The sequence below is a fragment of the Mytilus trossulus genome, chromosome 5 (genome assembly GCF_036588685.1).
Source record: "Mytilus trossulus isolate FHL-02 chromosome 5, PNRI_Mtr1.1.1.hap1, whole genome shotgun sequence".
Taxonomy (NCBI): domain Eukaryota; kingdom Metazoa; phylum Mollusca; class Bivalvia; order Mytilida; family Mytilidae; genus Mytilus; species Mytilus trossulus.
Window position 1 is genome coordinate 26,118,945 of NC_086377.1, and position 72,089 is coordinate 26,191,033.

The window sequence follows — 72,089 nt, forward strand, 5'->3', positions numbered from 1 at the left end:
ATGATCGTAACTTGTATTAAATAATTACATAAAAGGGCAACATCTTTCGTCCAATATCAGATAACAATATATAGAATCTAAAATAAGAATAGTTTTATTAAGATATTAAATGCCCCTTACGTTGATGCTTCAACAATGATCAAAGCCCATGTCGCATAGACATGTTTGTTAGCGCTCGGCTTACCCCTCCACACTTCCACCCAACCAACCCTCCTCATTACCTCCTTCATTGTTACAGTGGTGTACCAACACAACAATTTATTACATAAAATTATAACACAAAGACACACATTTTTGATTAACGAATGCTCGCAGGTACTGAAAGCTAGTTCAAAGCCGCATTTTTCAACTAATAGATAAACCATGTTCTTATATACAAAAATCCCAATCGTGTCGATTAAAAAAGTCTCAAAACTTAAGTTCACATTTTAATGTTTGATGAAGCAGAACTTTAAAAGTGTGCAGTGAATCTTGTGCTCACAACAGTTATTGTCATAACTACGTTTACATATGACTGATAAAGGAATTAAAAAGGTACCAAGAAATATTTTACAGTTCAATTTAATGATCATGAATGGAAGGAAATGGTACGGAAGTTAACATATCACAAAAAGAAATTGATAGTATTTTTTGGCCAAAGACTTAAACGCTTCTTTGCATTATATAGTACAGCTCTTCTATAAAAGCATGAACAAAACAACTTTGATTGACTTGCTTGCTATTTTTGCTTGGATGTTTTCAAACATTAGGTAGGCGAAGTTTCAATACATACTGGGATTTGATTGGACAAATTCAAACTGACAGGAATTGAAGTTAATGTTTATTGTCCAAACAAATTGAAGAATATAGTAAACTACTTACCTGTCGTTTACAAACATCTAAACAATCATAGCAAGCAATTTAATCAATGATTTGCTTTGCATATATTTATAGAAGAGCTGTAAATTCTAAGAAAAGAAAAGAAATTTTGTTGTCGAAGATGGTTAAATCCTCAACAAAATCTCAATAACTTTGTTTCAAACGCTCAGAAAGTCCTTTGTTCTATATTTTTGCTCTCCATTTTTTTGCAAAACCGTTTACATTTTTATTTTATGGGTTATTGTTGAAGGTCGTACAATGACGTATGGTTGTTAACATATACTTCCTTTGGTTTCTCATGGAAATGTGTCCATTGACAACAAACATACCACATCATCTACTTTATATAAGTATTGTATAAATTACAACGTATTTTGGTGATCTTGCAAAATGATCGTAGTCCCGAAAATCGTAAACATATTTTCTTATCTTAAAAAGGGGCAAGAATGGTTCCATTAACAGGCCAATAAATAAAATTACAGTTAATTTTAAAAAGAATAAAAAATAGGGGTATTTTTTCTCTCATAATAACAGTAAACAGATTCATAACAATGTCAATTTCAAGAAAGCAGACACCAGTTAATTAGTCAATAACAGTACAGCATCAATGATCTTGAATATATGCCACTTTTAACTAAAATATAAAGGCACAGAACCAGGACATAGGAGCACAGAACCAAGTACGTTTTCTTATCACCAGCACATCGTCAGGACAATTCCGTTTAACGAACTTGCACGACTTTTACAATATAATATTGTTGTAATATACTTTGCATAGTACTTATGACGCATCAGAGAAAAAATAAGCAACAAAACAGTGGTTTTATTGCCGTTCTGATACAATGTAAACAAACCCACCAGCACAGAATCAGGACCCACCAGCACCCGTCAGGACCAAATCACCAGCACAGTACGTTCTCTCGCAGGACAACCATACCCACCGTGATATGCATCCGTAATGATCAAAATTGATTGCTTATTACAATGAGAGCAAAAATACTTATAATTTATTTAGAGGGGCTCGGTGGCCGATTGGTCTTAGAACTATTGTAATCACTAGCCAGTCAACACTGAAGTTGTGAGTTCGAACCCCCCCTCATGCAAGTGCACTTGACTCCAATCTTAATTGACTAGGCTTTCTTCATCAATAAAAATGGCCATCACGAAATAGTCCAAAAGTGGAACTTAAAAGTGGCGTTAAAACACCACAAATAAAATATATAAAGAAATATAATTTATTTATTTGATAATTTATAAAAGTATAATGATACATGCAATACATTAATAATGCGTATAACAAATATCTATATAAATATAAGAACAAATATTTACATATAACATAACAAACAATAAAATCTTCGTCACTATTCCATTGTAAAATATCAACAAATAGGTTTCATATCTATCATATTCTGTGCGCATGTCAATGGTAGTTGTAATATGCGCACCAATTGTTCATTAATTGATCTTATAGGGTCTATGCATGCTCCAAATGGCAACAGGAATATGTAAAACCACGCTAGTAAAAATGCTAATGGCCACGCCACAAACCATATAAGAAGAAACCATATGATAGCTGACAGGCAACCTTTAGCCCCGCCTCCTTCGCCTGTACCCATAGCTCTTTAACGGTGATTTTCTGAAAAAGATGCCATATAATGTTAAAATTATTAACGCAAATGGATTAGATCAAGAAAAGAAGATTTTTTTTTATAGTTTGCAGTTAGCGGAAGAATACAGGATTGTTTTAGCTTCCTATAGTAATTTTGGGTTATACAATGTGCATAATCGTGTTAGTCTGGATTGGGAAGAGGATGGTCTTTATTTTTATGATTTTTTTCATCGAATTTCAATTCATTTTGTTTTCTTCTATTCGTTTAGTTTTATTTTTATTATTCATTATTTTCATATTTTAGCACCCCATGTATAGGATTCCATATTTAGTTCTCTTTCAAGCCCACTTTTCTTCTCTATTCTGTACCGACCATTCTTTAGCTTTTAAATATTAACACAATCATTAAAACAAGAGTTGATGAGACCATTGAGATAATAACAGTGAAATGCCGGGAAAAACTTAGAATAGCAGAAACTGATTTATGGTATCTTTTGAAAACAAATTGCGTTGGGTTTTTTTCTTCCTTTTCACTCGTTCATTTATTTATTAAAACCATTCTACAGACCACCCGTTTTATTAAGGTCTGGATGAGGCTAACCGAAAAGAGAAAATGGACAAAAGGTGCAGAATAAATAACAAAAACATAAAGAATAGAGAATAATAACTAAACATTAAAGAAAAAAGAAAATTGACAAAAGGTGCAGAATAAATAACAAAAACATAAAGAATAGAGAATAATAACTAAACATTAAAGAAAAAAGAAAATGGACAAAAGGTGCAGAATAAATAACAAAAACATAAAGAATAGAGAATAATAACTAAACATTAAAGAAAAAAGAAAATGGACAAAAGGTGCAGAATAAATAACAAAAACATAAAGAATAGAGAATAATAACTAAACATTAAAGAAAAAAGAAAATGGACAAAAGGTGCAGAATAAATAACAAAAACATAAAGAATAGAGAATAATAACTAAACATTAAAGAAAAGAGTGCAGCGGATTACTACTAGTATCATGATTAGAATATTCGGGTTAAATGCATAACTAAAAAGAAAATTTGTAAGGGTTCCGCGGAACCCAGTGTCTCGCCTACTATTGCTGTAAATCACAGGCTCAACAAAAATGAGGAAAACAATCAATAAAAATATTCCTCATGATACTATCTTTTGAATGTAAGAAGCTTCTGTCCAAGTTTGGTAAAAATCTAGGATAGTTAATGAATCTAATAAATGTTTTTAAAACTTTAACTGCAGACTGTATGCAATGTTAACTGGAAGAAAATCTAAGTCCAAATTTACTTCTGGATACTATCTTATGATCATAAATAAGCTACTGTCCAAGTTTGGTACAAACCTAGGATAGTTTAAGAAAGTAAACTTTCAACACACGAGTGAATGTAATGTTTCCCCGCAGAAAAACTAAGTCCATTTAAAAGTGAATACGGAAAAATGGATTTATTTTTTCACAAAATTTACTTCTGGATACTATCTTATGATCATAAGCAAGCTTCTGTCCAAGTTTTGTACAAACCAAGGATAGTTTAAGAAAGTTATTAAAATTCTAAAAACTTTAACCACAGAGTGAATGTAATGTTTCCCCGCAGAAAAACTAAGTCCATTTAAAAGTAAATACGGAAAAATGGATTTATTTTTTCACAAAATTTACTTCTGGATACTATCTTATGATCATAAGCAAGCTTCTGTCCAAGTTTTGTACAAACCAAGGATAGTTTTAGAAAGTTATTAAAATTCTAAAAACTTTAACCACAGAGTGAATGTAATGTTTCCCCGCAGAAAAAACTAAGTCCATTTATAAGTAAAATACGGAAAAAATGGAATTTTATTTTTACAAAATTTACTACTGGATACTATCTTATGATCATAAACAAGCTTCTGTCCAAGTTTGGTACAAACCAAGGATAGTTTAAGAAAGTTATTAAAATTCTAAAAACTTTAACCACAGAGTGAATGTAATGTTTCCCCGCAGAAAAAAACTAAGTCCATTTATAAGTAAAATACGGAAAAAATGGAATTTTATTTTTACAAAATTTACTACTGGATACTATCTTATGATCATAAACAAGCTTCTGTCCAAGTTTGGTACAAACCAAGGATAGTTTAAGAAAGTTATTAAAATTCTAAAAACTTTAACCACAGAGTGAATGTAATGTTTCCCCGCAGAAAAAAACTAAGTCCATTTATAAGTAAAATACGGAAAAAATGGAATTTTATTTTTACAAAATTTACTACTGGATACTATCTTATGATCATAAACAAGCTTCTGTCCAAGTTTGGTACAAACCAAGGATAGTTTAAAAAAGTTATTAAAATTTCAAAAACTTTAACCACAGAGTGAATATTTGTGGACGCCGCCGACGACGACGCCGACGACGACGGAAAGTAGGATCGCTTAGTCTCGCTTTTTCGACTAAAGTCGAAGGCTCGACAAAAATCGCGTGTTTCAATTTTGAAGATTTAAAGTTTGCACCGGTTGTTTTCGTGTTATGTACGTTAGCTTACAGCTTTAGATTTTCTTTGTATTGCTTTTCAATTATATTTTAAAGGCATACTTTAGACTTAAGATTTTCACTATGTACATTTGTATTTGGACAGATGCAAAGTCCTATTCAATTGTATTTGAAATTAGCTCATTATCTTAATATAATTAACATTCTTTTTGGCAACCCAAAAAGTCTGATCAAGATATTCCGCTGTTTAAGATGGCTACTTATCGTGAATGGGAGAATCGATCGCTATATAAAGTCACATATAAGCGACCCCAAAATAACAAAAGTAAAACAATTCAAACGAAAAACGACTTTGCGGTATGCATTGTTGAAGGCCGTACGGGGACCAATTGTTTTAATTTCTATTTCATATGGTCTCCCATATGCGGATTTTGGGTTACGCCTTCCTTTTTGGTGGAAAATTGTTGTTGAAATTGAGATTAATTATATAGGGCATCACTGAAGCATGACTGAATTTAGCCCCCTCTTTTAACATGTTTAAGCACTTATAAAAATATCTGTATCCGCCTTATGTATGTCTTATTGGCAATTATGCATCTGAATATGTGTATGCTTAGAAATTAAAAAAAATCTCTGATTCAGAAAGAGAGATAGCTTATAATACAACTTAAACTGTAGTTAATATGTTTACATCCTTTTAACATATATTTACGCCTACATTATACCAGGAAGGATTAAATGTACATTATGTACATGTATATATCATTGATCTACCGTGACTTTATATTTTTAGATATGAATATATAGTGTACCTCTGTGCTTTTACGTACTGGTTTAAATGCACGAGAAATATATATAGGGATACTGAAATCTGCGTTTTTCTAATTTTCATTGACACAGGTTATTAACTTATATCAAGTAACTTTTTGTTTTGCATATATGATATATTAAAAATGTCTTGCACTTACTAGTAAAATGACAAAAAAATAACGATGCAAGGCGGATCCACCCAATTTCAAAAGGGGGGTTCCAACTAGTATATTTCCCCATTCAAATGCATCGAACGGCCAAAAAAAGTGGGGTTCCAACCGCTGGACCCCCTTCCTGGATCAGCTAATGCGATGATACAATTCTTTAATTTACTTTTCAAAAGATGTAGAAGTTTAATGAGTATCTATAAACGATCTTACCTTAAAGTATTATAGTTTTACGTTAAAACAAATACACATTGTATTCTTACTAATACACAACTCATGTGATGTTTTGTGAATCATAGTCATGTGACTTAAGATTTTACTACATACTATCATTATAATGTGTCCTTGTAGTATATTTTAAATGATGAATCAAATAAATTGTTATGAATGAAAGTGGTTGTTTGTTTTGACTTATTCATAATCCCGAGGATATCATCTCGTTAGTGGCCATAAATTTTATACTTCCATTTAAGTATACGAATATTGTTTGATTGAAATTTGCTGTTATAAATTTTCAAATTAAGAAAGATATCCCCTATTGCAAATTAAATGTTCAAAACGAATGTAGTACGGTTTTGTTTGGATCAGCTGAGCAACTTTCGTATTAGTTGAGGATTTTAAATATTTTGGCCTCGTCATCACTGAAGAGACATGTACTGCATACGTCGAAGTAAATTGTTGCCGTTAATGGTATTATTAAACTTTTTTAAAGAACAGAACAACTCAAAAAATAGTTTGAAAAAGATTTGTTTAAATGTATGTAATTTAAAAAAAAAACACGTGTTTAACTGTATGTAAAATTGTAATCGTTAAGTCTTTTACATTATTTTTTGCAACTCCAAAACCCATAAAGGGCGATCAGAAACACAGGAAGAGTGCAAAGAAAAACACGAAGAAGGCAAAGAAACAAACTAAATGGCAAAGAAATCGGTATCATTTAGATGTTTTAAATTTAAAGTCTGGTTGTTATTGACCCTTAACAAGTATGCTTGCATATTTATAATAAGGATAATAAGGTCTTCAATTCATTCGTCTACTCTCGTTGTCATCCTCATTTTTTCAATCCACAATGTGCAAACAAATAAAGTGTATTTTTTAATGATGCACGATGGGTGGTATCGTTTTAAAATATGCTGGGACGCGAATAATATCGAACCTAAAAAAAATGTTACTAATTAAAAGCGTTTATAATTTTAAAGATTATTACTTTAAAAGTTATTAATCTACAGTAGAAATATGAGCGGCTTTAAGTTTCAAGAAAACAATTAATTCGGTGTTGTTTCAATACGCCTTCATCCACTTTAGGTACACGTATCCCAATATTTAAAAATTATAGGAGAAATCATCGAAAAATATAAAGTTAACGACACTTTATCTAAAAAGCACTCTTGTCCCTATCTAAAGCAGATATACGTATTTACAATATGATATAATGTAAATAGATGATTAATGAGATGATAATCGACATCTAAATGCACTGATTTATTCAGCCTTCGTGATAGGTCAAGGTCAGATGTCTGATTGTATTCGAATAAAACGCAGTTGATGTATTCAAACGTTATGACAGCTTGAAGACAACTATTTGATACCACAAGAACCATATCTTACGCGATGATATGATATTGAGAGTCGTTTTGAATATTTATGGGAGAATGAGGATGATAATTAGATATAAGAAGATGTGGTATGAGCAATGAAACAACTCTCCATCCGAATTTGTTTTGTTGTTTTTTTTGTGTTAAAAGATATGTTCGGTATATGCCAATGAGACTTAAATCAAACGTCCAAACTAATCTGCCGAGTTCTAAATGCACAGATATAGCTAAATGATTACGTTCAAAAATATGTACATTGAACGAGTTTCTATACCTTGCAGTGCGTTGTTAGGTTTGATTTTTATGAGGGTTTCACTTTTTTCCTTGACATTTCCCTTGGCCTTTTCATTTTGATCTGTACGTGTCGTCATTTCGTGTCATGAATAGATACATCATGTACATGTACGTTTTTTCAACTATGTATAAATATTTGTTTTGGATATTCGAGACATTACACGTCTGTTATACTGACCATATAGTATTACATGTACACATTTATTGTTAATAGTTTTAAAGACGAGAAAGGAGTAAACAAATATTACTCAGATTTGTTTGTATCGCCCAGTGACAAATATTTGAAGCTTAACAATAATGTCCCATAGCCTTCTACAGTATTGTAAAAAAAAAAAAAAGTAGCCAAGGATAAACGTGAATGAGGCAGCAAACGAATAACAAACGACAACAATGTGGACTTTAACAATGGACAAATGTTTTTTACCGTATAAGAATCCAAGACTTCTTTTAATTTATTACTGTAGAAACTTGTGTTGTTGTTTACCTTTAAAAAGAGATTGTAGTAAACGAACAACACTAGGCCTACCTTTCATGTTTACAATATTTATATAATTATTTCAACAGATTTGTATACCTTAATAAAAAACAAATTAAGATTTGTTAACAATTCATTGAAGAGATTCCAGACTTATAGAAGCCACATGAATACACTTATGTAAAACAAATGCAATTCAAAAGAAACAGTCAATAATTTATTTATCATTCGTGTTTTCTTTTACTTTTTAATTTCGTTCATACAGTTGGAACGGGGATTCTTAATATAAACGTCATAATTCGCAACTTATCTAAATATCAAAGAGCCAAAGCTATTATTCTACATGTAATTTATGCTAACTTTTTTAAATTTACACGATGGTTAATATAATACACGGATAACTGGTAAGGTCTTCCTCTTAATTTTGTTATCCGTTGTCAAACAATTAATTACATAATAACTAATCGATCCAAAAATTATGTTTCAAACCAAATTTGACCAAAGCATAATTCGTGTTGCAGGCGAATTTTGTACTTTTTTCTGTTTACCAACATTGCAAATCATATATACTCGATCGATATATGAATATAAAGATGTGGTATGATTGCCAATGAGACAGCTCCCCACAAGAGACCAAATGACATATATATCAACGGCTCTGTTTAACATAATTTGTTCCCCATGAATATACTGGATATAAATGGTTTTATGGTCTGGTTAGGTGTTGAGTTCTGATTATATACCAACGTTCTGAAACAATGGTTTACTGCCGTTGCCTCTTAGTTATGGTTTTAACAATGGTTATTTATCAATCATTTTATTTTGATATTATATGTCTTCAGGGTATAAACCAGTAGTGAATACGTGAGACAAAAGAGACCAAAAGAAATTTAAACTCATACTAAAAAAGTAAGTCGAAAATAAACTAACAACGCCATTGCTAAACAAGAAATGAAAAACAGACAAACAATTGTACACAAAGCATGACATAGAAAACTGAGCAACACGAATTCCATCAAAAACTGGGTTTGAATAAACAAACTAACAAATATTTTTTCTAAACTTTGAAGCATTCAATGATAAGGCTTTTTCAACCTCATAAATAGATTTTCTTTACCGTACATTTAAGCTGTATTTGGAACCACTTTTATGAATGTTTGGTCCTCAATGGTCGTCAAGTTCGTAATTTATTTGGCCTTTTTATTTTTTTTATTTGAGTGTCACTGAGTTTTTGTAGACGAAATGCGCGTCTAGCGCAAATAAAAAATGTATATCCTGTACATGTTTCTATGATGAGTTTATTTACCAGTGGGTAATCCTATGAAAAGACTAAATTAATGTACAAACTGACAAAAACACTACCTAGACTCTTTGCAGTTAAAAACCCAAATGTTATCTTAATCAGTGGACTATATACAAAACACAATGAAATGACAAAAAAGGATGTGTATTTTCTTTGGTTACATCTTCTGACATCAGACTCTGATTTCTCTTAAGCTGCATTTTAATGTGCGTATTGTTATGCGTTTACTTTGCTACATTGGCTTGAGGTATAGGGGAGGGTTGAGATCTCACAAACATGTTTAACCCCGCAGCATTTTTGCGCCTGTCCCAAGTTAGGAGCCTCTGGCCTTTGTTAGTCTTGTAGTATTTTTATTTTTAATTTCTTGTGTACAAATTGGAAATTAGTATGACCTTCTGCTGTTGTTTTTTTCTATGGTCGGGTTGTTGTCTCTTTGACACATACCCCATTTCCATTCTCAATTTTATGAACAACAAATGCACCATTCCTTAATTTGAAAACTGATACACTAATTACATTATACCTTTACAATGTGTACGGATGTTCGATTAAAATGTTATTACATGACTAATTTAAATAACATTGTCCGCAATGTATAAATGCATATCAATCTAATATAGTGGACGTTTTAGTAAAGTATCAAAATTATTTAGAATTTTGAATTAAGCAATTTGTAGGCATCAAATACAATGCAAATAACATATTATATCCAAGAAAACTATACTGTCGACAGTCGATTGACGAAAGTTACACGAAAGGCCTCAATAACAATGAAATATGTTACCACATTTTCTACATTTGAAGATGCCTGTATCAAGTCAGGACTATGACCAGTTCTTGTCCATTCGTTTTTTATGCGTTTTGTTATTTGATTTTGCCATGTGATTATGGACTTTCCGAATTGATTTTCCTCAAAGTTCATTTTTTTTGTGATTTTACTTTTTACGATGGAATCCGGATCTATTTTCGGGAAATATAAACTTATAGTAAATAAACATAACTAAAAGATGTACTGATATAGTTCACATGACTAATACATATATTTCGTTAACCATTCAATACAATTTGATTACATTTCATATCTTTCATGACACAATTACTCGTCGATTTTATAATCCGATTGCAATCACAGATCCCAGACAAAAGTATTCAAAGAATATAACAAAATCCAAACTGTACTACATGTAGTTGTCTCATTTGTAATCATGTCATTGTTACATCAAAAACAGTTTATAAAGTCGACCATCTTGGTTTTTTTTGTTGTAGATTGCCAATTACTTCAATCGGTTTCCAATCTTTCCAATGTATGGAAACGACTGTTTAGGTGATGGTGCTGCCTTTTCCACTTCGAGTTCGACAGGGAGGAAATAATTCCCTCAGAGTGCGTGCTATGCAGCTTAATGGATTACATGTGAATATTGATGTAAAAAAAGTTGATAGTTTATGAGTGGCATTGGTTGTTGTACCATTGAATCCCCGTCAAAGAGTTTTTATGCACAATCTGGTCTTCCAATATATTTTTATTATGGATTGTGACACCAATATGTACCAATACTCAGATAGATTTATGAACATGGTTAAGAACTTGTTTGCCTTCCTTACTATATAAAGGAATTTTATTTGAATGAGATATTATAACGAGTCCAGAACCAATCCTTTATATACCAATACATATTCTTAGTATTTGACTTTATTTCATAATCTAATTTGTTCAATTCAATATTTTATCATAAATATTTGTTGTTTTTTAAGGTGTTTCGGTTAAGGTTTAACTACCAAGGCTTTTCCTCATCAGGTATCCCAAGCCTCTAACTAATAAAATAATCAGTTTCAAAGTAAAGTTCAAAGCATCCATACGATATGATAAAATATTGAATTGAACAAAATAGATTATGAAATAAAGTCAAATACTAAGAATATGTATTGGTATATATAGGATTGGTTCTGGACTCGTTATATCTCATTCATTATTATAGTTTACATGTAAAGCTATTGATAAAAATTTAGAAGCCGCCAAAATAATAACCGCCAAAATATTACGTATACCTTATCCAAGGTAAAATCGCGAAATTTTACACCCGCGAAAATAACCCGCTATACGGTATCCCTGCAATATCTTCGAAAGGGGCACATAAACACTCTTGTAAAAGACCAAGCCATCCTTATCACATGTATGATGTAGTCAAGGCGAAGGTGGACAATTCATAATATATATTGAGGGTGTATTGCTTTTATTACATTGGTTCTTATGTGTTTCAGAAAATCTAGATATGTTGTCGTTATATAAAGCAGTTTGAAGCAAACGTAGAGTAGCAGGGACGAAGTAGCCGCTGTTCGGGAGTTTGTTTTTGATGGTGACATAATTGCCTTCACCTTCTACGTCGCCTGGGAAGCTCACATCTAATGGTATTATTACCCATTGGAATGCCTTTATCACTTCATCAAACTTATTTATGTTAAATTTTAAAGGATTAAAAATCTTTAGACTTCAGAGATTGATGCCATCTGCCATATGAACTCCAATACAGCAGGAAAGAAATCGCATCATTCTGTTTTTTGTTCATCATGACACAAGACGTTCAACATGTACAAATCTTGTTTAACTTATGTCGAGAAAACAAATGTTGGATTATCGTAAAATTGACATGTCTCTTATATAGCAAATCTGATATAACTAATGGGAAACTTTGTAAACCATGATATAAAGATTCGTTGCATTCATAATTCCTACTCAGTATTTTCTCAGTCATAAAAAAGAAAGCTGTACGTTCCAAAATTCATTGTGTCCGCAGAGATTTAACGGCAAATACATCTTAGATCAGCTTAGCCGGATGGTGTTAAAGGCTTAGTTTCTTATATTTTTAAAATGTATTAACTGACCTTTTTTTATAAAGATTTTCAAAATATGTTTTGATATGAATCGGAAATGTACATATACACAGGCAACTGTTTTAAGACACATATACTATTAGTCTATGTTGATTTCAGGGAACATACGATAAAAATCTATCAATGGAAGTGTTTTTTCTTGATGTTGTCTATGCTAAAAGTTCTGATATCTTTTTTGTGTATCACTAAAATATTATAACGTTATCTTATGTAGAGATGTATTACATACACATGTCATTTATGTTAACACTGTTTCTTTCATTCTAAATTTGAAATTTGTTTTTCAAAGATTAGACTGTTCCCATGATTTCCAAAGCCTTGCTTAACATGATTAAGTAGACAAAAAACCTTCACCGCAAACTAAATCTAGTTTACAAGCCAATGTCTATCACGAAATCACAATACCGTTTCATAGATACGTATAACCCGACAAACGAATCGGATTATACATATTGGATTCATAGAAAAGAGCATGGCTTACATTAAAGGATGTATGCATGCTTTCCTTATATTGTACATATCGTTAGGATATTTAAACACTGCATTTTCGTCTAACTCGACCGATACAGAATATGTTCCTCTTCTAAACAAAGTGAAAACACCAGTGATGGCGGAAATTGACTTGTCAAAACTTGGAGAACAACTTAAATCATTTATGCAAATTGAAATTAAAAAAGTGATTACGGAAAAGATTGTAATAGAGTCTAAAAACATTCACCATAAGCTTGAAAACAGATTTAATGCAGCAATTGAAAATTTCAAAACAGCGATGGAAGCTTACACTGATGATGTCCTTCATAATACATCGATAACAATGCGAGTGAACATTGAACGGAATATAAACAAAACTTTCGCGAGGCGAGTGCGTCGCTTTCGGACTATTATGCATTCTGAAATCAGATCTAACTTACAAAATGTAAAAAAAGAAATAGATTCGGTTCTATCAGAAAGTTATAACAAAAGTAAAGAGTATAACCAGGATAGGAGAAAATTGACAAAACTGTCGGGGAAGCTACTAGGACTGTCAAAACATCTGAAAGGTAAATTTATTTTAAAAAATGTATCCAGAGTCCTTCAACAAAAACAAAAACATTTATGTTGCAGTTAAAAAACTTTTTGTTGCTTTCATTTTTTCAGATACGCATACCGATAAAGATCAGGGGAGGATTAAGTGAAGAAAAAAATATTGCATCTTTTTTAAACTTGTACATACATGTACTGTAACTATAATTATAGTTATACTCAGCTTCAGAATACAAATTCAAAATACAAAATATTTCAAATTCAATCCAGTTTTAACGGATTGTGTTTTTGGTAGTTAACTTTTAATAGTTTTATAGGTTTCATTTACCTCATTATTCAAAACTTTCTTTGAAAACATTGGTAATTATTCTCACATTAATGTAAAACGTTTATTTACTTTCATCGATATTTCAAAAAATAATTATGAATGAAGGCGATTTAACTGAAGACGTCGTTGTTTTGATTATTTTGATTATTTAACAAATTTAACAATATAATAATGCATACAATATTAATTGAACTGTATATGGTATTTGGTAAAAGAATATTATTATTGTTTATACTTTTTGGTATTCAATCAAGAGTAAAATCTAAAACAAAAATGAAATCCGCGAAAAATTCAATGAAGAAAGTCCGTAATCAAATGACAAAATCTGTTAAAACACATCAAACGAATGGATAACAACGGTCATATACCTGACTTGGTACAGCTATCTAACACATAAATATATATTAAAAAAATCAAAGTTTCACAGGATCGTGTGTGGCTCGAGGTCTTACACAATGGAATGACTTATTTTTTATCTTATAGTTCAAAACTGCTATTGAAATCGTTTCAGCAAATTATGAGAATGTAGGTAAAATAAGCACGACAAGGACACCATTCATACACTAATTTAACAAACACATTTTTATGACATAGTACCTAACTTATTACACAATAAATGAAATACAAGTTATCTAATTTTAGATCCATCATATAACAGACATGGGGTTGACAAGAAAATCAAGGGTGCTGGACTGTCATCATATGTCAAAGGTAATACACCAATGCTTTTTTTTTTATTATCTACGAGATATAAAACAAATCAAAACATGCTTTATTTGTGCAATAGTTACAGAAAGAGAAATATTTCGTTTTTAGCAGCCAGTTGGTTCATCTTTGTCGAAATAAGATAAGAAACATCGCTGATGACTTATTCGCTAACAAGTGAATAATTCTAAATTATTGAATGAGTTTTTATCCGTCAATTTAACAAATATCTAGAGAGAGATAACACATGTCGTGTTCAATTATAAAAAGGGAAACATATCAAGATTAAAAGTCAAACAAGGGTAGACCATTTGATTGACTGATTAGAACCACAAAAACACATTCTAATCGAGGAACCCGATGATAAACATATATTTTCAACCTTCAATATGGAATAAAGTAGATTTAGAAAAAATCAAATGAATGAGATGCTACATGTATCAACAAATATCTTTATTTACTAGTATGTTCTTATTAAGTTTTAACCCCGTATGAAGTCTTCGAAGGTCACCAAAATAGTTAATTAGACTTAAACACAAACAGGATATTGTAGAAAATATATTTTAAACTTTTATATTTCATTTGGACAACCTTTATTATGTTATAAATCAAATGTGAGAATTTGGTTCAAATTTATGAGCATAATGCTAATGCCTCTTTAAATGAAACTTTTGACGTTCACTTTTTAATCGTGAATTATTTTTTGTGTGATTTAATGAACATTTAGGAACAATACAGTATCCGAAAATCAAAAAGAAACAGTTACCATTTGGAAAAAAAATATATATCGTGCATGTTGAATACATAAGGTGGATTACATTTTCAAAGTTTTTGCGTTCCTCGTGATCTCAATGTATCAGATGTAAGATTTAATTTATCCTAACATAAAATATCAATTACTAAGTACCATGCTTGTGTTTATATGCGTTATTTTTTAGAGGTAAGGAATTACACGTGTTTGGTCTAAAACATTCAAACATCAAATGTAGAAAAAGGTAGAAACTAATCCTGCATATATCAAATGCTTCTATAATAATTCTGGACGATATCATTGAATATTAATCTTAGTACCAGCGATTAATACATATGCTATAGAGTCAACAAATGTTGTTAACAATACTTTATTTCTGGAATCATGTCTTGCACCATGAAAGCACGTCAATTTCGCACACCGTTATGATGTCATTTACCAGATCGAAGGCGCGACTTTATCCCTCCTCGATCAAAATTTCCAGAACTACCATAATTGTTATTCTGTGGGAAGTATATACATAAATTCTGTTATCAGATTTTAATTTCCCAAATATTTTGTGCACTCTAATAGTTTTTTTTTATTTATTTTACCCCCTTTGGTCAACATGTGTTGGGAGTGATGATGCCTAAAATTTGTTCACGTGGTGATGGAAGCCACATGACATATTTTTTTTAAATCGTTTCCCGAAACTACCGTATATCCTTGCTTAATTTGTGTTCAATAATATCTAATACATTATTTGAAATTTGAAATTGTTGAACATGACATAACATGTGTAAGACCGTAATATACATTAAAAACAATGACACCGTTCTTTTTAACTGAAAAAAAACCTGTTAAAATAATTTTAATTTTTTACATGACGACTAGTTTTTTTAAATTTTAAAATCACATAAACTCTTTTCAGATCACAAAGGGAAACTGTTTTCTACAATGTTTCCAATACAAGACACCTCATACAGTTTTAAATTACAGTTAATTATCACAGCAGACACGCCCACTAATGTTGATATAATCTCAGAATACGCAGAAATTAATAGAACGGTGACCATTACAACGGGTGTTGAATACATAAATATTCCAAGCGAAGTTGTCACTTTGGAAACGGGTAGAACATTTACCACCGTTCTGATTTCGGCTGATCAACTCATTACTGTTGTTGGATTCATCAGTACATATAGTTGTGACAGTGATTGTGAATCGTCGAGTTTTGTTGTTTTACCTTTGACTACAATAGGCACTGAGTACTCACTTATTACACAACCAAACAACAAACAAAACTGCGGCATAATTGCCACAGCAACAAATACTACAGTTGTTATAGAGTCTTCATCAACGAAAGGTACACCAGTAGGAAGTACAACTATTCAACCTGGACAAAAATTTAATATAGTTCTTGACTTTTTAGAAGGTTTTAACATCCAGACTAATAACAATTTGACTGCAACGAAAATCTATGCAAATAAACCGATAGCTGTAATATCAGGGAACAGATATTCGTCTCTGAAAGAAGCAAATAAACGTTATCCTTACCGCAGTAACGATTTTTCAGATATTTTGATGGAAAGCTTGATACCTGTTGATAAGTGGGGTCGAGATTTCATAATCCCCGCAGTTCATAAGGCACTAAATTTAAGAATTAAAATAATAAGCCGATATAGAAATACAACTATAACTGTAAAGGATAACTCTGGATGGTTAGGTACTGAGTACGGAGATCAGATAGAGATTAACTTATCACCCACGTCGTATTTTGTATCTGCTTCCAATCCAATCCTATTGTGTCTGTATGCATTAACTGAAAACAACGGAATTAGCATGATGATTATTCCTGGAATCAAACAGTTTTCGAAGGAGTATGTTATAGCACCACCCGAAGATCCAAATTATACAAGTTACATAACGATAACTATTAAATCATCGGACGTAGATGGACTTCGATTTGTTGGCAATCTTTTAGCTGTGGAATCCACTGTTATAATGGCGCGTAACGAAAGTTATACATCTGTAGTAAAGAAGATGGCAGGTCATTCAGTTTACAAAATACGTCATGTGTCTAGGAACGCGTTATATGGAGTTGTTGTATACGGATTTAGAAACAAAGCATCTTATGGATACCCTGCCGGTTTTAGGTTTTAATTTAAACACTTGCTTACTGTGTCTGTATGTTATAGGTAACGAAGGACGGTATGGATCACTAGTATCAAGTACAAGACAATTGTTTGTGGTTGTTGTCGCAAATGTTCCCGCAAAAGACAATTGTTTTTCTTAAACGATATATACGGCAAATATAAGGAAAGTATATTGATTTTTTTTTCAGTTATCCGTCTGTATTTTTATTTAATAAAACATTGTATTTCGACCATATCTGTTGATAGAGAACTCCGTGTTCTATTATTAATGGTGTAAGTATGTCAAACAATGGTTTCGCGGCTATATGCAGTTGACAATAAAATGGCGGGCGGTCATTATAATAGACATAATGGACATGTGCGCGCACATTATTTAGCGATTTATGATCATGACAATGGGAATAAAATGTTGAGATTTACCCTTAAAATTAAACTAATCATGCAAAACAGGATTGAAATTTTGTATAATTACCAGACGCGTCTTTTGTCTACAAAAGTCTTACGAGTGATGTTAAACATATACCAAAAATACGTTTCTACAGATTCACTAACATGTTTAATTCTAAATATACGATAAGCCAAGGTATAAGGCAATCACACATCTATCTCCAAAATCCATTGATCCAAATTTTGAGTATAATGCTCCGAAAAACTCACCAATCTTTGAAACATTTCTTGAACATCAACACCTCTTTTACTTTCAGTAACACAATCTGAAAGCATATGAAATTACGTTTTTAAGTCAATCGTACTTTTTTTGTGGATACTTTATATCGTATTTAACCCTTACAAGTCCATTTAACGAAGCGATTTTCAAATTTGGTTGTTGTAAATACACATGTTAAATAAGGAAAGAACTAAGTTTTATATATTCGCGACGATTAAACTTTTCCACTCGCGAAAGTCGCGAAAATAAGTCGCACGCAAAATTAATTGGATTACAATAATTATAAAACAGACTTCCTCATTATTTTACCCAGGTATTATATACACTAAATGAATTGTACACACTGTATTGGTTTCTGCGTTTAAGACATAATGACTATCCTTGTAAAAGTTATATATCTGTACAACTTATTTTTTTATGTTGCCAAAGTGAAAGACTTTTCTGATGACTTGGATTTCTTCAAGGAAAAGAGAAAACAATACTAAAAAGACCAATAATTTTATCGTTCGTCTTCCCGAAAAGAAACTTTTACTTTTTTCCATGGGTACCTTTAACTAAAAATCATTACTACTAAAGCATTCACTTAAACGTACACTATGCTTCTACTTAAAAAGATAACGTACATATTTTTTATATCAGAATTAAATGTAGAGCAAATGATTTGACAAAATCTGTATGGGCTACTTCTGCATGTTATGAAACTGTGTTTATGTAAGATTTTTATACTGATCATACATGTAGCTGTTACTTTATTTCTTTATGTATTTATTTTTATCTTTATGTATTTATTTTTAAACTATCTACCATTAGAATGTGCTTTAAAACACGGTACACGTAAAATAAATTAGTAAAAATCTGCTGCTATTACTTAATTTCATTGAGCAAAAACAAAAAAAAAGTATTTTTGTAGTCAGATAGAAAAGTTTAATGATCGATCATTTATAAGAAATAAAGAACAAGTTGATTTGGGGTTTTTAAAGTCTTGCTCCAAACCCAAAAAGCATAACAAAAAAATAAAACATTGTTTAACATGTCGAAAATGCATAAAAAAATGCGGTACAAAACTTACAGGGAGCCCAGTCGCCAAGGGCTCCTCGATTTTGAGCTGGGATCCTGAACTTTCAGGAAAATATCAGTTGAACATATAGAAACTAATAATGATGTATCTGGCCTTAACTCATTGCTTGAAATTCCAAAGGTTATTCCTGGGGTCACAATGCTAGGAATATTACAATTTGTTTACATTGTTTTGTATGTTGATAACCTTTGATTTTGTCAGTTAATATTTTATTTTTTTTGGTAGTTTTGATATTTCATTTTTTTTTAATGACAGATAAGTTTTAAAGGTTGAATATTTAAAACAAAATTCCATGAAATGAAAAGTTTTAATAGAGTACAATAAACCTTCACCTCAAACTAAATACAGTATACAAGCACATTTATATCACGAGTGTCAAATCGCATTCACTTGTCATAACAACGTAAAACACGACATACAGGGTTATACAGTCATTATGGTTATTTTTGGGATAGAGTAAACACCCAAAGTTATTGAAAACATGGATTTAACTATAGGCTGCTTTCATGCCTTATTTATTTTGTTTGGACCATTAGGATACATGACAACTGCATTATCATCAAATTCAACCGATACACAATATGTTCATCTTCTTGACAAAGTAAAAACACCAGTGATGGCGGAAATTGACCTGTCCAAACTTGGAGAACAACTTAAATCATTTATGAAAATTGAAATTGAAAAGGTGATTACAAAAAGGATTGCAGTAGAGTCGTCAAAAATTTACAATAAGCTTGAAAATAATTTAAATACAGCAATCGAAAATTTCACAACATCTATGGACGCTTACGCTGATGGTGTCCTAAATAATACATCGATCAAAATGCGACGGAATATTGAACGAAAACTTAATCAAACTTTCGCAAGGCGAGTGCGTCGCTTCCGGACCATCATGCAATCTGATATCCGATCTAACTTACAAAATGTAAAGAGAGAAATATATTCTGTTCTGTCGGAGAGTTATAACAGTAGCAATAGTTATAAACCAGAGAAGAGAAAAATCAGGGAATTGTCCGGAAAGTTCAAAGACCTGTCAAAACATCTCAAAGGTAACTTATTATTGTTTAAATTAAGACATATAAAGATTTTGCTTAGATGAAGTTTTTATTATTTATTTTCAAAAACTTGTATTGGATTCTTTATTTAGTTTATGCATGGGTAAACAAATTCGTGTGATTTAAAGGAAAAATAAAAAAAAGTGCATTAACATATATGAAAATATATACACTTTAATGTCATGAATGTGCATGAACGAAATGAAAATTGGTTTTACTTGTTTCCTGAATTCAATTCTCCCCCTGTCACCAATACCATCATACGTATCGAATTTACTGACATGTCTCTATCAAATACATTTCACATGACGAAGGTCACACGATTGTATCGTTTGGCAGTATATGTAACATGAGGGATAAAATTCGAACTTTAAACACTGCTTACAACAAATGTAGTGCACTGGTTACATCATAATTTAAAGACTTATTTGCACTAATGCAATTCGCTGTTTTATTGAACGCTAACTTAATGTTATGTTTTATATGATATTTTGTTGCTGCTTTGATGCATACTGAAGTTGACACGATATCCTTCTTTTTAACAATAGAACCAAAATCATAGTTTTTACAATTCAAATGCCATGTCACATCACGTTTCATCAATTCAGAGCATTTTTAGGATTGGAAATCAATTGGAATGTTTTGTTTTAACATTGTATTTGCTATCACTGTGGCCATTTGTGGATTCGAGGAAAATATTATAAGATCAATGGTAGGAAATTTAATATAAACTTTTTTAATTTTCGCATCTGGTACTAGTATTCGTGTTCTACTCCCCGTAAATATACAGTTAGTGCTAACATACACTTAAACAAACTTTTCATGAAATTATATGTAATAAAGAGTAAGAGTGAATTTAATAATACACTAGAAATAATTTTCATATTGCGTTAAACTCAGTTTATAACATATAACAATTGCATTATTGACAAGCAAGGTGTTGCGTTAATAAACATCATATAGTTAACGATATGTGTTATAGATTCGGAATTAAGAATGTGAAAAAAGACCTTAATATATAATCCACTAGATTTTACGAATTTTCTGAATTCAATCTAAAGGCTGTAAGAAAATCATGAAATGCAGTCCCACAAATGTAAATTAAGGCAACAGTAGTAAACCGCTGTTCAAAACTCATAAATGCATGGACCAAAACAAAATCAGGGTAACAAACTAAAACTGAGGAAGACGCATTAAATATAAGAGGAGAACAACGACACAACACTACAATGTTACACACACAGAAACGAACCAAGCATCAGACAAAATCCCACGAGAATAACAAATATAACATCAAAAACAAATACATGAATTTGGGATAGACAAGTACCGTGACACGTTTTATCGCAATGTGAATTTACACTCAAAAGTAAGAGAAAACAAACGACGCAACGTTAAAATGTAACACACACAGAAACGAAGTATAATATAGCAATGGCCATATTCCTGACTTGGTACAGGACAGTTTTAAAAGAACAAATGGTGGGTTGAACCTGGTTTTGTGGCATGCCAAACCTCCCTCTTTTATAAGATTTTTGCCGATTATTGAATATTTCCTTCATGTCAAACACATCCATGCGTTTAATACAAATCACGTCTAATTATCCTCTTTATGAAACTAAAATTATTTTTTTCAAATTTACTTTAGATTCAGCTTATAATAGAAATGGCGACAAAAAGAAAGCCAATACTACAGGACCTTCAACAGAAAGCTATTCAAATGGTACGTTGGTTAAGCATTTTTTTGTAAATGATTCTATACAATATAAAATTGAGAATAGAAACGAGGAATTAGTCAAACAGGAAACTATACGACATAATACAGAAAATAGCCTAAGGCTTCAGCTGGCTTCTAAGCAATAATGTATACTTGTTCATGGATAACTTTCATGTTCTATGACTATGACTATAAGACATCAAATTAATAAAACAAGTCTTAGCGGTAAATGTACGGTTAAGGTCCAACCTCATTTAACTTTTCTTTGTGAATAATTATGCTCTTCAGCCGGATAAAGCTAAGGTAATATATTCCTGATGTCGAAAAACTTCATAGTTTTCTCAACAGTTAAGTTATAAAAATGACCATATCAGTAATTCATGTCAACACATTGACTACTAGTATTTAAAAGAAAGATATCAATATATTTATACAATTATTTAAATAACTATAAGAATCGATAGAACTGGCCAATCTGTTTGAGATGGAATAGTCAGAACCTGTTTTAGGATACATCTGTCAAAATCAGTTCTGCGATAGAAACATCCAAATCTTTTGCACATGATAGAGTAGCTGCGGTATCGTAGCTCTTTAGGTCCTTTTGTTATTTTTTGACTATTTGCGGACCATAGAGCTACGGATTTTTCCTATTTCAAAACGTTCGGAATTGCGACCCAGGTTCAGGTCGCACTTATTTCCCTAAAATTTACTCTTTATAATCCATGCAAAGCTTGTCAATATATCTAGTTCGTTTCGTTAGATATTTTTCTAGGATATGACGTACCTACTTATGTTTGAATATTCATTTCCTTAACACTATTATCTAATTATTTCCATTTGTATACATTCTCCGCCTATTTTGTTCGGCCGTATTGAATTTGGTGGTGACGTCACGAAAATCAAGAAAAGATAACTCAAATATCCTCGATCTCCTATGTTGGAGGTGAGGAACGCCTACGAAAAACAAGAACAGATAACTCTTATAGACAAACACGTGTTGGTTTGTTTACTTAATTCTAAGCGAAAATCAAGTGTTTAAAAGACTTTAAAACATTTATTCATAATAAATATTCAAATTCCATGAAAGAATTATTATTTCCGTTAGTATCTAACCTTAATTAAACGTACTTTCATTCAAAAAGTCATCAAAATAAAATAAAAGACAACGTAAACAAACTAGCACGTGCTTTCCAATAAGAGTTATCTTTTCTTGTTTTTCGTGACGTCACCACGAGATTCAATATGGCCGAACAAAATAGGCGGAGAATGTATACAAATGGAAATAATTAGATAATAGTGTTAAGGAAATGAATATTCAAACATAAGTAGGTACGTCATATCCTAGAAAAATATCTAACGAAACGAACTAGATACATTGACAAGCTTTGCATGGATTATAAAGAATAAATTTTAGGGAACTAAGTGCGACCTGAACCTGGGTCGCAATTCCGAACGTTTTGAAATAGGAAAAATCCGTAGCTCTATGGTCCGCAAATAGTCAAAAAATAACAAAAGGACCTAAAGAGCTACGATACCGCAGCTAATGATAGAGTACATGAAAAATTTGCGATTAACTCAATCGTAAATGCCAACATACAGTATTCCTGGTCCCATACGACACTTTTATTGACAACAAACTTAGTGGAGTAAGGAATAATGTCAAACAAAAAATATAAATTATGGAGATGTTAATATACGACAGAAAGTCATCAACAAACGATATAAATAAAAATAAATGTATTGAGTGAAACATATCCTCAACAATAGACAATTTTTTGTACAATTTACCATTCTCTATACGAGTCCGAGCCAGAAAAAAGTGTGTATGAATCTATAACAAACAACAAAAAGGCTTCTAGTAGCGGTAAATACTCCAAAAGTAATATGTCTGCTGAATTTTGTGTTTTGATTTAAGAAATATAATCATTATTTGAAACAAATCTATATATAGAATCCAATTTTGTAGTGACGCAATTTACGCCTTTTTTCAACTTTATCAGTATATTATACATGTTATAATTGCCTATAGCGAGAATTTAAGGACCGTGATATCTATAAAATGAAGTTTCTCTTTGCATATGATTTTTATATTTAATTAATTTATATTAAAAAAAAGTTCCATCATACATGCAAAGTAAAGCCTGTAATTGTGAAATCTAACAATGTTGGTCGAGGAACGAATGTCCTGCCATATATTGAGTAATCAAAACAATGCACTTACAAAGAGTTTTCACGCAATTGTTTACTGATATTTTCTCTTTTCAGATCACAAAGGAAGGTTATTCTTCACAATGTTCCCAATACAACAAGACAACTCGGAGGATTTTATTGTACAGTTTATTATCACAGCCGAAAAAAAGACGAAGGTTGAGATTCTTTCGGAATACGCAGGAATTAATAAAACGATAGTCATTACAAAAGGAGTTGCATACGTAAAAGTTCCCAACTTAGTATTAACTATTGGCACGGGTAGAACATTTACAACCGTTCTCATACGGGCTAATCACCTTATTTCCGTTGTTGGATTCGTACTTGATTCATCTTATTGTTACTCTCATTGTAAATCTTCAAGTTTTATTGCATTGCCTTACTCCGAATTAGGAACGGACTACTCAATTATCACAAGACCAAACAACGAGCAAAACTGCGCCATATTGGCTACAACCGCAAACACTACAATTACCGTAGAGCCTGCTTCATTCATTGGTCTAACGATTAAAGGTGCACTTATCAAACCTGGTCAAAAATTTAAAATAGTTCTAAATTATTAAGAAGGTTTTCATATTCAGACTCTAAGAAGTCTGTCTGCAACAAAAATATATTCAAACGAACCAATAGTCGCAATATCAGGAAACAAATATACTTCTACGAAATCTCATTTGACGTGTTTTCATGAATGTTACTATTATACAGGTAGTATTTTATACGAAAGTATGATTCCTGCTGATAAATGGGCTCGACATTTTGTTATACCGCTTTTCCAAAAGACACACACGTTAAAACTTCGAATACTTAGCCGAAATTTAAATACCACCATACGTATAAAGGACTTATATAATGCATCAAGGTCATTTTATATGGTTGGAGAAGAAATCGAAATGAATCTAGATGCCAAGTCATTTTATGTTTCAGCTTCAAATTCGATCATCTTGTCGCTTTATGCAATAACAAAAAAACATGGGATAATTATGATGGTCGTTCCTGGAATCGAACATTTTTCTAAAGAGTATGTTATTGCACCACCCACAGATCCAAGCTTTACTAGTTACATTACGATAACTATTAAATCATCAGACGTCGAAGGACTTCGATTTGTAGGCAATCTTTTAGCTGTGGAATCATCTTTTATAATGGTGCGTAACGAAAGTTATACATCTGTTGTAAAGAAAATGGCGGGTCATTCAGTTTACAAAATACGTCATGTGTCTAGGAATGCGTTATATGGAGTTGTCGTTTATGGATTTGCGTCAACTTCAGCTTATGGATACCCTGCAGGATTTCGGTTTTAGTTTAAACGCTGATTATAGTGTCCATGTTTTACGCAACAAAGGATGATATGCGTATCCGTCATTTTATTTTCAAAAGCAGACAATTTTGTCACTTAAACGATGAAAAATGTATTGATTTCTTTCTGATCCCAAACCCCAAAAAGAAATAGAAAACATAACTGTCGATAGTAAATTCCATGTTCTATCATTAATGGTGTGTGTATGTCAAACAATGGTTGCTTAACTATTTGCAGGTGAACAATGACAATTATGGACAGTCAGTGTTATTGCTGGAGGGTGGGGACATGATTGGTAAATTCTACGCTAACAAAATATTTGTTCCCTAATAATTGGATTTTTTTTATTTTCAGCATTGATGATTATGACATGTTAGTTATTGTTGAATTCACGAGCAGAAAAATATATACGTGAAGTCAAATAAATTACTATTTTATTAGGATAGGAATACGAATATATGGTATGATTGCCAATTAAACAACTATTTAAATGCATGAACAGAAAAAATATACGAGTGGTCATTACAAATTTTATAAGGATAGGTTAACAAAAATGTGGAATGATCTCAAAAAAGAGAACCATCCCAATGACCTTAACTAGTGTCAATGTGACCAACTCAATATCAGCATACGGCTCACAACAATACAGAAATCCCATAGCGTTGAGTTTTAAAAGGCATCCGAATGACGAATTTATAATCATTCAATTGATTTCTTCTCAGTTGGACTTGTTATTAAATGATAGGTTTTGTTTTTATTTCAGTTTGATTTTTAAATGTTTTCTTTTATACATACATGATTGAATAATTAAAATGTTATTCAGCCAAAATGTATTGTACTATCACATAAATAAACAGGAACAGCTAAGGTGAAATATTTTATGAAAGCATGCTTCTGTGTCAATTATAATTATAAAACTTACTATTGTTTATTATTTAGACACGTATATAACACTGCACGATTTGAACAAATTTAATTGCTATCTGTCTATTTGTTAGGGCTTCGCATCAAAATTAATTATATATCTCAACAACCTTATCTTTACTTCTTTACTCTTTGCTGACTAGTGTACGACAATTCCGAAAATATCTTCGAAAGTTGGAAGTTTTGTATGAATATATATAAAAAGGATATGTATAGTATCATTCGCAAGTTAGGAGATCTTGTAAAATAAATACGTTTTGTATGATTCTTCTGCTTAACATTTGGTTACCAGTCTATTGTTTTACTCTTCATTTTCCGGTTGATCATCTACTCTGCATGTTCAGTTGTCATTGTCTCATGCATTTGTATTTCTTTTTTTTAAACATCGCTGATCATCATAACATCGCTGATTTATATGAAGTATAACAAATATGTGGTAACATATTTTGATTGATATTTAACAAATGTTTAATGTTGTTCTGAAGAACATACATTCAGAAGTTAAGTATGTATAATATCTATGTAAGAATATAAATATATATGAGGCTTTAGAAATATTATTTTTTTAAGGCACGATCTGAAAATCACGAGGATTTATTTTAGTTTTTTAAGTATTGAGATTTAACCTGTTTCTCTTATTCTGAATTACTCGATCTATCCCCTTTTCTGATCTTTTATTATTTTTATTTAATCAATGTGTGGTTTGTTTGATCTCAGTTTATTATTGGTTAAAATTCGATTATGACGTCAAATTTTCCTGTTTTCCACTGTATTTCCTATGGTGGCGTCATGAAAGAAGACGACCATGTCTGATGAGGTTACATAGAAAGAGCACATATTTTTTGCAGTATATTCGAGAAGACGGATTAAGATTGTTTGCATGTCGTCTTAAATCATTAGAGAAACAGATTTCACCACCAAATTTCGTGCACTACAATATGTATCCACTTTCGACAGTTAAATGATAAATATTTAAATGAACATTTGTGTGGATAAATATCGTATCACATTCGATCAAGTGGTAGAATCTACATATAAGTAACATCAATTCTTATTTCAATCTTAAGTCTTATTAGCTACGCTCGAATTAAAAAGTTTAAATTTAAGTCCAGAACGTAATTGCCGAAAAAAATAATGCCGTTAAAGTAAAAGGTTACATGTCGCAACTATCTATTTAACACAATCTCTGTTAGCAAAATGGCATTTATGCTGGCTGATATTTACAGACACAGAAATGCAATGAAAGTTTGATTTATTTATCAGGGATAATCTATTTTAGATGTGCTAAATAGATATTATATCTTATTCTTGCTTTTAAAGTCGGATCATATGACTGGAAACAAGGACGTGTTTGTATAAACATGGCATCATGTTAATGATACTTTATTCAATTGTGTTTGGAAAGTTAATTAATTTTAAGTAAACAAATATAAGAAACAACCGTTACCAGACACAAAATATTTATTTTCGTAATTAAGTGCACATTGAAAGTCTATATCAAGTTGTTTGCATTGTTTGCATTGGTTTTCTTTGCAATGCTTTATAGCATACGCAATAAAGTGATTCAGATTGTTCTTTGTATGTTGTATTCAACGTCAAGTTATTAAAACCATGGCTTCAAGTGAAGGATGCATGCATGTTTTACTTATATCGTTTTTTGCAATAGGAAACCTGCAAACTGTATATACGTCTGCATCAGTGGATAAAACATATGTTCCTCTTCTTAACAAAGTAAAAACGCCGGTAATGGCAGAACTTGATATGTCAAACCTTGGAGAGCAACTAAAATCATTTATGCAAAATGAAATAAAAAATGTGATAACTGAGAAGCTAGTACTAGAATCTAATAATATTCAATATGAGCTGGAAAGAAAAATTAACGAAGCAATTGAAGAGTTCAGAACATCAATCGATACTTACACGAATGACGTGCTTCGTAATACTTCAATATTTATGCAAAAGACAATTGAAAGGAAACTCCACAAATCAATATCTAGGCGAGTGCGTCGTTTCAGGAATATTATACATTCTGATATCCGATCTACCTTACAGCAGGTCAAACATGAAATAGATGCAGTTCTTACAGAGAATTATAATAGTAGCGATTCTAAAAACACAGATGTGACACGAATTGTGAAATTGTCGGGAAAATTTAGGACTCTCAGAACAATTGAAAGGTAAACAAGTTTGATATTTCATACAGTTGAATTTTACAGTTAGTTGAGTTTTAAAATATTAATGTATGTTACCAAGTTTTTATGCTGGGTTCCATTATTGTCATATTATTAAGCTATTGTGAGCTTTTCTCTGCTTAATTATGCCAATATAACGTACCTGCAGAACATTATAAAAGTAGAACCAATCTACCATTTTCTTGATTTTTTTTCTGCATGAAAGCGAAATTGACGTGACTGTGATGTATTTAATATTATGATATTTATATAACTTTGAATGCATGTCAGACTTGTTGAACAGATAGTAATATCGCAAAAGTGTAGAAAGAGTGAGTATTGACTGAAAAAAAAAAAAAAATGGTAACTAATTTCCACGTATTAAAGCTATATAATCAACACTCAATATTGCATGCTTCTTTGTTGCCTTTTCTATTCAATACAGCGGTCAACAATGGTTCGACGAAAAAATAAGATTTAAAAAAAGAATTATTTTGTTTTCTTTATTCAATGCCATGTAGCTGTACAAAGAAAATTTAGCTGTTCATTTCAATTAATCTAAGATAATAAAACCAAGAAAATTAGTCCTGAAATCATTCTAGTTTTTACACCATATAAGTAAAGAGTATACAAACACGTTATGTATATCCGCACTTTTAGCTCTGCCTTAACATCTTGCTTGATATGCCAAGAAATATTCAGAAATTTGTCATTTCCTATTGATACATGTTTCAGCATTTTTATACATATTCTGTATCATTAGTTATTTATCTGATATTCCGATTTGAAAGTGTTCTAGTTTTGAATAGACTATAACATTAATTGCTGAATTCTTATCCAATATAGCAATATCAGTTGGTCTTTGTAAGTCCTTATTTTCGTCCGTTCACACATAAGTCTGACCCAAAAAAAATAATCTTCTTGCGAGTTTTTAATATTAGATACTGATATCAAGTTGTCTATTCTGTATCTTCTTACTCATATATACACCAGGAAAAAAATTACACAAAAACAGGTTCAACCCATCATTTTTTCTTAAAATATCCGATACCAAATCAGAAAAATGGCTATTGTTATGTTATTGTTCGTTTCTGTTGATGTTTTATTTTAGTGTTTCTATTGTGTTGTTGTTCTCCTATATTTGTGGTGTTTCCCTAAGTATAAGTTTGTAGACGGGATTTGTTTTGTTTTCTCAATCGATTTATGTATTTCGTACAGCGGTATACTTCTGTTGCCTTACTTGATGTTATATTTGTATTTCTCGTGGGATTTTGTCTGATGCTTGGTCCGTTTCTGTGAGTGTTACATTTCAGTGTAGTGTCGTTGTTCTCCTCTTATATTTAATGCGTTTCCCTCGGTTTTAGTTTGTTACCCCGATTTTGTTTTTTGTCCATGGATTTATGAGTTTGAACAGCGGTTTACTACTGTTGCCTTTATTTAAAGCATTTTAAAACATTACAGTATCTAAGACAGATAGATGTGTGTACGGTAGATTATAATATTGTTGTTGCTTGTTTCTACAACATGACAAAAAATACAATATACCATAGGATAGTTAAAACTGTCGTTATAAAATTATAGCATGTAAGGCCACACCAATTTAATTTCTTGTTCTTTGAATTTTTCGACTCAAAATATTGAGTCGAGCGAGCAATTTTAAAATTTTAATAAAAAAAGTAGTTTTATTTGCAAAATTTTGAAGCAACGCTTTAAAGTCAAGTCGGGCAATTATGATTTGTTTGTAAATATAAATTAACAGGTTTTGACAATATAAGTCAACACAAGATGGTATAAAACTTGATTCACAAACTTTCGAAGTGTTGTTTTCTTGCTTATTAAAAGTAATGAAAAAATATTTTAACTGCTTTAGCTTATCTCCATTGATTTGTCATAGATGTCTTTCCTCCTTCATCGCATATTATGTATAACTAGCAATATGGTGGGTGTCTTGCACGACGCAGGAACTGCTCATTTTTCCAAAACACAGATTTTCACCTCCAGCTTTTTTGGGGTTCGAGCTGTTCGTTGATGTGTGTTCATTTATTCATATGTGTTTAATGTTGGTTGTTGGTTGGTATGAATACAATGAGACAGTTCTCCATTCTTATTATAATCAGGATTGGAACAAACGCTCATTGTTAGAACTATCCCCTTTGTGCGGGAAACATCACAGATGATATAGGTTTTTTGGTTAAAACAGCTTTTGAGTACAAAATGAAATACATTTACATTATTGGAAGAGCTTTTTCCTAAAGAACATACTTCTATCTGGTATCATTTCATGTATATGGTTAACACATGTCCAAGAATGTTGTAATATTGCTAAATTTAAACATATCTTCATTTGATCTTTATTATAAAACAAATATTGGACCCCTCTTTTAGAAAAGATATTTAAATATGATGAGTTTTTCTTCTCTATTTTCGGCAACAGAGAAATGTCCCCTTGTCCATGTTTTCTTAAAAACAGTCTCTCATACAAATAACTCTCCATTTATGTCGCCCAACATGATAATGTATTAAAAGTCTGAACTTCAACGCAGGGCTGTGGGCAAGAACAAACAGTAAGTTGTAAAAGACCCCAATTGACTGGTGTGAAACAGTTCAAACAGGAAAACCAATGATCTAATATATATACAAAGGTGGATATCCATATGAACCACATTAACAAACGACAACTTATACATGGAAAACTCCTGCGTCTTTATATAGGTTTATAGACATACACCTGGTATGGATAGTTTTGTTCTGCCGTCAAACAATATTGCAGTTCAAAGTTACACTTCTTTTGTTTACTTTACGCTAGTCTTACAACTAAATTAGGCATGATTTTGCAGGGGAATGTTAGTTTAGGGACAGACAACCAATAATAATATGCTGGGATTTCTGTTTACAAAAGTAAATGGCCGGGATCTAGACACGATTTCTTTTTCGGATGTAGGAATAGTTATCAAAGGTACCAGGATTATAATTTAGTACGCCAGACGCGCGTTTCGTCTACATAAGACTCATCAGTGACGCTCATATAAAAAAAGTTATGACCTAAACAAATACAAAGTTGAAGAGCATTGAGGATCCAAAATTCAAAAAGTTGTGCCAAATATGACTAAGGTAATATGTGCCTTGGATAAGAAAATCCTTTTTTTTTCGATAAATTAAAAGTTTGGTAAACAGGATATTTATAAAAATGACCACATAATTGATATTCATGTCAACACCGAAGTGCTGACTACTGGGCTGGTGATAACTTCGAGGACGAAACATCCACCAGCAGCAGCATCGACCAAGTGGTGTAAATAATTATCAAAGGTACCAGGATTATAATTGCGTATGCCAGACGCGGGAAGCGGGAATCGGTAACATAATAAAAACATTCGTTTTAGAAAAAATATGTAAAGGCGGGTCCGTCGAACAAATTGGTGTAGCCTAATGATATTTTTTTTATGAAGATGCCTATATTCTGAGTACGACCAGCTTAATCCTGATTATTTAAAATAGCCCCTGTCATCACCACAAACAAGAACCGCTCAATGGATTGTTACATGTATTTTATGGATAATGATTTTGTATGTGTGTGTGCTTTAACGCAACTTTAAAGCACCGCATTTAGTCAATTTCGTGGCGGACATATTTTTTATTTGTGGAGGAAGCCGGATAAAATAGTGCAATGACATATGTTTTAAAAGTGTATTTCTATTTTTCAGCCCCGATTTTTCACGTCAATCAAATCCTTGTTTGTTTTCAATTCTTGTTGATTTATGGTGTCATTTCCTTCATCATCTCTCCGTGAGGAGTCAAAATCTGCCTTCTAAAGTCAAACAATGTATATACCTGATATAATCTGTAACTCATGAAATTTACCCTATTTTATTTCAGATTCATTATATGATAGCAATGGCGCCAACAGGGACAGTAAATCTTCACCCGAAAAGAATACACTAGGTAAAATATACATTTTACATATTTTTGTCATATTTGATATCACATAAACATAATGAACTAACTGGTTTCAGTTTGCTTTGGGTTTGTTTCTAAAAAAGATACATGGTACACGAAAACAATTATCATTTGATAATTAACGGGTTATGCTTCTGTTTGAAATTTTGAGTTTGAGTTATATAAAATGTTGATGTCTTTAACTGAATGTAAATCATCAAAACTATCTCTTTTGTATCACTAAATATCACCCTGTAGACGGGGCTTTACCAAAAACCAAATTAATGTTAAATATGGTTTTGAAAGATGATTTTCTCTCTTTTAGATCACAAAGGCAAACTATTTTATACAATGTTCCCAATACAACATACAGACACGAACAACTTTAATGTGCAGTTCATAATCACAGCAGACACGCCCACTGATGTTGCTATCATCTCAAAATATGCAGAAATTAATAGAACTGTAGTCATTAACACGGGTGTTGCATACATTGAAATTCCAAGCTTAGTAATGAATTCAGAAACGGGTAGAACATTTACAACCGTTATGATATCGGCTGATCAACTGATTACTACCCTCCAATAAATTAGGAACAGAATACTCACTTACAACATATGCAACCAACCAACAATACTGTGGTATAATGGCTTCAGCTACAAACACTACAATTTATATAGAGTCTGCGTCAGTCAGTGGTATATCAGTTGGAAGTGCAACTATAAAACCTGGACAGACGTTTAAATTGGTTCTTGATTATTTGGAAGGCTTTAACATCAATACAAATGCCAAATTGACTGGAACAAAAATTTCTGCAAACAAACAGATTGTCGTTGTATCAGGAAATAACCATGTTTATTTTAAAGAAGACCGCAGATGTGAAGAATTTTGTGACTATGTCTCGGATTCAGTCTACGAAAGTCTGATTTCTGCTGATAAATGGAGTCACAATTTTATCATACCGCTATTTCATTCGGCGTCCAGTATCAGAATCAGAATCGTAAGCCAAAATAAAAATACCACCACAAACATAAAGGCTGTTTCATCAGGTTCAATGACTCTTCATGGAGATAACATAGAGGTAGATTTATCTGCCAAGTCCTATTACGTATCTGCATCCCATCCGATCCTTCTGTCTATGTATATAATATTTAAAAATACAGGTATGGCCATGTCGATTGTTCCGGGAATAGATCATTTTTCAAAAGAGTATGTGATTGCACCACCTAAGTTTCTGTCATACACAAATTACATATCGATCATAATAAGATCATCAGACGTCGACGGACTTCGATTTGTTGGTAACCTTTTAACTGTAGAATCTACTGTAATAATGGCACGTAACGAAAGTTATACCATTGTTATTAAAAAAATGGCTGGTCTTTCAGTTTACAAAATACGTCATGTGTCAACGGCTGCATTATATGGAGTTATTGTTTATGGATTCTATGGAAGGACAGCTTATGGATATCCAGCAGGATTCAGATTATAAACATGATAAAGTATCGTCTGGCTCTTAAGTGTGTTGCATAGGTAACGAAAGACGTCATTAAAAGTATTTAGATGGAACATGAATTTTATTTTATATCATACAACATTATTCACTGTAGTATTTTATTCGAATTTATTTATTTATTTTTCTCGTTAAAAGACCTACGAGCACAATACAGTAATGTTGTTATAGTTTTTGTTAATTCTTAATCGGATATCTAGATGGAAATTGTATGTGCGTAGACATAAAGTAATAATTGGATAAAGGCAATAGTAGTATACCGCTGTTCAAAACTCATAAATCCATGAACAAAAAACAAAATCGGGGTATCAAACAAAAACTGAGGGAAACACATTAAATATAAGAGCAGTATAACGACACAACATTAAAATGTAACACGCACAGAAACGGACTAAGCACATTAGACAAAATCCTATGAGAATAACAAATATAACATCAAAACCAAATACATGAATTGAGGATAGATAATTACCGTGACACGTCTTATAGCAATATGAATTCGCACTAAAAAAGAGAGACAACAAACGACACAACGGAAACACAACTTTAAAATGTGACACATACAGAAACGATCTATTATATAACTATGGCCATATTTCTGACTTGGTACAGGACATTTTTAAAGGAAAACATGGTGGGTTGAACCTGGTTTTGTGGCATGCCAAACCTCCCTCTTTTATGGCCAGGTGAAATATAACATTAACATGACAACAAAACATTACAGGACTACAATATACATAAATAGGAGAACACAATTGACAAAGAAACACACGAATAGCTAACAAAAGGCAACAAGTTTAAAATTTTAATACGCAAGAAGTTCATTTTGTCCACACAAGACTTACTAGTGACGCCCAGATACATACGTTTGAAAGCAGAAACAATTATTAGTACATAGTTAAACAAAACCTCAAAACACTTTTGCCAAAAATGGCCAGGGTTTTCTGTTAGATACCAAAACATCACTATTATTTAGAATAATGTATACTATTGCAAACAGTAAATTTTATAAAAGAGGGACGAAATATACCAAAGGGACAGTCAAACTCATAAATCTTAAACAAACTGACGACGCCAAGGCTAAAAATGAAAAAGACAAACAGACAAACAATAGTACCCATGACACATTATAGAAAACCAAAGAATAAACAACAGGAACCACACCAAAAACTAGGTGATCTCAGGTGCTCCGGAAGGGTTAGCAGATCTTGCTTCACATGTGGCAACCGTCATGTTGCTTATGTGATATCAAATCATGTAAGTAGTTTAATTCGGTAGGTCACATTCATAAAAGGGAAGGGGATCGTAGTTACGACGTAAGGAACATATCATATATCATTTGTGAAACGGTTATTCCATAACGGTCAACCACCTCGTGATGGCGTTCGAACAATTTACGAAGGGGTGATTTCTACTTCACCATTTGAAACTCATGGTTTAATAGTTTCCTTGTGAGCAGCAACCCTCTATCAAGAAAATCATGATAGGAAATGCAAAGTTTACAATCGGAAAGCTGAAATCATCTCTTTTGTCGTAAACTTTTGTATTCAACCGACCCTCATTGTCAATTTATAAATGTAAGTCAAGATATGAAGCCGACTTAACTGTATTTGTAGTATCCTTTATCTCTGGTTTAATTGGATAGATGCGTTCCACATAGTTACCAAATTTTGAATTATTTAGTGAAAGAACATCATCTATATAGCGGAAAGTAGAGTTCAAGGATATTGCTAACTTCTTATCTTCTTCCTAAGCGGTTCCTGCATGCAGTCAGCCTCGTAATAATAAAGAAATAAGTCGGCAAGTAGATGGGCACAGTTTGTGCCTATTGGAATGCCGACAGTCTGTTAAAAAACACGTCCTCCGATCGTAACAAATATGTTGTAAATAAAAAAATTCAAGCATTTTGATAATATCAGTTTCAGAGATTTGCTTGTTTGAATCAGAGTGATCCTTTACAAGGTAGGATTTATTCCTTCCTAAGAAAAGATACTTGTATCTACGTTGGCCATTCTTTTTTATGAAGCAAAGCAATACAAACTCTTTCAATTTGGCAAGATGAAAGACAGTTAGATTGTATGTACTCTAACTATTTCTATGTATTTTTGGAATTTTTAAGTATCCACATCTGATTCACGCCACCTCAAGAATAGGCAGTGTCACAATAACTTTTAAGCGCGTCTTTGATTGCTGATAAAATATATGTTAATACTTTAGAAAGAGGTTTCTTGGAGCACTTGGAAGATCCAGCAATATATCGTTGTTTGTAAGGACACTTATGTAGTTTATGTATCCAATACAGTGATGGAAGATCCAGTTCTTCGTCTTTGGTTGAAATTCCAAAGGAACAAAGAACAGACCTATGATAATCCAGGATTTCCTCTTTGGTAAGTGTCATGAGGGTATATGTTGTGTTTCCAAGTGAATTGTCAATACCTAATTCGTTTATCAAGCAGTTAATGTAATGACTTTTACACACAAAAACGATGTTATTTGGGGCTTTGTCTGCGGGGACAACAACATATTTATCATGGAGGTCGGATAGGTGTTTAGCAACTTTTGGGTCTTTAAAGATTGACGTAGCATGGGCATTGATGGACCCATTCAATTTCTTAACTCTGATTTTTATCAACGACTTCACTGCCTTAATCTATTCGGAAAGAATGTCGACGTCTTCCTTCTCGCGCTTAGTCCATTGCCTGGCATAATTTTCGACTGAATTCATCAAAATTTTTAAGTTGTATTTCCAATTGATGGATTTAGGCGCACGATATTTCGGACCTTTCGATAACACATTTCGTAGAGAAGTGTAATTAACAAGGTTGAGGTCACCGGTAATAACGTGGCCAGCAGGATTATATGTGAATTGGGAACTAGCACAAGTGCAATCAGGAGGTTTAGACTTGAAATCATCAATATCGAGATCCTGCAAAACGTGTTTGTAATTGAAAATTTTAGTTGCAATAGGTTTGGTATAGGTATAAAAAATGTTTGGTACAGACTGGTCTTTGAAATAAGGATTTATTTTCGATTGAAGTAATTTATGATACAGGATATTGCCTAAGTTGACGCCATCGAGACCTTTGTTGGCAAAGGAAAGATAAAGGAAGGATCTTTTGTTTTTTTTCATCTTTTCCAATGCGGACTGGTTTGAAAAGTCTGTGACTTGCAATATCCGAAATTATAGCTTCAAGTTTGTATTGGTTTAAATGAGGGTTTGTAACAGTGGATTCCAAACATATATTGAACAGAAAATGAAGTTTTGTAAGGGGTAATGAATAAAGTTTCGTGCGAATGTGATGAATACCTAACGGCTTTTGTATAAATGGCTGTAGGTCATTAATAGAAACATCATGCAGAGAAAGGGATGTGTAATGACGATGACCATGACTGCGTCTACGTCGAGTAGTCGAGTTGAAAATATTCATCACATTCACCGAGTTACACGAAGGACTAGATAGAATACCTATACCATCAATTTTGTCATTGCAACTATAAGGTGCCGCAGTTCCCAATTGTCTATTCCAGTAGTCTTTTTTTTTGTCCACGGAGAGTCGTTGAAAGATTAGGATTCTTAGAGCTATGGTACATCTTTTCGATAATGCGAACTGCCAAAGACACGATGGAATAATCGGGCTGATTGAAATGCTGGTATAGAATGTCGTTAGCATTGAGGTTAATGTCTGATCTATGATCGCACATACGTTTGTTTAGCCTTCCATTCGTTTCACCGACGTATTCCAATCAGCAAAGGTTGCACTCTAATCCGTAGACGACATTTATCGATCAGATCATCGTAACTTATGACTTCTTGGTCAAATTGCTGATGAATTCAGCATCTGTAATTAAAATTGCAAAAGTTTTGCAGTCTTCGGTCTCACATTTCGAAATGCGACAGTGTTGTACGGTGTCATCAAAAACCAAAATGTCTTTAGGGAGAACTGAACATGGCTGTATATGTGTAATATTGCTATTGTCACTAGGACGATGATCTGTATGAGTCATATTTAAGATATTTGTCATGTGTGGTGATGAGGGGACACCTGCTGTATCAGACGACACCGTATCCATGGTCTTTTTATACTGAGCGACGTCCGAGCCAGTTTCCTGTTTGATCTTCGTAAATTCATGCAATTGTAGTTTTGCTACTGGGCAAAATCTCCACCAGCAGAGACATCGACCCAGTGGTTATAAAAGAGGGACGAAAGATACCAAAGGGGCAGTAAAACTCATAAATCTAAACAAACTGACAACGCCATGGCTAAACAAGAAAAAAAAACAGACAAACAATAGTACACATGAAACAACATAGAAAACCAAAGAATAAACAACACGAACCCCGCCAAAAATGACTATACAAAAGATATATGATAAAACTGAAGTATTAATTAATTACAGAAAACAACCGAAATACATTACATAACCCGACGAAATTCAACACATCCGAATAAGTTCAAACCTTAACACCAAGTGTCTTCATATTTGAAATTGTAAAAAATGACAAAAAAATTACGTCACATTTGAACTTTTGAATCTAACTTCAATTGTAAAACATCGTACAGATTACGTTGAACAAAATAAAAGAATAATAAATGAAGGCGGTGATTAGTTTTCTTTACCATAACACATGAATATAATAGAAAAAATGTGAACACATTTGACAAAATCCGATGAGAATTAAAATATAACACTAAACATTGAAACTAAATACATGAAACTGGGATAGATAAGTGCCGTAATACGTCTTATAGTAATGCGAAATCCCACACAGCAAAACAGTCACAATCGGGAATAAGTCACGTTTTGGTAATTAAAATATTAGACGACGTAATGACAAACCACAATCTACCATGTGGTAAAAATGTCCTTTGCTAGTTTGGTCAAAGACACATCGTATGGATCCACCAATTCGTGATGGTGTCCATAAATTTTACGGAGTGTCAATTTTAATCTGTCCTCCTCATAACTTTGCTGGAGCAATTTCTGCGTAAGGAGCACACGCCTGTATTTGAAGTCCGTATAGTGTGAACAAGCACGAAAATAACGTATCAATTGTGATATGTAAACGCCATACGAAGGGGCAGAAGGTATGTTACTGCTGAGAAATGAGAAATTGATAATTGGGAAGTTGAAATCGTCCCGTTTATCATAGATTTTCGTGTGAAGTCCTACATCTGCATCAATATTGAGGAAAAGATCAAAGCATGAAGCAGTCCTTCTAGTATTAGTAGTATCCTAAATTGCAATTTCACTGGGATATATGAGATGTAAGTATTGGCTGAAATATGGGTTTAATATTCAATGATAGAACATCATCGATACATTGTATATCGGAAAGTAAAATTAAAGAATGTCGCAATGCGCTTTTTTCTTTTTGTCTTTTAGAAGGTTCTAAATTAATTCTGGTTCATACGAGTACAAAAATAAATCGGCTAGCAGGAGTGCACAATTAGTACCCGTTGCTATCCATTAAGCTCTTCAACTTCGTACTTTATTTGGCCTTCTTAACTTTTTGGGATTCGAGCGTCACTCATTTGTCACTGATGAGTCTTTTGTAGACGAAACGCGCGTCTGACGTATATACAAAATTTAGTTCTTGGTATCTATGATGGGTTTATTTAAAAGAATAACAGTAATGAATTTAAAAGTTGCCACCGCCGATTTAACAAAGTTTTATTGACGACGCGCTTATTAGACACTAGAACGGAAATTTGCAAACGTCATTACAAAATTGACGTTGACAACTCTTCAACAACAGTACTGTTATTCCGAATATAATGCATTACAAATAGAAATAATACGTAAGAGCTTGAAAAAAGTATTTATTTACTATTTATCAATGCAAAAGAATTTGTTACCTATAATTTAATCTAAGGTTCGGGAAGAATTACACATTTTATATTTAGTCCTAAAACCTGTACGTTATTTTGTTTGTGAAAGGTTATAAACCGAACAACATATTGAAAGAAATTTGCTCGGTAATCACAGATTTAGTCAAAAAAGTGTTCAATAGAAAACGTGTCCGGGGTTGAAAAAAGTCACACGCTTTTAAGGGCACAATAAACCGTTTTATTCAAGTCCAACAATGAGGAGAGAAACGTATTTATGTTATGATATGTCCAATACATTCTAAGACAAAGTATGAGTGTGCGTCAGAGAAACAAACATAATAAATTGCATCATACTTTTGTACAATATTTGCAGTTTATTCGTGAATAAATACTGATTTTCCTGTGTTCTTTTCATTAAAGAGGGACAAAAGATACCAGAGGGACAGTCAAACTCATAAATCGAAAATAAACTGACTACACTATGGCTAAAAATGAAAAGGACAAACAGACAATCAATAGTACACATGACAAAACATAGAAAGCTTAAGAATAAGCAACACGAACCCAACCAAAAACTAGGGGTTTTCTCAGGTGCTCCGGAAGAGTAATTAGTTCCGGTTCTACATGTAGCACCCGTCATGTTGCTTATAAGATAACAAATCCGGTAAATAGTCTTATTCGGTAGGTCACATTTATAAAAGGAAATGAAAGGAAAAGGGATGTTAGGAACATATCCGATATCATTTGTGAAACGGTTATTCCATAACGGTCAACCAACTCGTGAAGGCGTCCATAAAATTTACGAAGAGATGATTTCAACTTCACCATTTGGAACTCTTGATTTAATAGCTTTCTTGTGAGTAACAACCCTCTATCAAGAAAATCATGATAGGAAAAGCAAAGTTCACAATTGGAAAGCTAAAATCATCCCTTTTGTCGTAAAGTTTTGTATTCAACCGACCCTCATTGTCAATTTCTAGATGTAAGTCAAGATATGAGGCCGACTTAACTGTATCTGTTGTATCCTTTATCTCTAGTTCAATGGGATAGATGCGTTCGACATAGTTCACAAATTCTGAATTATTCAGTGACAGAACATCATCTATATAGCGGAAAGTAGAGTTTAAGGATATTGCTATTTTCTTATCTTTCTTCATAAGAAGTTCCTGTATGAGGTCAGTCTCATAATGATAAAGAAACAAGTCGGTAAGAATAGGGCCACAATTCGTTCCCATTGGAATGCCGATAGTCTGTTGATCAATGTGATCACCAAATAAGATATATCACTGAACTTGTATTTACTAAGGTCAACACGACGGTTGCAGCTATTAATAAACAAAGGAGTCTACCTATCCTGTCTGATCACCTAAGATCATTCCTAGTTTCTTTGGGTTCATGATGATCAGTGTAAAGTTGTCTTTGTATCGTTTTGTGCACACGAATGTTTGTTCGTTTCTTATATTTTTACCATGGCTTTGTCAGTTTTGCTCGATTTTTTTAATATCCCCTTCCGGTATCTACCACTTCTTTTTATCAAGAGTGGTTGTCTAATGTTAGCTATCAGTAATTATTTAAGAACTATATAGTTACTTTAGTTGGTATGTATAACCAAACAATTTATGAGAACACCACTTTATTAGTTATGTATAATTTTAATGGTGAAAGTAATGTCTAAACGTTATTATTGTAAACTGTATTGTCTGATACAAAGTCTTATCTTCGGTATGATATTCCATGCCCTGGATCTGAAAATGAAAACGATAGTATTGCATCATTCTATTAATAGTTAAACCAACACCTGCAATGAAAATCTTCCTGATCACCTGAGATCACCCCAAATTTTGTATGGGTTAATTTTGCTAATTTTTGCTATACATTTTTTGTGGAATTGCTTTTCTTTTGTCGTCCATGTCGTTGTCAGTATCGTTACAGCCTCTGCGCTTTGTAGACATGTCCACCAATGTAATGGTTAATATTTCGTTGTAGTATTACTTTCAATGTTTTGGTAATCAATAATTCCAGGTATCTGCCATAGGTGCCATTATGAAGTAAGTGCCTATTTTCATTTGATATTCATCTATTACATGCATGAAGGAGAGGCTTGCAGTGAAATCTCTCAACTTTATAACACTTTTAGAACCTTTTTTTCTCGTCTCTATAATTTTTTTTTACAAGTTATTCACTACTCTTTATAGCATTTGTATCTATTTTCCTCCCTTATGATGTTCTTATTCCCCGAGGGTATTACCAACCCATAAGTCAGTTCTTTGTTGATAGGAATTATCACTGATATGTTCATAATTATAAATTTAATGTTTTTGATTTTATGAATACAAAGGCTCTTCTACCACGTGAATAGATAACCATAGCTGTAATTTATATCCTCAATGCTCTTCGTACTTTAGTTTACCTTTTTCAACATGTTTTAATCAGAGCGTTACTAGTGAGTTTCGTATGTACGAAATGCGCTTCTGACGTAAATATAAAATTTCAATTCCCGTATTGTTGATGAGTTTAAACGTTCTCTACTTTTGTGCAATATTTTGTAAACTTTAAACTCTATGTATAACCTCATGCCAGCAATATACTTACTACTTGTACATTCACAGATCCGGCAATGAGCCACATCATACTTTATACATGATGGATGACAATCTGGTGGCAGTGGATGACATTCGCTACCTAGAAACATAAAAATAATAAACTTAATATTTTTTGGAATGAAGGTAATGATTCAACTCACACAGGGAATATAATCCTACGATAGCTATAGTCATTCGCGCTTCTTTTATCCGACTCATCGTGTCCGCATTAAAGCAGGGTTAATATTGATATACTAACGACGTGTTCCCGTCTTGAATATTCATATTAATTTGCAACTGGACGATAGGTGAGCAGTCATCCATCATCCTTATCGAAATGCCTTTTTTTGTTTGACTATTCGTTGCGTGTCTATGTAGCTATACAGTTAAACTTTTATATTTAGCTGTGAGTGGTCCTGTTGAAGGTAGCACAAACCGCTTTGAACTCAATTATTCTATTACGTTTTTATATCATTTTTTGTTTTAGCTAACAAAAACAACTATCATGTTTTTTAATAAATGATGAGCTAATTTGCAGAAACACTTCGCATAATTCCACAACTGTTGTTTAGTATTCATTTAAACGTTATGAGTGATTGTCATACAAAGTCTTAAGATGTTTCTCGTATCTGAAAACTTTTAAATGTATTTGTAACTGGTGTTTTCATTTGACTCTGTTCCATTGAGTAATTTTTTTCGAGTAACAATTTTGAATTTAGAAAGCATGACATGGCTTTTTTTATGAGCAACAATATTAAAATTCCAAAGAGCATACAACGATGTTTAAAGGTTTTACCTCCAGTCATTCCTGCACTACCCCCACCTCCTGATGACATTCCTCCTCCCATGGCACCTCCTCCTCCTCCACCTCCGCCTCCCATCATTCCACTGCCACTTCCACCTCCTGTCATTCCTCCACCACTTCCGCCACCAGATGTACCTCCTGTCATTAGACTTGTGCCACCTTTAATACATGCAAAAAAGTATAAAAAGTAATAAATAATAAAAGTTGGTTACTTTTGTTTGAACATACGAACAACCAAAGTAATACTTTTTATGTATTACTTCTTCTTCCAAGTGCATTGCGGAAATCTAAATGACTCTGGGGAAAATTGATGAAACGCTCTGAATTGAAAAGTTCTATCTTTTGTTTTTTTCATATCAGAATAAAACCAAATGAATACACATAGTTGTTACTTCCTTAGTTGCACATCCAAAGCAAATTATCTATTTATTTACTGCATATACTCCAAATGAATATCTAATTATAAAAAGAAATAAATCTAAATGTCTCTAAAGAGTGAGTCAACGAATGCTTTGAAATAAATAGTCTAGCTCTTTTTCGTTTCAAAAATATACCAACTCTAGAAATGAGGCCGCAAAATTCAGTGAAATTTACATAAAACAACGGTTGGAAATTAAACTTGTCTTTGATATATTTAATTCTGCGTTTCAATTTTCAATAGAAGTATACATGAACTCCGATTTATTAACACATTTACCTGAGGTTCCACATTCGTGGCATTCTTCCTTAACCTTCTGTACTACTTGAACCTGTTCACAATTATTACATGTCTCTTTTTGTTGTTGAACAAGGACAACTTGTGCTTTTGTTTCTTCACACGTACTACATGCCTGACATTGACATGACGGGCAGCCATTGTTATCTTTATCACCGAGGATATATCCGTGCTCGCAGGTTGCCATACAGGATATTGTAGCATCACAACTTCGTGATGTGTGGCAATCATTGCATGTTTGTTCTACAGTGAACAAGTACAGAATAAATGTTTTCTACAGTGTACAAATTTGTAAACGTGTTCTTAAGTGTACAAGTGTATAAATGTGTTCTACAGTGTACACGTGTACAAATATTCTACAGTGCTCAATACATATGTTCTAGTGTACGAGTGTATAAAAGTATTCTGAAGTGTACAAGTGTATACATGTGTTATACAGTGTACAAGTGAATAGACATGTATAGATGTTTTCTACATTGAACACGTGTTTTATGTGTTCTACAGTGTAGACCTCTATGACTAGCTAAGAGATAAATTCATGAATAAAAATACTATGCACTCTGTTAAAACATGTAAAAGAAGAACTTTTCCTTTTTTGTAACCTTCATTAAAATGCAATGCAATGTATGTCTTGATGATCCATAACCGTTTTGTTCAGTACGTGTTTGTAGTTCTTGAATTCACTTCAGCGTTCTTTTGCTCTATAAATTTTCAAATTAATCTGTGACTAATCCTGGCATCATATGACATGTAAGCCTATCTTGGTTAATTTTGGTTCACACATCATTGTAAATAAAATGGAATTCGATCCGACTGTCATTCAATTGAGAGGTTTGACTAGCTTAAAAACCATGTTTATCCCACCATTTTCTACATAAGAAAATGCCTGTTCCAAGTCAGTAATATGACAATTGTTATCCGTTCGTTTGATGTGTTTGAGCATTTGATTTTGCCATTTTATTAGGGACTTTCCGTTTTAAATTTTCCTCGGAGTCCAGTATTTTTTGTAGTTTTGACTTTTTATATTACTATCATTGGATAAATAGTGATGCCCTTTACTCAAATGATACTTAAAAAGGATACGGCAAACCAACAACTCAAAGTTTATATTGACAAGATCTACATGTATCTGTGGTCCTTTTCAGGACATGTTTGGATTAAGGAATATAATGGTATTTTATCTCACTTCTAAGACTTGACTTGCTCCTGGATTTTGCGTTTTTTATAACAAATTGCATTGAAAATCACAGTATTGATGAAAGAATAGCAGAAAGTAAAATCACAATAATACCCAACTCCGAGGAAAAAATCGCAACGTCCCTAATCAAATTGCAAAATCAAATGACAAAACACATCAAACGAATGGACAACAACTGTCATATTCCTGACTTGGCATAGGCATTTTCAAATGTAGAAAATAGTGGATTTAACCTGGTTTTATAGCGCTAAGGAGATGATTATCGTATCAACTTACCTTGTTACAGTTTAGGGTTATAGAAGGCAAAATATACCAAAAGGAACATTCAAACTTCATGAGTCGACGTGAAACAGACAAGACTATGAGATATTATGTGGGAAGATTACGTGAATGTTGTTAAGAAATTCTGTAGACTGTGGCCTTGAGGTGGTACCTTACACTATAGGGGGATAACTCTTCTAAACGTTTTAATTACGTTGTGTTGTTGATGGGATATAAAGTTCCCAAATGATAAAAATTAGTGTTTGTTAAACTGTTATATAACCAGAGTAATTTTTTTTATAAAAGTGTTGGCTCAAATATTTAGATTTTTTTATGTTTTTGTCAAAGGATAACAGAGTTATCGTTTTGTCAACATTTTATAAAAATTAAACGAGCCAGATTAATTAATGTCACTGTGTCCGTCACCACCTTAATCTGGTCAATTTGCGGTTTTTTTAAAAGCAAAGAAATACATACTTTGTACTGTAGCACAGGTACAAGCAGGACATCCATCCCGACCAGCACTACCCAGTGTGTAACCTTCCTTACATGACGTCATACAATTGAATGTTGCAGGGCACTGTTTCAATAAGGTGACTGTCTCAGTTTTTGATGGTTGTTTTAAAGGCTCTGTTACAATCACTGGTTTTTGTTCTGTAAAATTATTAATACATTTTTATATATTCGTCTTTTATTGTCCCTAAACTTGTTTCATGTTAAACGATATTCAAATAAATTTCATCGAAATAAATGTTTTTTATTGGGTATGTAGATGAAATAAATTCAGTTCTAAACAAAAAAACATATTGGCTTTCATAAAATACACTATGTGTTATTTTTTTAAGTAAGAACAACCCAAATGTATAACGTCATAAGTGGTAGCATACAATCAAGCAATACAACAGTTAAGATTATGGATTAGTCTACAATGTATCTCAAAGCCAGTTGTATAGAACAACATGTGTAAGACCAATGATTAGTATGGCAGACAGAATAATACTAGAAGATGATGTTGTTTCAATATTGATGGACAGAAAATTTTATTATGTCTAAATATTTCGGGATCATCCAGATGTTTTTATACAGTCACATTTGGGACATCCATCAGATCCACGCATGTACGCTGATTTACAGATGTCGGAGCAGGCAAATGTCCCCATGCAGTCCGCAGGTGACGTGGTTACTAAAAAATAAAACAAATAAAAATAACTTTAACAATTTGTACTAAACTCAAGTTGTTTACAAAGGTGTGTAAATACGTTTCATCGAAAATAAAAAGGTTTGAGAAAATTGGTAGTGATTGCTTAATACATTTGTACATGTTGTATTCCTTTCACGGATTTGGCTATACTTTTTGGACCTTTTGGATTATAGCTTTTCATCTTTTATATTAGCTTTGGATTTCAAATATTTTGGCCACCAGCATCACTGAAGAGACATGTATTGTCGAAATGCGCATCTGGTGCAAGAAAATTGGTACCGTTAATTTTATTGTATATGTTGTTTAATATCAATGTGTTCAAATATACCAAAATCTTCATTAGACAAACAATCTCTGAATTAAACAAACTTGATATTCAGTATTAAGTATTTAGAACTTATAGTTATCGAATCAGATTTTACATTTGAGCATTTCCTTCCTATAATTAGATGTCTGAAACATTTTCTAGAATTATATAGAGTTTATGGCAAGTTATACAATAAAAATGAATTTGATAGTCTGTCTGATGGACAACTTTTTTTCATCTTTTTATTATGCATGGTATGTGCATCATGACTTAAATGTTTTATTGTATTGATAACCAATGTGCCGGTTGCGAATCTAAAGGAGCAATTCATCGTTCAAACCCAGAAATGTCTTTTGTTCAATTCCAATTATTTGTACGTAGTTATTCATTCGTCTAATGTGTTTGATTTTTGGAACAATTTTGAAAATAGTTCCCAGAATTCATTAAACATTACAACGACCAATCACAAGCTCTGTATTAGTTAATAACTTACTATAACCTCCAGCACATTCGCATGATGGACAACCATCAGGTCCAGGAATGTAACCAATCGAACATTCATAAGGACAGTTAAAGGTTGTCGGGCAAGACAAAACAATAGATTGCTGTGCTGCAATTTATAAAAAAAAAAAGAAGTTGTTATTATTGCACTGATCTATATCTGGATTACTTTATTTGGCCTTTTGAAAAAACAAATTTTGTGTGTCGTGCATACACACATTTAATCCTGGTACATGTATCTATGACGAGTTTATTTATTCTCATATCAGACATGTTTACATGTATGATATTCAACTAAAACTTGATGAAATCCGAATGTTGCAGTTTTCTTACACAACTGATATGACAGCCATTACTAATTAAATAATTTTTTCTGTTGTTATAATGCAATATTATTTTCAAAATACAAATTTGAGCACTATAAGATATAACCGTCAAGTGATTCCTTTACAAACATTTGACTTATGATACTCAGATAGTCGCATATTTGTAAGAATATAAAACCAAATCCATGTTTATATATTTTTTCTTCAAGTTTCTTCCCCTTCTGGTTGCTTATAAGTTCAACAAAGGGGCGAAAGATACCAGAGGAACAGTTAAACTCATAAATCTAAAATCATGGCTTAAAATGAAAAAGACAAGCAGACAAGTAATAGTACACAAGAAACAACATAGAAAGCTACAGACTGTAATTTGTTCCAATATAGCTAATAAGTAAAATATATATATATAAGGAGATTCTGTATGATTTCCAATACGACAACTACCAATCTGAGACTAAAGGCAGAGGATGTTAACGTAAGTTGATATTGAAATTTCAAATTAATTCCATACTTACCATTATTATTATCAGTACTTGTTTGTTGTGATCCGGTTATTTGCTGTCCTCCGGTTATTTGTTTTCCTCCGGTTGTTTGCTGCGCTCCAGTCGTTTGAGTACCACTGGTCTGTTGACTTCCTGTTGTTTGTTGTCCTCCTGATGTAAAGGGACCAGAACCTTTGCCAAGTTGACCTTGACCGTTGATCTGATTTTGATGAGGTAGACCTTGCATTGTTTCTCCATTTCCAGTTAGACAGGAACAATTAGGACAACCATTTTTATCGGCTTCTGCAAGTTGATATCCCATTGGACATTGACCCATGCAGTGCATAGTCTCTGGACAATTTTTAATAATATGGGACACATCAACATTGCCATTTCCTTGTAATCCAGCAAGCCCATTTGACCCGCCTTGCATTGAATTTATAGGACCTTGTCCCCCACCTGAAGTCGGACCTTTTCCGTTCTGCATTGAACTAAATGGTCCTTGATTACCACCAGTCGAAGAACCTTGTCCATTTTGCCCCGAACTGAAAGGACCTTGTCCCCCACCTGTAGTTGGACCTTTTCCGCTCTGCGTTGAACTAAATGGTCCCTTATTACCACCACTCGAAGAACCTTGTCCATTTTGAGTTGAACTAAAAGGACCCTGTCCATTACCTGTAGTCGGACCTTTTCCGTTATGCATTGAATTAAATGGTCCCTTATTACCACCACTCGAAGAACCTTGTCCATTTTGAGTTGAACTAAAAGGACCCTGTCCACCACCTGAAGTCGGACCTTTTTCGTTATGCATTGAATTAAATGGTCCCTGATTACCACCACTCGAAGGACCTTGGCCATTTAGCCCCGAACTGAAAGGACCCTGGTTCCCTCCGGTTGATGGACCTTGTCCATTTTGAGTTGAACTAAAAGGACCCTGTCCACCATCTGTAGTCGGATCTTTTCCGTTCTGCATTGAACTAAATGGTCCCTGATTACCACCACTCGAAGAACCTTGGCCATTTTGCCCTGAACTGAAAGGACCTTGGTTCCCTCCAGTTGATGTACCTTGACCACTGTGTGCTACTGATCCTTGTCCGTTTTGCATAGAACTAAACGGACCTTGAGCACCACCAGAATTTGAACCTATTTGTCCGTTTGTATTTCCTCCAGCCTGTGCAAATGGGTTCTTTCCAGAAATACCCCCTGCTTGGGCAAAAGGACCTTTCTCAGTATTACCTCCACTTGCTTGTGAATACGGACTCTGTTTAAACCCCTCATTTCCAAAGAATCCATATCCAGAAGCAACAAATGGCCCTGTACCAGTAGTATTTATGCCGGCCGAAGGTCCTTGATTTCCCATGGTATTTTCTAAGGACTGGGATACGGTTCCTGTTCCAAGACCACTCTGTGAGAGACCACTACCAGTATTGGATTGTTGCAAATTACCTTGAGCCGTATTTCCTCCGCCAGTTCCCATCGAATTACTTCCATGTTGTCCTTGACTATGGCTATATCCAGTCCCTGTATTAGTCATGCCCCCACCTGCGTTTGTAATACCACCTCCGTTTGTATTAAATAGGGATTGTCCGGTGTTCGTTCCGCCATTCTGTCCATTGTTTGTCATGACACCTTGACCATTACCCATTCCACCACTGCCTGGTGTAAAAGGTGACTGAAATCCTCCTGAACCACTTTGACCTGGTTTCATGCCACTATTTTGTGCTATGTTAGCACTTCCTGTACCAGTACCGCAATCAGTACATGAACCGGTATTCTGAGTTGCGATTTGATTGGTTGTTGATGTATGTGTATTGTCACAATCATGACACTGATTGGTTGTCTGAGTGATATACACGTGATTGCTACCACTATTGACATTACTACAGTCATTGCATTCTACAAATTTAAACTCATAAATCATTTTGAATTATAGCTATTAAATAACATTGATGGCATCAGGTGACGAAATATTTCTTTGCTTTAAAAAAAATCTTGATATTTATTTAGATACCTTCTTCTGTATGTGCTCGTTAATATTCATATAAGTATTTCCTAGATATGGGTGGGATACAGATCTATTGTGTTTATATATTCAAATGTTTATAAAATCAGCAAAAGAGCAGATATAACTCATAAATTTATCTTTAATTTAGAAATATAAAAAACAAGAGAATATTTAGATATTGAGATGTTACCTTTCATAAATTAAAATCAAATTGAAACAAGAAAATATCTCTACAGAGGGAGGTATGTGTGTCACATTTGATGAAAAGACAGGCATATAGCAACAACAAAATAAAAAATCAAGTCATAAAAGTCTGAATGGGATTAAGGATAGAGATAATAGAAAAAAACAATTTACGAATAGAGACAAAAATAGTAAAATAAATTAAGAATAGAGAAGGGTGCATAAGAATGGGGTAATACAATACTTATTATGCGTACAGATTGAAGAAATAAAACTAAATGTAAAATGGTGAAATTCGATCTGTACATAATCAGCGTGAAATACACTCAAAATATTTTTTTTCATTACAAAAATAAAGGACCCCTATTCGGACCCTCATGATCAGGCATATAAAATATAAATTCAGAAAAAACGGCTTAGAAAGTTGTTCACGTAAATTGATAGGTCAATAACAATAAAATACCTGTGTGTACTGCTACCAAACATTCGCACGTGGGACATCCATCGGTACCACATTTGTAACCTAGGGAACATTTACTGGGACAGGAGAAGGAAGACATGCACGTGACTTGTTTCTGAACTACTTCGACAACCTTGAGTCCAACAACTGAAATATTGTATACGTTTGATATTAGACTTGTATGATACAAACACTTGATATTATTATCAATATCTAGCTTTTCTGTCCAAACAACGGGATTTTCAATTGTATTACGGTGTACTATATACAACTGTCCATTATAAGTCTTGTGTGGTTATTTTTAATTCTAGTAAATTTATATGTTTTTGAGTTGAATATGTCGTCCTTTTCCACTGAACTATTACACAGTTTTATTTAGGGGCCATCTAAAGTTCGCCTTCGAGTGTTGGATTTTCTTGATGTGTTGAAGACCTATAATTGGTGGCTTCGGTTGTTTTTTTACTCTTTGGTCCGGTATTAGTCTCTTTGACACATGCCCTATTTCCGTTCTCTGTTTTATATGTTACCTATTTATTTTATTGCAAAAGCTTCAATATCACTTTTATCGATTTTTTGAAAATTAATAATTCATTTCGTTTTCAGTTATCCAGTGCTACAATTTTAAATTCCAAAAAGATAGTTAAGAACTGATACTGACGATAGTTGTAAATTACTACATAAGTATATGTAACTTAAAGTTCAAATGATGTGTATTGGCGTTATACTAGTATTTGAATTTGAATTATTATAGCAGTGTTCTAACTCCAATGTTGAGCCGATATTAAATATCATCTATTATAAGCAACCAACTTTGTTCGACTTTGCAGCAGCACTGCATGTACGACCTTACCAGTGTTACAAAACTTGGAATTGTACACGTGTCTAATAAGAAATGTAACTTTTATAAAATCGGTTTAAACGAAATGAATTCAATTTTCTTATGGTTCAAGCAAACTCAATGTAAGTTAGAGGTCGCGTAACATTTACGTTAAAGCCTTTTAGTGTACACGTGTCTCATGAGAAATATAACATTGGTACGAATTTGTTACAAAGAATTACTTTCTTAAGAGAATGAAATGGAAGGTACCTTGAGGTTTAATACAGCCACATGTTGGACATCCATCAGTTCCACACTTGTAACCTACGTTACATCCTGATGAACACGTCAGTTTACTAGCACAGGTCACTTCCATCTTTACTACTTGTGCTGCAAGGATTATACTAAATGATATATATAGTAAACCGGAAAAAAACAGCTAAAAATACTAGAATGTATAGTCATTTATTTTGATAAATTCATGTGGTTCACTAAATTTTGCAAAACCTTTCGGATCTTTGGTCCTTAGTGCTCCTCAACATCATACTTTATTTTGGAAATGTTCTTTATCGAGCATTATCGGTGAGTCAATCGTGTTTCCGGTGTAAACAAGAATAAGCCTAGTATCTTTCATATAGTTTGTTAAATAGTGTCAAACAAATAGATAGGAATCGTGTTTAGAGAGGTTATAAACAGGGTTGTATCCACCTAACGAAGGTAAAACTACTGTACTGATTGATGAGCAAAACAATGACAACTTACGAACAACACATGCGCATTCCTGACAGCCATCAGTCTTAGTAGCTCCAAGTTGATAACCATTCTTACATGTTAACATACACATAACAGTAGACATACAGCTCATTGTGGCGGGAGCTTTTGTTGGTGCTGGTGTTGGTTCTACAAAAATATTTGACAGGTTAGTGTTTTGTATACATTTAGTCGTTTGTTGTTGCATTCAAGTTCAATTGCGTTCATTATAGTCATCATGTTTTCTAAAGAAATAAATTGATATAAAAAAGAAGATGTGGTATAATTCTCCACAAGAGACCAAAATGAAACAGAAATGTTTAACTATAGACCACCGTACGGCCTTCAACAATGAGCAAAGCCCATACCGCATAGTCAGCTATTAAAGGCCCCGAAATGACAATGTCTATTCAGAATTTTCTGAAAATCTACTTACGATGAGTGGGTGACGGTGAGTGAGTGAGTCGGAGTGAGCGACTGAATTTATTAAAAATTCTTCAAGTTGATCAAGACAATACACGTAAACTGCTTTTCTGCTATGAAATTAACAATAATTCATCTCTTTTGCACGACCTACTATTTGTGGCATAATGATACTTGTTTGTGAGATGAAGCAATAAAAGCGATGTTCCTTGTGCATGTTCTGCTTTTGTGTCAATAATGGATACCCAATATCCTTTGTGTTTCTATTATAAATGTAAAAGATAACAATTGGTACTAGAGCATAATTGTATCATGCTAAACATATAAAAAGTATACACGTGGTAAACAACGAACCTGGGATGCACGTGCAGGTGTTGCATCCATCTCGACCTTTAGCCCCGAGAACATATCTAGACTTGCAAGTCATCATACATAGTTTTGTTCCAGTACAGGATGCTTCTTTATGTTGTACTTGTTGTACAACGTACGTGTATGTCTTATGTGGTTGAGGTTGTGGTTTTGATTGTTGCTGTGCGACATATACAGCTGAGGGAGAAAACATTAAACATTGAATGAAATATTTCGTTTTTCCAAACTTGATAAGCGGTACATAATTGAATATATCAGAAATGAGATAACGAACGAATTTAGACTTAATTCTGAATCCAAAGAAAAGAAATGTGTTTTTTCTTTAAAAAATGAGATATATTATGAATGCATTGTTTGTGAATATCTGTGATGTGTGATCGATAACATTTTACTGTGTACGTGTGAGAGATATAAATTATTAATATATTTTAATTTTCAATAGTAACCGTCGTTTGGTTCTTTTTTTAAATGTAAAATGTAAAATACAAATGTTCTGTGACAAGTACGTAAGATAGTATGTGTTTGGATGATAAGAGTGGTTGGGTTGGTAAATATTTCAAAGATCGACAATTATTAGTACTTGTATACGTGGAAGTGTGTAATAACATGATACTTACTGTTACTAGTGTGTTGTGTGGACACGTGTGTTGTGTGACAGGTGCATATTTTACATCCATTTCTGTCATTATTACCAAGGGAATACTTTCCGTTACAAGTCTGCATGCATAACTTCGTTCCTGGGCATTGACTTAATGGTTTGGCCTGTGACTGTGTCTGTGCCTTGAATGTTAATAAATAAGGAATAAAAATGATATCAAAAGTTAAAACTACAGACGACAGTTTCAACCCACAATCTCGGACTTTGTCTAGTAGTAAACACAATAAAATCATCGAACAGTGGTGCTCCGAATGTGATAAGCGCAAACATTTTGCTTATGACCGACACAATTTTTCAAAAATAGTAATGAGAAGTTTTCCTAAAGGACCACAAGGACGAAATGTTTCAAGAACTCAGATATATATATATCTATTTATTTCTTTTTCTGCCACTTTCATCTATCGAATCTGTTTTCCACATTGTAATATGTATAGGGTTCATGCATGCTTTATATAAGAATTAAGCAAAGCGCAATTCCATATTCATGTATTGTAGACTATAAAGTTGTTAATGATATAATACTTTTTGCACAATGGCATAAATACCAAACTATGATATTAAGTATTTTCATTTTTCAAAATGAATTCACTGTGGTTGATTTCAAATATATATACATGTTGTATGTCTGATAAGATTAACACCTGTTGGATTTCATTCTAACATAGTTTCGCATTAGAAATTTATTTTTCTAAAAAAAACACTGAACAGGTCTGTTTTATTCTATGTGTTGTATTTGTAAGTGCTAACACGTCTTTAAAGACCATTTACCTTATGTCCTCCAAACATGCCACCTCCTGGCATTTGTCCAGGTACAAATCCTCCACCACCCATATGAACTATTGTAAAAAAAAATATGTATTTTATACTCGTAATAAGTGTTTATAATGTTGTTTGTTTTCTTTTGTATAATTGTTTTAATAGTATGGTGTTTTATGCTAAGATATATTGATATATGTTATAAATGTAATATAAATGTATTTTTATCTGTGTTATTACAGTCTCTCATAAATCTTTTTAGCGTGGCTCTTTTATATATTGTGTTGTATATCAAATGTTTTAAAGAGGTGAGACTCTAATAAATTATCTATTTGTTTATTTGTTTGTTTGTTTGTTTGTTTGTTTGTTTGTAAAAAATATTAAAGTAAAAAATATGTTATCACGATTGACAAACATCTTTTGCTTAATTGATTGTTGTTACTTTAATTACAAGTGGTAATAAATTTCGTTTTTTCACGTGTTTGTCTCAACCTGTCTTTGTTCTAAGCATAGTTAGATTGGTAATGTGTTTATGATTATGTTTATAATCATGTTAAACTTATATGTTTTTTTTGTTTTATTCCTGAAAACTATAGTTCTAAACACTTTGAAAAGTGTTTGAATCAAGACATATGTTCATCTAATGTGTTTAGATATTAAACACAATCTAAACACTTAAAAACTAAACATGTAAAAGAAGTGTTTATTTTCATATTTTTTGTTAAAACGAATATAAAACTATGAAAGTTCTAGCAATGTCTTATAGAAACAAATACTAATGTAACAGCGTGAATATATGAGGCAGGGCACTTTAAAAGTCTGTCACAAAAAATAAATATCTGAAATAATTCTTTAGTCATTGATAATACCTGAATACATATGTGCTTACCTTGTGGCATTCCGTGGTATCCTCCAGGGTGGAAATTTACTGAAATGCACACCAAAATGTGGACGATTATTTCAGAAAACAAGTACATTTTGATAGGAAAACGATGGTGGCAATGCTTATTTATCCCTCTTGTAAGAAAAAGATTAATTATTCATTTTGCGATTCAGTAAGAAATAGTATTATAGGTTATTTAATTCTTATTTTTTAAACACTTTCAAACATTTCTCAAGTGTCTGATCGTGTCTTAAGTTAGATCCCGACACTAAGGGAAATAACCCAAATACGACTGGTTCCCTGTATTTACGCGCTAATATGACGCTTAGAAATCGGAGACCTGGGAACAGTTATAGTGTCGTCTGGTAACGAGTAAACAACCGCGATGGCTCGTTTCCGGAAGAACGGGAAGTTTAACAGAAAAATAAACTTCGTACGGTCATCAAAGATGAAATACATGAACAAGATATGTACCGACGATCATCCATATGTGAAATTTACTGACATTTTACAAGATGATCATGACATTATAATTAAAATTGTAAAAGAAAAATATATTTTATAACATGTATGTTTTGCGAGAAAAAGTTCTCAATCAACATAAAATACCATACTTCTTTTTCCCATTCTCCCTCCTTTCACAAGAATATAGTTCATCTACCACTTAAATGTGTCTTTAATACTCACATACACCGCAAGCGCAGAGAAGACATCCCCTTTCGTCAAGTTTAAAACAGCCCGGTGCACATCGTGGAGGGTTTGGGCATGGTCCGTACGCCCCTGGAACAGATTTTTTTAAGTATCAACTATATGGATAAGATATGTAATAATGCTGATTCGCAAAAATGTTATTATAATAATGATAGGAAAATAGCTTATCAAATTGTAAATATTCCATTAAACACTATATCTGACTGCTACTTCTAACATCAACCGTACGTATTTTACCACATCAAATGCGCTTGATGACAGCTTAAAACATCTTTTCAGTGGTAGTCGAGCCTAAAAATGGTTAACACTCTAGTCTTCAACCGAGGCTATTATTTCGCATATACATGTAGTAATTTTAAACACAACTTTTATTACATTCACTCTACTTTATAAAGAACCAAAAAACTAATAATATCGTTATATCTACTAATTAAACTTTAGTAAGAAACATTAAAATGGAAAGGCTTCATACAACATGTTTATTTCTATTGCGCTAAGTATCGCTCAATCATGTTGACAAAATATTTCACGATTTCATTTATTCTTAAAATGTCGCGATCAATGGGTTAAGCTGACATGAAACTTAAGCAGAGAAACAGAAGTGGGTGCATTTAAAAAAAAAAATCTTAAATCATGCTGTAACAAATATGTCGTTTTAACACAACAATACTCACAAATTGATGTAATTGCTATTGAGATGGTAATCCAAAATATCATTCTGTTTGTTCTTTCAGTTTGTTCGTCCCTCTTTTGGTCAACTTTAATTTACAGTTTTTATTGACGTCTGATTATTTTCCAGTTATCACCGGAAGTAAGCGGAGGCCACCAATCAGCAAGTGTGTTCATATTTATCGCATCACGACTTAACTTTTCTGCTGTCCTGTTATCGCGAATAATGTGATAGAATTGTGTATCTATCAGCGACACCTGTCCTGAAACGTAAGACCTATCGGTCATTAGATCATGAGTTTTTATTTTAAGTAGCAAATACATGTTCATTTTTAGAATTACTTTAAAATGTGGTTGATAATAAAATTATGTACATTTATCATTTCATTGTTCGAGTTTTTATCTGTTTTCTTTTCTTTAAGTTGGCTTGTCTTTTTTGTTTTGTTTTGCTAAACATGTGCAAATTATATACTAGATACGTATCCGATTTCTTATGTTGCATAAAAGTACGAGTTAAGGTTGTACCCAACACTTTAACTAAAATTAATTTGGCTCCTTTAATTTTCTTAAAATTTTGACAAAGTATTTACTTTGACCCTTTGACAAAAATATAAAAATTTCAAAAAATTTTAACCAACCATTTTATCAGAAAAATTACGCTGGTTATATAGCAGTTTGACAAAAACTTATGTTGATCTTTGAGAAACTTAATATTCCCTTTACAACACAACGTAATTAAAAAAAATTAATTCTACCGCATGCGGCGTGGAGAGTAGCACTACGTCACCCACTGATGCGCAGACAGGCCCATTTTGTAACATCAACGTGCTGTCTTATACGCGAGAACTTACAAAACAACAGAATACTGTGCGATAAATGTGGTAAACTTTTTGATGATCCTTGTACTCATGCAATACTATCATGTGATTATACAGTTGATGCTCGAGATCAATTTTGGAGGAGTGTTATAGACATAAACCCGATTTCATTTAGTGTTCACTTAGGAAATATGACTGACAATAAAATGCTTAATTGTATTCTTGCCTGTGACACCGATTTTGATCTACAGAATGAAGAACGTGAACAGTTTAACTTCATGTGTGTGAACTTTATCTACAATTCTTGTAAATTGTTACAGAACCGCAACTGCTGCTAGAAGTACATAAACTATTTTCAAACTGTAATGAACATATGTAAATAATTGAACATTTCGTCGTGATCTCGTCTTTATTGACTGTCTCTGTGTAAATCATAGTTCGTGTTGTTTGTATATAATTAATTGTAATTGTCTTTGTTTTGTTTCATACTCTCCAATAGGAGGCAAATAAATTATATATATACCACCTTAAAACAGTTTTGGGCTGTAGTAACATGTATCACTTCTTCTTCACTACATATAGTATCACATGATTACCTTTTTTTTTTTTTGGCTGAAGCGAACTTCTACCGGTGACTTCAATGTTTGTTTTTAGAGAAATATTTATTCTAAACAGGCTACTCATTATATACATGTAAAATTGAGAATGGAAATGTGGAATGTGTCAAAGAGACAACAACACGACCGTAGAAAAAAATAACAGCAGAAGGTCACCAACAGGTCTTCAATGTAGCGAGAAATTCCCGCACCCGGAGGCGTCCTTCAGCTGGCCCCTAAACAAATATATACTAGTTCAGTGATAACCATGTTTTATTGTTGTCAAATATTCTAACGACTTGTACGTAAAATTAAGAATAAAAATTGGGAATGTGTCAAAGCGACAACAACCCGACCATAGAGCAGACAACAGCCGAAGGCCACCAATGGGTCTTCAATATAGCGAGAAACTCTCGCACCTGGAGGCGTCCTTCAGCTGGCATATTTTTTTCTACCAATATGCAGCAAAGATTGGCATATTCTAAGTTCAAGCGGATTCACCCGATAATTGCCGATGGGGTTGTTGTGGTCTGCTTTGCCAACTGTGTTGTTGTGCCGATAAAACTATAATATTTCTTTAAAAAACGTGTTGAATTTCATCATGGACACTGGAAAGTATAGTAACTTATCAATGCGAAAATCTCAATTTTGTTATCTTTATTTATTAACCAACTAAGTACATTATTGCCAAAAATGACTGTTTATTATACACCCTAACTGGGCTTAATACAGACAAACTGGGCATCAATACAGGGTCATTACAGAAAAAAACAGGGCCATTAAGGAAAAAAGGAAAAACAGGGCCATTACAGAAAAAACAGGGCCATTACAGAAAAACAGTGTTAATATCAAATATAATATATTTAACATGGCCGCCGATTTTCAAATTTAGGGATCACTGTTCATCCTGTTTTTCAACACATATTTTCTGTCGACTTAATATCTTGGATATTTGGTATATTAAAAGCTTTATGATGGTGAAGTACAAACTATTTTTTTCAAACTAAACTGTCATTAAAAGAGTAGAGAGTACATCAAGTTGGTATCAACACATACACTTTTGTTCAGTTGGTTAATAAATGTATTAAGAAACAGGTGTTGTTATAATGGCCCTTTTATATGTCCTTGGTCAGTAATAATGGCCTCGGATGTCTGTTATGGCTCTCGGCGTTGTCTCGGGCCATTAAATACTTCCTTGACCATTACTACATACCTTGGACATACAACAGGGCCATTTCAAAAACACCCATTCATTAAAACTATAATAATCAATTAGGTTTCTGAAATAATTCCACAGTCGCAAGAAATTATGTTTTGCAGAACTTCATTGCTCTCACACTACACGTTGCAATTCCTTTTTGACAAAATATGTTGTAATCCAATAGAAAAATTCAATTTATGGAAAATATGAAAAAGCGGCAAAAATTTAAAAAAAAAAAGGACGTGCAATCAAAAAACGCAATACGAATGAAAAGCTACATAATCATGTAAAAGCAAATAAAAAATAATAGACAAAACACAACATGACAGACTTGAGACTCAGCAACATCAACTCCGTTTATACCTCGAAAGTATTTTCAAAATTAACATAAAAGATTTAAGCTTTAATTTTTTACCTTTTTATGTTGTACAGATGAATTGATGTACAATGTTATGCATTGAAATAATATTGGAGACTTTCGAAAATTTAATCACAGCTTACACAGCCAGAGAAAAAGATACAAGTCAGAAACTTCGTTAAAAAAACATGTTGTAATTTGAAGAATTAAGGAGAAAATTGTCCAAACATTTGTGATATCATTTGTTATTTCTAGTTTAATTCATACGTTTACAACGGTAAGGAAGTGTATTTTTAATGTATTATGATTATTAACATGTCATGAGTTTAGCCGCTCTTTGATGTAAAATTTGAGAGAGAGAGAATTGAAAGGGCAAAGCTTGCGTATAACGAACCTATGTAAAAAGGGGGATGTGATATGGTTCGATGCCCGTTCCGGTATGAAATTTCTGGGACTGAATTTTCGGCTCTCCCTTGACACCATTTGCAAGTATGGTCTTGAGTGAACGATGAAATTCCATCAGAAGGAGACGATATATGGCTGACCTGTGTTTAGAGAGGGAGCAATGCACGTAAAAGACACCCTTGTAGATTTCGAAAAAAGCAGGCTAATGCCGCTACAATGCAACACCCGCAAAGTGGAAAGGGGTGAATATAAATTCCAAAATTCGTTTACCAATCCACTATGAATTAATATTTTAAACCTACATGTAGTTCTCCATAAGAATACAAATGACACAGAAATTAACAACTATAGGTTATTGTACGGCTTTCAACAATGAGGAAAGCCCATATCACATTGTTTACTGTTTAAAGCAAATCTTATAAGAGGATGGCGTGATTTTCCTATTAGTGATTAAATATTTTAATTTATATACTACATGTATACATGTATATGATAATTGCTGTGTCATTTTGATCTCTTGTGGAGAGTTGTCTCATTAGCAATCATACCACGTATTTTTTTTAATCAAGAACATATATAACCTATTCATCAGCAATAATATACTAACACATTATTTTAAGAGCAATCCAAATACCATCTAACATGTCTAAAGTTGAGGCGAGTGAGGTGCATTCTTTCGTCTTTTTAAATCTGGTAAGACTGGTTAAAAGGATGAGCAATTGTATGTGTAGTAGTTTTAATAGCTTGTTGCATAATTCTTTCCAAATATGCAACAAAAAACACTGTAAGTTTGTTTGTCTTCAATTTTTAGATTTACATACACGGTAGATAGTAGTAGCTGTGCTTATTAGAACATAAAAGAGTAAATTAATGTTTTATGTAGATTTAAGGAAATGTCTACAAATTGAAAGTTATTTTATCAGACGCTTCATAAAAATTTTCTTGGCTTCTATGAAAGGAACTGTTTTTATGCCCGACCTACGATAGTAGAGAGCATTATGTTTTCTGGTCCGTCCGACCGCCCGTCTGTCTGTTCGTTCGTCCGTTCGTTCCGCATCAGGTTACAAATGTAAAGTTTTTGGTCAAGGTAGTTTTGATGAAGCTGAAGTCCAATCAACTTGTAACTTAGTAAACTTGTTTCTTATCATATGATCTTTCTAATTTTATTTTAATTAGACCTTTTACCCAATTTCACGATTCATTGAACATGGAAAATGGTAGTGCTAGTTGGGCATGCCATCCGTGGACAAATTCTTGTTAACTTTTAATATTTGGTCTGCAGTTTGCTATTACCCAACTTTAAATTAGGAGCGATGACTACGTCTGTATCCCAATCTCTTCTTGTTTATCGATAGTTTGTATTCAACGACTATCATTGCACAAGAAATCGTTTTGCTTATTTTTTTTATTTTTATGAAAGGGATATTTTTATTTTGAATTTATCCTGGACCTTGTTAATGTTAAGTTAAAGCGTGTAAACAATGTTTACGTGAGTGTTGCAGGTACTTTCTTTTTGCCAATAGTTTGACATTATACAGCACACTATACAAAGAATCTTTTTGGTCTAACTTTTCTTTGCTTTTTGAAGAAAATAGTCGGTTATGATTCAGTACTAGTATAGTACATGTGACCTTAATCAATTACCTACAGCAAAGCACATCCAGACAGTATGGTCTTGTAATCATTTAAAATGGATTGTTACATGGCATTTATTAGACAGCATTTGTGTAATTCTTTAATCTAGGTGATCTACAGGCATATAGTGCATGCCTTAAATGCAGGATCATCCTGGACATGCATATTATATTTGCCACTGGACGTAAAGCAAACAAAAACCAACCAGTAAATTGCAGGAGATCATAGTGGTGCGATTCCTGGTTAGGCAAAAACTTAACAAAATAAAATTTCTGCTTTTAAACCACGTCTCATTGAAAAAATAGAGTAAGACAAGTGTCGGCTTAAATTTAATTTATTATATTGGCACAGAGTTAGGAACATGCCTCCCTTTTATAGTTTGATTTAACAGTATAAAAATATAAGTCAATATATGCGGTATTGTAAACATCTTATTATTCCTTCAACATGTTATCATCCTAAATTGCATGAAATATTTGCCGCTGAACGTTTACCATACATTAATCAATCCAATATGATGCACATACCACTATTGTGTCGATTGTTTATTGTGTGTTAGCTCCTGTTGTCGTATATATATACATGTTTATCATAATTGTATTGTAATTACTGTAAAGATATTTCGTCTATTTATGTATGAATGTTTATTGACCTCTTGTACATTGTTGTGTCTAAGGATAACTAAAACTTTGAATCTTGAATCTTGTGTCGATTCGTTTCTTTTACAGTTTGTAACTCTGTATTGATAACGCATTTCAAATTCAATGGGTCTTCAGCATAGCTAGGAAATTCAGGACCCGGAGGCGGACTTCAGCTGGCATAAATTACTACTATTGTAAAATGTACTAATATGGAAAACCACTTGGTGGCTAGTCTGCCATGAGTGTCTAGCGGAGTGTTAAATTAACACAAAAATACCTTTACAATATACATGTAACATCAACATTTTTACAAAGAGACAGTGATACTTGATTTTGGTACATAATGCTTTCAGTCAATCTTTCCTTTCGTCATATTCTTAGTCATCATGTTTTGAAAGCCATGTTGCTAATTGTATCAATCGAAAATATAACACTGATTTCAAACGTTTTTATAATAATCTTCATTTAAAATTGTGTGCGTTATTTTTTCAAAAGATTTCTAAATCCTAGAAGATTTAGATCTTGCTATAAAGACACATGTTTATTGTTGACGACTGTATGTTGCCCTGTAGATGTATTTTGTAATTTCTGCTGCAAATTGACGTCGATCCAATGTCTCCTTTTATCGAAATTCATTAGACAAAACGTTTTGAAAGTCAAACAAACAAAACTTATAACATCTCGACTTGAATGCTGTAAGAAGTGTATCTAACATTGCCAGAGGGATTAACAACAAAAACTGTGTGACAGAAACGAGACATATGCAGATTCCATCACTGCTACAAGTGTGTTACGATACTACTCCACCTGAGACAGTTAAATTTTGACATTTAAAGCGCGAGGCTTGCCGAGCTTTTTTGATAACTAAATTTTACTGTCGAGGGTGGAGAAATGTCGTTATACAAGAGATATAGCGTTTGAATATGTTTCTCTATAATTGATTTATATCCTTCCTTTTCAAGCATTTGTATAAATTCGTATTCTTTTTTTGTCACATCATCAGGCATGGATGACTTTTGTCAGGACGTCACAATATAAAATTCAGAAGATACCAAGATAAATTTCGACCAATGACTATTTGCTGAGAACAGATTTTTCACTAGTGATGAGAACTATTTTGGTTCCACATAAAACCTCAATGTTGTAAAGCTAGACTGAGTGATAGTGTCCCTTGTACAGATTACATTTACGCAAACTCACATATCTTTGTTCTTGAGCGATTAATTATTAACTAACTAAATATAACTGCTTTAGATATGGTCCGAGACCACAATTATTTCGTAGTGCATTTCTTTTAGAACATAAATGAAAATTAAAAAAATCCAACCTGCGCTTTCTCAATGAATTTTTTCAGTGTGTTGTGCTACTTCTGGGACAAATTATATCAAAATTATAGAAAACTTCATCGGCTCTAACTCAAAATATGGATAATTTTGTGTTTAGGGTGTCTTGAAATCTTTTGACAGCTTCCGAAGTGCTAATTTTTAACCTTTTTCAGCTAGACCAAATCACTACTTTCCTGTAAAATTCTGGACCCAAATTTTTTACAGTGTAATTCAACCCCCTACTTACAATTTGAGGCATTAAACATAAAGAAATAAATTTGGGAGGGGTATAAAAATTAATGGCAAGTAACCCACTGTCAACACTAGGGACTATTGTTGACGACTGTATGTTGCCCTGTAGATGTATTTTGTAATTTCTGCCGCAAATTGACGTCGATCCAATTTCTCCTTTTATCATAATTCATTAGACAAAACGTTATGAAAGTCAAACAGACAAATTATAACAACTCGACTTGAATGCTGTAAGAAATGTATCTAAAATTGTTCTTATTTCAACATTGCCAGAGGGATTAACAACAAAAACTGTGTGACAGAAACGAGACATATGTAGATTCCATCACTGCAACAAGTGTGTTACGATACTTCTCTATTAAACAGTGAAATTTTGATATTTTAAGCGCGAGCCGAACTTTTTTGATAATTAAGTTTTACTGTTGAGGGTGGAGAAATGTCGTTATACAAGAGGTATAGTGTTTGAATATGTTTCTCTATAATTGATTTATATCCTTCCATTTCAAGCATTTGTATAAATTCGTATTCTTTTTTTGTCACATCATCAGGCATGGATGACTTTTGTCAGGACGTCACAATATAAAATTCAGAAGATACCAAGATAAATTTCGACCAATAACTATTTGCTGAGAACAGATTTTTCAATAGTGATGAGAACTATTTTGGTTCCACATAAAACCTCAATGTTGTAAAGCTAGACTGAGTGATAGTGTCCCTTGTTCAGATTACATTTACGCAAACTCACATATCTTTGTTCTTGAGCGATTAATTATTAACTAACTAAATATAACTGCTTAAGATATGGTCCGAGACCACAATTATTTCGTAGTGCATTTCTTTTAGAACATAAATGAAAATTAAAAAAATCCAACCTGCGCTTTCTCAATGAATTTTTACAGTGTGTTGTGCTACTTCTGGGACAAATTATATCAAAATTATAGAAAACTTCATCGGCTCTAACTCAAAATATGGATAATTTTGTGTTTAGGGTGTCTTGAAATCTTTTGACAGCTTCCGAAGTGCTAATTTTTAACCTTTTTCAGCTGGACCAAATCACTACTTTCCTGTAAAATTCTGGACCCAAATTTTTTACAGTGTAATTTCAACCCCCTACTTACAATTTGAGGCATTAAACATAAAGAAATAAATTTGGGAGGGGTAAAAAAATTAATGGCAAGTCGATCCAATTTCTCCTTTTATCATAATTCATTAGACAAAACGTTATGAAAGTCAAACAGACAAAATTTATAACAACTCGACTTGAATGCTGTAAGAAATGTATCTAAAATTGTTCTTATTTCAATATTGCCAGAGGGATTCACAACAAAAACTGTGACAGAAACGAGACAAATGTAGATTCCATCACTGCAACAAGTGTGTTACGATACTTCTCTACCTGAAACAGTTAAATTTTGATATTTAAAGCGCGAGGCTTGCCGAGCTTTTTTGATAATTAAGTTTTACTGTTGAGGGTGGAGAAATGTCGTTATACAAGAGGTATGGTGTTTGAATATGTTTCTCTATAATTGATTTATATCCTTCCATTTCAAGCATTTGTATAAATTCGTATTCTTTTTTTGTCACATCATCAGGCATGGATGACTTTTGTCAGGACGTCACAATATAAAATTCAGAAGATACCAAGATAAATTTCGACCAATAACTATTTGCTGAGAACAGATTTTTCACTAGTGATGAGAAATATTTTGGTTCCACATAAAACCTCAATGTTGTAATGCTAGACTGAGTGATGGTGTCCCTTGTACAGATTACATTTACGCAAACTCACATATCTTTGTTCTTGAGCGATTAATTATTAACTAACTAAATATAACTGATCTAGATATAGTAGCAAGGAAATGTTATTCCATATGCACAAAACGTTTCTGGAGTTGGTAGGGTCGACCCACATGTTTGGTAAGTCAATAGTGAACGTTTAGGACCCAAAAGATTTTTTACAAATGCGAATACTGTCATATTAGATGATTTGGTATGACTGACGAAAAGACAACTTAATGTATCCATTAAAGTCAAAGGTCAATAATGTGAACAATAAGGTCATATTTTCCGTTTATTGTATCTGTGTTATTTTCTGAAAAAGAAGAAAAAAAGAATGGTATGTATTTGCCATATTTACAGAAAATGATAATACACAAGATTATAAAACATATTTATCCGTTCATTAATTTCCAAGAATAAATCATTTTTTAACTACATTTGTACATTACATGTATGTTTTAGAGGATTCCTTTATTTTGATTGGATAACAACGCTTGTGCGTAAACTAAAATTCACCTTCATATCTCAATGAAGTTTAACATTCATGATGACACGTGCTATCACAAAAATGTGCACAGATTATTTTTAAAAAGAAATAAATGATAAAAATCGATTTTCATTTTCATATCGAAAAAAAATGTAATTATAAGACATGAGTATTGAATGCTCCTTTAGGTAATTCTATAGGATTGTAAAAGCGTTGACCGTGCGCACATTTTTAGAATGAAACGCGAATGTACTTGGGTTGACCGCTTTTACAACCCAATGAAATTTACAAAAAGAAGCATTCAATTCTTAAGTAAATTTGATTTGTCATTGAAATCAATTGAAAATATTAATATTTCTAAGAAAACAGACACAACTTTAAGGTTTAATACTGCATTGGAAAGTGCTAAGTGTGAAAAACAAGTTTTTAATATAAGATATTACATTAAAAACTTACAAACGAAACCTGTGGGAAGAGGTGCACATTTACACAAAGGACATCCACTATCATCCGTAGAATATCCTGTATAGCATTCTAAATCACAGTCGAAAACTTCGGCACATACAATCATATGAAGAGTGGTGCCTTTTGTTGTTTGGTAACTCGTTACTTCCGGTGCAGGTACATGTGGGGTGGTGAAGACATCCGGGAATTTAATCTTAAAACGACAAACAAATCATCAAAAGTCTAAACTGTGTTATCGTGTTCTTATTTCACTAATTCTATCTTTTGATCAATCGACTGTAAGATACATGTACATATATATAGTTTGACATGCTTTAAAAAACAAAACTATAAATATACTCATTCTAATGCAATTAGTTTGTAACGATAATTTTCATTGGACGTTGATAAATATTTTGAGGGGTTAGATTTAAGGAATAACAGTACTGTAGTTGAAGAGTTGCCACCGTCAATTGTAGATTTGACGGTCGCAAATGCAGTTTTACTGGCGACGCGTAGCGGAGACAGTAAAACGGAGATTTGCGACCGTCAAATCAAAATTGACGGTGGCAACTCTTCAACTACAGTACTGTTATTCCGATTCTAATGCACTACAAAAAGAAAAAATACGATAAAACTTGAAAAAATGTCTAAATTTGTCAAATAAAAAAAAATTCGCGAATCTTCATGAATGATTTTGGCACAAAGACAACATGGCTAAACGTGACGTCATACAAATGAAAACTTACAAGCTGGCGGTTATGACGTTACTTGTACGCATCAAATTTGGATAAAATTACATTAAAACGGCGAATTCGAGGTAGGTGTTGTTTTATTTTCGATTATATGGTAGTAATCGAACATTTGTTGATTCATCAATTCAAATTTGGTGGGTCTCTCCTTAGTTACGCCTGGTCAACTGTGGATTTGACGGCAACTTTTAGCCAATGAAAAACATTGTTACATCCAAATTGCATTAGAATCAACGTTCTACTAGTCCGTAACTAAGAAAGCCACCATTTTGAATTCTGGGATATAATAATTTCTAAAATAATAAACAAGATATTCACATTTTGAGCCTCAAAATCTTCTTTAAGTCTATATTGAAACCATTCTGAAGCGTACGAAAAGTAAAAATATGTTTAGTATTCATGTTTGACATCCAGAGTAAACACATGACGTCACATTGTTTAGATGCTAAAGACAATGCAACAGTTTCGCGGACTTTTTCATTTATGCCATTTTTAAGCCAAAATATTTATTAAATGACATTTATTTTAATATTTGGCATTAGAATGGAGATAACTGTATTGTATTTTAAGCTTGGCCTTCGTAAAACTTGATTTTACTGTCGCAAATATCCGTTTACCTATCTCCGCTCCGCGTCGCTAGGTAAACTCAATTTGCGACAGTAAAATCTACGTTTTACGAAGGCCAAGCTTAAAATACAATACAGTTATCTCCTAATTTTAACCATAGACATTTCCTCCGAAGATTGCCGATGGTTCTATGGCCTCAATATAATATAAATATGCAAGAGCAATAGTCCAAAAGTGGAATAGCATAATACAAACTATCCTCCTAATCAAATATTACAAACATCATAATATAAATAGTCGTTTTAACTGTATAAGAATAGATGTTGGCGTGTCAAGTGTGTACACGATATGGGTCTGTTGTGTTCACTTTTGATCATGTTCAACTGAATTCGTTTCAATGACAAAACATGCCGAAGACATGCACGATTGATCCCAAACTGAAGGCATATCATACTTAGTACATTATGTCGAATGCATACGGTTCGATATGAGGTTTTACAAGTCAATAATGTTTCAGAAGAGTGCTTGATATTTATGTTTTAAAGTTAAACCAAAATTCATGGTTTTGTCGAAATAGTATTCAATGTTCCCGTTTCATGCCATTTTTCTCTATATTTTTTGTTGCCCATCATTTCCTTTTCTCTATTATACACAGTGACATGTAGTATTTTAGAAGCCTCTTTAGTTTTTTTTTTAGCCCTTTGTAAATCCCTCAAACCCTTAAAACTGCAATTCGTTTTTTTTATATATACTACATTTGTATCAAAATATCACTTTAATCATATGCTCTTTAACGATTAAAATGTACCTCTGTGCTAACTTTGCTTTTAGTGGATATTTCTGTTGACTGAACTAATGGCTGTGGGGCGGTTGAAGTATGTTTTGCCGTCAGCAGTGTCTGTGTTTCCGACATACTTGTAGGTTTGCTTGTTGTAGAAATTGCAGAAGACTGTTGACTATTTGAATGAACAGTGTTGTGATGTTCTGTTGTTCTTGAAGACATTTTAGCAACTGGTGTAGGTGTTTGGACTGGTGTGGTTGTTTGGACTGCTGCTAAAATTCATAGTTGGACTATTGAACCGACGATACTATAAATATGAACGGGACTACACAGGCAAATTTCGTTCATATCAATTTCACGTGAATTTAAATCCATGTGAATCTCCCGTGAAATTCACATTAATTTCTCCTCAAACGAGCTTATATGTGAAACATGAAAATCACATACTTTTTTTTACGTGTGAAGATTACGTGAATTTGTAAATATAATATAATTCAAATAACATTTAAATTTTCAATTTTGATTAAAATAATGAAAAACACCAAGTGATATTCATGTGAAATTGATGTGAGCAAATTTGTGCTTGTGTTACTCGTCGGACTGCACAAGAGTTGAATAAGAAAAAATATGCAATTTATGGTTTTAAATTTTGTGTTTTTATGAAAAGACAAGTGTATTGAGGGAATTATAATGCCAGTACAATTTTCATTTAATTTTTAATGTGCTATTTATCTTGCCTTTTGAATTTAATTTAAAAGGCAGTACTGACTGGGTTATACAATATACTTAATCGCTATCATTTTGTAATTTGCAAAGATTAATTTGTATGTTGACTAACACAAAGTTTTGATGTAATTCTTATGTCCGAACTTCAATTTGATCTAAATTTGTCGATTTTAATTATGATAGATCATCACATCATATCGGTAACAGTATATATTTGTTTTACTGTGGACTCATTTAATTTCGTGGGTAACAGCCGTCGTTGACCTAGAAAAACTTGAATTTTCATGGATATTTATTTGGATTTCTTGGTTTTACTAAAGTCTGGATTGCCAACAATTAACAAATCGTTGAACATTTAAAATCCCGTTTCACATGTACCAATGAAATCCACCAAAGTTAACATCCAACCAATAATAATAGTAAAAGCATTTTAACAAGTACTACTTACGACAGCTACATTCTATACATCCAGACACAGGGTTAGATTTAGTGGCACATGGTTGATGACAATTTCTCCAGTCAGTGTTACAGGATCCTCCTGCTAAAGAGGGTGTGTCGTATATTTGTAAGAGTAACTACATGTAACATATAATATATGGCAAACTTAAAATCATCAAACTCCAATATAAGTGGTTTATTTTGAATGAGCAATTTTTGTACATGAAGTGTTAAGATACTCGAAACACTTAGATTGGTATCGCCAAGACTTTTTTGTTTGGTTTTTGATTGACTGACAAGTATCGGTTTACTACAAAAATGTTAGTAGAAACACTTAGATTGGTATCGCCAATGTTGGTTGACTGACAAGTACATGTATCGGTTTACTACAAACTTTTAAATAAAGTTAATCATTAATTATAAGTGGAAAGTGGACTAGTGTAACAATAGTCGCCTCATTATTATAATAAATATACTTTGTTGGAATCATTCTGTAAAAGTTAAGAAAGAAGAGCATCGGTAAAGTTCACGATTGAGAAAACTCCAAACTATAAAATACGTTATATTTCCAGTTAAGGCGCCATTATAATGGTACTTTTAGTATATATTAAATAAGTAGTAAACGGAGTAAACGAGATTTCATGTGACAGATTACTTACATATATTTGGTTTAGGAGTTTTGTTTCCACCATTGAAAGTGTTTCCCGGATTCGATGGATCAAAATGGTGTGCGCAGTCACATTTGCATCCGCTAGGTGTCATCGAAGCACATCCGGGTGGACAAAAGAGTTTCAGGCTGTTACATTCACCGGAGTCTTTTGTCAAATCAAATAAGAATCCTAGGGAAAATGGCTTGATGAAAACGATGCGCATAACGATTTTAAAAATAGAAACATAAAATATGGGTGATAAACGAAAAGTATAAGTTCAATAAAATAAAACTGACATACTACAAAAATTGTTGGTCATTTTTTTTAACATATAGCTCAATATTAAAATTGCATTACAGGCTTTCTTGCTGTTTATTTGTTTGATATAAAAAAAAAGTAGATGTGGTCTGATTTCCAATGAGACAACTCTCCATCAGAGAACAAATGACGAAAAAGTTATCGTTTATAGTAATCGTACAGCCTTTAACAAAGAGCTAAACACATCAGCAAAAATAGTAAGCTATAAAAGACCCCTAAATGACCGTCATCTTTCGCGTAGTAGACCTGTAATTGTTTGTAGGAGTAGTTTGACGAGGTATTTAATATTTTAATAACTTTGTTATTCTGTTATCTTTATACATTTGCATACTTAGTTTCATACATTGAGTGTGAAAGAAAAACGCTACTCCCCGTAAATGATTGCCTATTTGTCGGCGTTTTAGAATCTAAGGTAACACTCCACAGTTAAATGTGTAGTTTCGCATTTTGGCCCCTGTGGATTTTTAAAATATGAGAGCTAGTGTGAAATAAAATTCATTTTTGGATAGCTGAGTACTAAAATAGCCTTCGTATTGGGTTTATATGAACATCAAAATTATGTAATGCATGTAATATAGGCTGTTTTCTGTATGACAGTCCGTATTTGCATGCCCATACCATACATTGGTCCGGCAATTATTGTAATGTTTTTTTCCAACTTTTTGTGTCACGAACTTTGTGATTAGATTTTACGAAAAAATGAGGCGAAAGACACCCATTTTTTATTTGCTCATTAGGAAGATCTATGCAAACAGTTTCTAAAAAGGTATCACTCAGGGGATATGTGACATGTTTACCCCCCTTTTTGCAATATTTTATTGTAAATAAATGCAGAATGTTGCCATGGATACACATAAAAGGAATTATTTGTCACCCTTTTAAACTTGAAAAGTCAATTATATGGAAGATACTGATTACATACATATGCACATGTACAACACAAACAGTAAGGTTAATGTATTAGAAATCAAGGAATAGAAGATGATAAAACATTTTGTGGCTCATTTTTAATTTTATTTTCTAACTGTGGAGTGCTACCTACCT

General features: G+C 32.7%; 5 protein-coding genes and 1 long non-coding RNA gene across 7 annotated transcripts in view; 3 read left to right on the forward strand and 3 right to left on the reverse strand.

Annotated features, from left to right (window-relative positions):
* Positions 1-2,079: 2,079 nt before the first annotated feature.
* Positions 2,080-6,254, reverse strand: LOC134719548 (uncharacterized). The gene is made up of 2 exons (XR_010107614.1): positions 6,132-6,254; positions 2,080-2,497 (listed from the first exon to the last, which is right to left on the reverse strand). It is a non-coding gene; the product is annotated as an uncharacterized LOC134719548 (long non-coding RNA).
* A 6,615-nt stretch (positions 6,255-12,869) lies between these two features.
* On the forward strand, positions 12,870-18,758 carry LOC134719549 (uncharacterized). Its single transcript, XM_063582541.1, has 3 exons — positions 12,870-13,514; positions 14,468-14,536; positions 16,192-18,758. The coding sequence occupies exons 1-3, from the start codon at positions 12,947-12,949 to the stop codon at positions 17,421-17,423; spliced, it is 1,869 nt and encodes a 622-aa protein (XP_063438611.1). The 5' UTR covers positions 12,870-12,946; the 3' UTR covers positions 17,424-18,758.
* Positions 18,759-19,544: 786 nt separating this feature from the next.
* Positions 19,545-24,811, forward strand: LOC134719550 (uncharacterized). Its single transcript, XM_063582542.1, has 3 exons — positions 19,545-20,210; positions 21,865-21,939; positions 24,199-24,811. The coding sequence occupies exons 1-3, from the start codon at positions 19,643-19,645 to the stop codon at positions 24,702-24,704; spliced, it is 1,149 nt and encodes a 382-aa protein (XP_063438612.1). The 5' UTR covers positions 19,545-19,642; the 3' UTR covers positions 24,705-24,811.
* An 8,290-nt stretch (positions 24,812-33,101) lies between these two features.
* On the forward strand, positions 33,102-33,961 carry LOC134717788 (uncharacterized). Its single transcript, XM_063580280.1, has one exon. The coding sequence runs from the start codon at positions 33,116-33,118 to the stop codon at positions 33,959-33,961; it is 846 nt and encodes a 281-aa protein (XP_063436350.1). The 5' UTR covers positions 33,102-33,115.
* Positions 33,962-41,429: 7,468 nt separating this feature from the next.
* LOC134717789 (protein qua-1-like) lies at positions 41,430-57,038 on the reverse strand. The gene is made up of 17 exons (XM_063580281.1): positions 56,878-57,038; positions 56,180-56,272; positions 55,499-55,537; positions 54,622-54,689; positions 53,813-53,975; positions 53,181-53,372; positions 52,416-52,553; positions 51,924-52,043; positions 50,840-50,983; positions 48,222-50,084; positions 47,376-47,492; positions 46,450-46,557; positions 45,852-46,028; positions 43,898-44,158; positions 43,192-43,359; positions 42,406-42,495; positions 41,430-41,558 (listed from the first exon to the last, which is right to left on the reverse strand). Exons 1-17 carry the CDS (start codon positions 56,918-56,920, stop codon positions 41,527-41,529), a joined length of 3,816 nt encoding a protein of 1,271 aa, XP_063436351.1. The 5' UTR covers positions 56,921-57,038; the 3' UTR covers positions 41,430-41,526.
* Positions 57,039-65,724: 8,686 nt separating this feature from the next.
* LOC134719551 (uncharacterized) overlaps positions 65,725-72,089 on the reverse strand; it is a 6,689-nt gene continuing 324 nt past the window's right edge. Inside the window, exons 2-6 of one of the 2 annotated variants that reach the window (XM_063582544.1) lie at positions 70,737-70,916; positions 70,088-70,180; positions 68,941-69,182; positions 66,826-67,027; positions 65,725-66,195 (exon numbers count right to left, since the gene is read on the reverse strand). In XM_063582544.1, coding sequence (XP_063438614.1) covers positions 66,194-66,195; positions 66,826-67,027; positions 68,941-69,182; positions 70,088-70,180; positions 70,737-70,916 — 719 coding nt within the window. In that variant the 3' untranslated portion in view covers positions 65,725-66,193. Of the gene's footprint in view, positions 66,196-66,825; positions 67,028-68,940; positions 69,186-70,087; positions 70,181-70,736; positions 70,917-72,089 lie in introns of both variants that reach the window. The other variant, XM_063582543.1, reaches the window with a different exon arrangement.

Coding starts and splice junctions, on each gene's coding strand:
- LOC134719549 (XM_063582541.1), top strand. CDS start 12,947: ATGGCTTACATTAAAGGATGTATGCATGCTTTCCTTATATTGTACATA. Junction 13,515..14,467: donor ACTGTCAAAACATCTGAAAG/GTAAATTTATTT, acceptor ATCTAATTTTAG/ATCCATCATATAACAGACAT. Junction 14,537..16,191: donor ACTGTCATCATATGTCAAAG/GTAATACACCAA, acceptor AACTCTTTTCAG/ATCACAAAGGGAAACTGTTT.
- LOC134719550 (XM_063582542.1), top strand. CDS start 19,643: ATGGATTTAACTATAGGCTGCTTTCATGCCTTATTTATTTTGTTTGGA. Junction 20,211..21,864: donor CCTGTCAAAACATCTCAAAG/GTAACTTATTAT, acceptor AATTTACTTTAG/ATTCAGCTTATAATAGAAAT. Junction 21,940..24,198: donor AACAGAAAGCTATTCAAATG/GTACGTTGGTTA, acceptor TTCTCTTTTCAG/ATCACAAAGGAAGGTTATTC.
- LOC134717788 (XM_063580280.1), top strand. CDS start 33,116: ATGGCTTCAGCTACAAACACTACAATTTATATAGAGTCTGCGTCAGTC.
- LOC134717789 (XM_063580281.1), bottom strand. CDS start 56,920: ATGATATTTTGGATTACCATCTCAATAGCAATTACATCAATTT. Junction 50,984..51,923: donor TGGCTGTATTAAACCTCAAG/GTACCTTCCATT, acceptor ACAATATTTCAG/TTGTTGGACTCAAGGTTGTC. Junction 50,085..50,839: donor TTTGGTAGCAGTACACACAG/GTATTTTATTGT, acceptor TTAAATTTGTAG/AATGCAATGACTGTAGTAAT.